This window comes from Microtus oregoni, unplaced genomic scaffold (assembly GCF_018167655.1).
Source record: "Microtus oregoni isolate MIOR12 unplaced genomic scaffold, Mior012 000050F_000, whole genome shotgun sequence".
NCBI classification, from domain to species: domain Eukaryota; kingdom Metazoa; phylum Chordata; class Mammalia; order Rodentia; family Cricetidae; genus Microtus; species Microtus oregoni.
This window is the reverse complement of record NW_024543224.1, coordinates 1,045,946-1,118,034: the sequence shown is the minus strand read 5'-3', so window position 1 is coordinate 1,118,034 and position 72,089 is coordinate 1,045,946.

The following is a 72,089-nucleotide window of genomic DNA, read 5'->3' as shown; positions in this document are numbered from 1 at the left end:
CCATGGCAACTCTTATAAAACAAAACATACAATTGGAGCTTGGGTACAGTTTCAGAGATTTAGTCCATTATTGTCATGGCAGGGGGCATCATGACATGTAAACAGAAATAGTTGATAGTTCTAGATAAGGATCCACAGGTAGCAGTAAGAGATAGAGCCTCTGGGCCAGGCTGGGTCTTTTCAAAGCCGAAGTCTACCCCCATTGACACACCTCTTTCAACAAAGCAATAGTTATTCTAACAAAAATGTCATTCCCTAATCATTTAAATATATGAGTCTATGGGGTATTCAGATCAGCATACCATTAATGGGTTTCATTCCACAACAACCTGCATAGCACCTTTTGAAACTGTTAATGCTACCCAGTGGGGAAGAAAATTCCAGCTTAGTTCTAGCTTGATTTATCTGTGTCCTATATGCAAAGTGTATGGTCTCTTCAGGGAAGGTTTTATACAATACCATTATTAATGATTGTTTTCTACATCTCTTCTCAAATTCATAAAATGTTAATATCTTGGTAATGGATCTCAAAAAATAAATATTTATCTATTTTATATTTTTAGACATCTTTTGCTCTTCCTTACCTGGTATGCCTCTTTGCTATAAATTTCTTATATATTTAAAAACTGGTATTTTTTTAAAGTCTGAGAAATATAATGTCAAAATTGTTTTCTAGAATGATTTTTCTTATAACACCATTCATATAAATTCCAAACAATAATAATAGACAGAGATGAAGTTGTTTTGCTTCACATGCAAATGTATACACATATACATGAGGAATTATTGAAAGCACTGAATAAGGCCTTGAATCTGAATGCTCACAAATATAATTATGAACAGCCAGAAAATAAAACATGATAAAGCTGCATACAATGAGATAGATGCTTTCTTGTAGTAAAAAAATCATTTGAGCACATTTTTCATCACTGAATTAGAATAAGTTATTTTCACAATATTGAGATGCTTCTAAAAAATAAATATAACATATCCATCTTCTACTTCCACCCTTCCTTCTCCCTCCATCCCCATGCTCCCAATTTTGTCAGGTAATATTGACTATTTCATTTTCCAGGTGGATCTATGTTTTTCTTATAGTTTACCTTGTTATTTAGCTTCTTTAGGCTAAATCATCAAGTTTGGCTTCATGTTTCAGAATTCCTCTTGACCCCCAATGCACAACAGCTTCCAAGTGCTAATGCTGCAGAAATATGCCCAAAAGATTTTATCTTAGTTATAATGGTTCCGTCTTAATCACAACTAATTTCTCAATCCCACCCACCAGCATTAATCAAGCCATTAAAACAAAGGTTTTATTTCTAGGATTCTGGTCTGACTTCATCACAGCTGATTCCCCAGCTATAGCCAATGAGAAGCAAAGATTCTTAATTCAAGATGTCACACAAATGACCCTAATAGATGTTCTGCTTCCCAGTGAAACTTTACAAGCTAGGCCTCTGTAATCTGCATAACTCTTAGCATTTCTTTGTTGCCTGCATTTCTTTGTGTATGGTTAAGAACTCGACCCCCCCAGACCATTCCTCCTTTTAAGTTAGCATGTCTCTTGGTGTTATTCTTAAATACTCATCCTTAAAAACATAGAGGTAGCATTATGGACTAAGTAAATTGAAGGTATATATTTAGGAATTGTGTGTTTGACAACAATTAAAAAGAGGACTTGAATTGAACAAGAGTAAGGAGATTACATGGGATTGTTTGGAAAGAAAACAAAGAAAGTTTAAATATTATAATTATTATAATCTAACAAAATCATAAATAAAATTAAAAAATAAGAAACATTTCCATGATAGAATAATTATATTGAAGTTCCCACTTTGTAATTTGACTCATCTAATTTTCTTCATTGAATTTCTTTAAGAGATTCAAATTATTTTCTATTTATTTGTTTTTAATAATTATTTCCGATGTTTTAAAACTTCTTTTTATAGTAATTCTTTACTACTTTATAATGTATTTAATAGTATAAATGTGGCTAATATGAAAAATAAATAGTCATTACTTTCCTTGTGAAACATGGTGCTTATCTGATGGAAACAACAGGTACCAGGAACTAATTTCCTCAACTCTATGCTCAGCTCCAGTATGATTAGGAGCTCACTGTGTTTTATAAAAATAATGTAAATTAACATTTAATTTGAAGAATGATCATTTACTAGGTAATATTTTTAGAAATATTATTTTGTTTAAAAATTACAATTATTTTTATGATTCTTAGAAATCAACATGGATTTAAACATGGGGTCTTTAGAAAAACATTGTGAAAAGTATTTGAGAATCACAAGGATATTCTCAATTCTATCACACAGCAAGATATAAGTTAAAGTGCACAGAGGTTAGCTTTCGATTAAACCAAAGTCTCAGCCATGTGTGTATATATGAAAAGGCAGAAACTTACTTTGAAGTCCTCATAAAACTCAAACTGCTTTAGAATTTTACAGATATCAATCCAACTCACTATTTACATTTCAGGATAAAGAATGGAAAATACTTGTTCAAACATCATGATTAATGTAGGCAAAACTGCTTTAAATTTCTGTTAAAGTCATTGTTCACCAAAGCTTTGGAAGAACATGAAAGGGATTAAGTAAAACCAAATAAAACACAATAAAAATGAATGAAAGGTAAAAATAAAGGTCTGATAAGACACATGATTTTTTTTAAAGAAATAATTTTTCAATGCTGTATATCTCAATTTCTTTATGTTCAGTTTTTAGGCCCTGGTTCTGTCTTTTGGGCTTTATTTCTTGAGGACAAAGTACATTTTGTATAGATGTAATCATTTTTTTTTTTGAAATCTTGAAAGAAGATGTAGGTAGTCTGGATAGCTTGTGCCTTAAAATTTAAGCCTATGAAACATTTTAGTGTGTTTACCTATAAACCACTATCTCATTTTCAATTATTTTCTTACTTCTGTTAATCCTTCCTTTCTTCTTTCTTTTTATATTTTGAAAATAACTACATATTATTACAATGTTTATAAATGGCATGCACTTACTATACAGGATACATGACAAATCCCATCCATAGAAAAATCTGGGAAATTTTTTCAAGGATAGAACATTTAAGGAAATGTTTTTTCTCTAAGAAAATAAGGGAAACATTTTAGTCTACACGTGTTGTTTACTCCTTTGTGTGTTAATATAGTAAAATTTAATGATTGTAGCTCAGTCATCATGTAGCTGTGAGAAGATAATGAATATCAGTAAAGATAAACTAGACTAGATTCCTGAGATGGTTATGCTTTGCAATTATCAATCCATAATATGACAATTCCATAACCTTTATTACACTGAAAAAATAGAAATATAAGGCATTTTCCAGAGACTATCTTATTGTAGAAGAAAGGATACTAATAGTTAAAACAGCAGTAGTTAATTATTATAAGACCTCATTAAAGAATAGATGGAGTTTGACATTAAAATCTTACAATATAGAAAACTGAATCAGACTAAATAAAAGTTAGAGGAAAATCCAAACAACCTTGGTGTAAAGGAAAATCCATTTTCAGTTTATTAGCTTTGATTTGGGGTAGAAGAATACATATGCTTATTGCTGTACAATGAACCTTTCATAGGTACAAAATGTCATAACTTAAAAACAAATTTAAAATTCTAACTTACATAATGTCAAGACTAGCAATACAGTATACACACAGGATCTCTTCTTTGGATTATTTGTTTGACTGGGTAGTGTCCCTTATATTATTATACTCCATATTGCTAACATGAAGAAAGATTAAAATTCAAACTTCCAAATATGATTCTTACTGTATTCATCTAATAGTCATATTACTGCAAAGTCAAGGTCATACAGTCTGTAAACTTCTGTACCCAATTTCTGTCTCTCTTAAAACTTGGAGACCCAATAAAATAACACCTTCTTTCCAGACATTGTATCACTGTATTAACAAGGTAATTGTGTAATGGCTATGTAATATTATATTAATAATTTGTTGTTTTCAGATTTTACTAAAATTTTGTTAGTAAAATATTAAGATGCAGTAGAAACAATAACAAAACTAGAAGTGATTTATATACTGAATATACAAATATAGAAAATGTTCAATAATGTCTAACTCCTAGCCACAGAAACATAAAACTTTACACTGAAGTAATTCTAATATGTCTCAGTTATTTTTGTCCATTGTTGTAGCAAGCTTTCTTGGTAGACTATCTTTGGACAATCAGCCCTCAAATAATGATATTCAGCCTTATTATTATTTATGAAAGCTTGGGCTTTAGCTAAGGCTTTTTAAAAACTAACTCATAACTTAATTAAACCATATTTTTAAAATCTGCCTTCTACCATGTGTCTTTTTACCTCTCCTCTATTCTGTACATCAAATGGTACAAATCTCACTCACATCTTTTTGCACCTAGATTTAACTTCTCTTCCTTACTCTTTCCAGGAAGCATGTCTAACCTCTCCTGCCTAGCTAATGAACTTTCAGCTCTTTACTAAATCAATTACAAGGCACCTTGGGAGAGACACATCTTCACAATGTAAACAACCTTTCCCTTTTTGTCTAAATGAAAAAGAAGGACTTTACCTATTAACACAGTAAAACAATATACAACAAGAACAATTACCTGGTAAGAATTACAGTTCCAATGTTCAGTCCATTTACAGAAAGCAAATTTGGAGAAACTACTCTATGATCCATCTTGTCTTTACAAATCTGGAGTTTTATATCTAAACTACTTTTGATCATAAATAGGATTACTAATCTAAAAATATCATTTTAGACCTCAAAACATTTTCTTAGATAACCAACTTTAGGGTTTATGTCTCTTAACTTTTATAAACTTTACATCTCATTGGATAGTTTCTTTTCTGAATTTGATAACAAGGACAGCTATAAAACTATAACTATCTGTTCTTCAACCTTATCAGAGATAAAAGAAGGACATAATATTACCTGAATAAACAAGAAGTGCAAAAGGGGCATCGATGGTGCACACCTATAATCCCAACACTTGGGAGGCAGAGGCAGGTGAAACTCAGTGAATTCAAGGACAGCCTTGTATTCAAAGATCATTCAAGGACTGTCATTAATGTTACATAGAGATATCCTGTCACACACACACACACACACACACACACACAGAGAGAGAGAGAGAGAGAGAGAGAGAGAGAGAGAGAGAGAGAGAGAGAGAGAGAAGAGAGAGATCTCTAGAAAACTTTAAAAAAACCCTCTAGATACAGAGATATCTGGCCATCTGAACAGTCATCTCAAGGTTCTTATGCAAAATTGGAGAATCCATTTTCAGTCTACAGACCTAGAATATATGACAGACATTTTCTGTGAAGGAAGAAACTTTGAAAGACTGTCCTACCTTGTTTTGGTGAAGCTCAGTAATCACCTTGTTTTGTGTGCTGCTTTTCCAATTTGGACTGCATGCTGTAGGCAGTTAAGGAAAGACCTTCTTCTTCCCCAGTGACTAGCTTTGCCACATTAAAAACAAACTCCATAAAAAGGTTCTTTATGCCCATCATCCTTTGTTTTCAAAGTAACTTGGTGCTGCCAGAAGCAGATGTATCTCACTGGCATAAAAATTTTTGTATTATTAAAATATTTTAAAAGCCATATTCAGCAAGTCTCTGAAGTTCTTTGAAGACAATTTATTTAAAATATATCTCTGTTTGACCTTGAAACCATACCTAATATGATTATAAGCTTGGTTGTTATAGATGACTAACTCCTAACCTATCTTTAGTTTTTATTCTAAATAGCTTTCAATGACTAGATATTTACAGTACATTTTTATATGAGCTGCATAGGTACAATATCTTAAACAAGAATAGAAACATTCACACAGTATAACAAAAATAACCATGAATTTGTGTCAATATACAAAAATCTATAGCGATGTAAAATATCGAGACTATAATTTGTTCTTTTATTTTAAAGTATATTTAATAATTTAACATTTCATACCATCATTCTTATATCTTCATTTTTTATCAGAATGAAATCCCTGAATCTAATTGCCTTTGTTTAATTTCCTCCATGACTATGACCAATAGCAACTTGTAACCAACTCCCCTAGATGATAACAAACATCCACCTGCTGATCAAAAATCACTCACCCCAACGGTTGGAATTGTGGGCATCATATCCTCTAGAATGCTTCCAGATGTTTGGGGGCAACAATACCTTTAGGAGACCCTGAGAAAATTATAATAATTATCAAGTCCTGGGAGGACTACCTGTATAATTTGTTTTCCAGTTTCTGTGTGATGGGAAAGCGTAGAGCTTATCTGAAGTACTGGATAGTGTAGTCTATAAGGCTGGACCATCTCAGCTAACAGCTTTGAAATTGTTCTGAGTGTAGATTTTTGAAGAACCTGCATTAGAGGCATTCTGGGAAGTTGTATCTCTTGGGCTACTTGTCTTCATTTCAGTCTTCTCCTTTTGTTCTGAAAACATGCAAACTTTTAAAGATAATGTACATATCTGAATTACCCCAAGTATTTAATTTCTATATGTGTATAAGTCAGCAAAATATGTTTTTTTCTTCCCTGCTCTAACGGGTAGAAGACATCTATAAACTTTTTAAGTCATCTTGGACTATATAACCAAACTGTCATGAGGATTCTGTAGCTGAAAAAATTCACCATATCTCATCTAGTCTCAGAGCTATACCCATGGAGAGTTATAAGTTTATATGCCATCCATCTTGTAGTATTTCTTTTTTAAAAAAATAATTTCTGTAGCCAAGATTTTAGAAGTTCTCCTCCAATTAGTTATGATCTTTATTAATTTTAAAGAAATAGAAAGCTTTCTTTTTTTCTGCAGAAATATAGGCATAACCTCTCCAAAACAACATATTTTTCAACATTTACTCTGTAGTTATGACACCATCAAAATATACAGTCTAGTTTATCATAGTTACTCTCTTCATAATCCAAAGTCATTCAGAAGCTGTTGCTTTTTTCATTAGTATTTAAAATATTTACAGTTAGAAAACCACTGTATATGATCCACATGCCCAGTGTTAAGATAGTTCCCATCTTTATGTGATGTATAGTTTTTATATTACTTTATTTTCTCTTTAAAGGCTTCATTATTTTTGAATAATTCATTTATTTTTCATGACTATATCCATTTCTTTCTTTTTTCAATATCTAAGCACATTTTAAGTATACTAAATCTGTGCAGATGTTTTCTCATTCTAGATCTGATTTTTGGCATATCTATAGCATTTTTCTGACCATGTGAGTCAAACCTTAACCTGTTATTGAAGATAATATGAGTCTTAATGTGTCCATCTACAATGTAACTTTTGCACCAAAGGCCCAAGGATCTTTGCAAAAGAGGGGGTGGTTGAAAGAGCAGAGGAATATGGAGTTTGTTGTGATGTTGTGTCTCTGAAGAATGCTATAACTAATCCAATGAAGTCTCACAAATATGACTGTCTGCACACAAACTGAACAAGGACAACAATAGTCATGCTAACATGGACAGAGGAAAACCCATCAGGCCACAGCTATAACCAAAGAACTACATGTAACAAATTCTTAACAATGGAAGAAGTAGTCTTTCCCACAAAGGAGTGCACCAATTGGTTGTTCAACACCAAGTTATCATCCCTGAAAAAAAGTAGGAATTATTAAAGAAACAGGAATTAGTTTCATTATATTCTTAATATGCATACATTCCTAAAATATGTAACAACAGTTAATGAAAATAGAGGCTGTGAATTTGAAATAGATTAAGAAGAAATATATAGAAGGATTTGGATGGGAAAAGAGAGGGGGTAATGATATAATTATATTATAAACTAAAAAAACATAAAAGAGATAATTAAAAATTATTGTTTGAGAGAAGAAAAAAAATTCTCTTATGCACTTGATGTCTTAGGTTTAATAAATGGAAAAATATTGTGATCCTGGGATTCTAAATACAGCTCTTTTCTCCATTTACACAGCCTCTGCACATATTGGATAACTTATAAATAAATAAGCAAGCAAACACCTAAATAAATAGGAGAAATCTGCCATAAAGACTGTATTCACCAATACTAGACTCCGCCCATGTCCCCCTAACTCACTGATAAACTTGGGCAAAATCACACTTTGCAAAAAACTGTTGGATATTAGCAAGAAGAAATTTCTTTGATGGAATTATTTTAGAGAATATTTGCTATAAGAGAAGAAAAATTATTGACCATACTTTTTATTTTGTTCAGCTTCTCTCAGCCACAGGCACTACTCTATTCCTTATTTTTTTTTCCAGTTCCACAAAATTGCTTTTGAAAACGTATTTTCCAAGGAGACTTGCTTTTTTTTTTTTTAAGTTGTTCTGGAGATACTACAATACATGTTCTGCCATATCACCTCCCTTTCCAAGACTCAGTGGGTCTCTCAGGCTCCTCTGATTTGCCCCACAGCCCCCCTAGTACTGTTGTCCATCACCATCTTTCCTCAGTCCTATATTTTACATTTTTATGCCTATTTTAATCAGCAACAAATCAGTGGAATAGTTTACTTATATAATAAGATAAATTAAAAGAAAGAATAAATACTAGCATGTAGAGAGCTGCGTGGAGCCACACCTGATAATCACCTCCTAATATTGGCTAAGGCCTGATCACACAATGATTGTCAGCTGCTTGCACATGCGTGGACCTATGGGCAGTGCCCACCTGGCAATCCGGGGTTGGCAGCCTGTGCCTTTTTAAAGGCTGGGAGAGGTTTGCCTGGAGAGAAGAGAGAGGGGAGAGGAGAGAGAGAAAGAGAGAGAGAGAGAGATCTTCGATTGTCAAAAGGTCCTGAATAAATTGCTATGAGGAAGAGCTCCGGTGTCGCGTCATCCTTGCTGGTCGAGGTGGGCATGACACTAGCAAGACTATATGCATATATACATATATGTATATAGTTTTGCTTGTTTGTTTGTTTGGGTTTTCTGAGGACAGGTTTTCTCTGTATTGCTCTAGTTTTTCTGGAACTTGCTCTGTATGTCAGGCTTGCCTCAAACTCAGAGTTCCATCTCTCCAGACTTCAGAAAGAAAATATTTTAACTGTAGTTAAAATATATTTATCTTAGAACTGTACTGTGTCACTTAATTTGTGTTTTCTTAAAACTATAACATTATTAGTTAATAAATATATACTTGCTATATATCTTCTTTGCTATAAACTATTCATTTGCAGGACATTCTTTTACCTATCAGATATAAAAGCATGTGGACAATATTGGCTTATAGGAGTTTATGGTTGATCTGGGTTAAGCACCTTATAATTTTTTAAATGCTAGTGCCAGTATTTCTGCCTGTAAGTCTTTAATGCTAGAGATATTGAGAACTGGTTATGTTTAATATATGAATTAGGGTTTTTAGTTCTACTCAGTGTTCTCATACTTCAAACAAGTAAAAGAGCAGCTTTTACCTACAATATAAATCACATCAAATGTCCTCTCTTTTATCATTAAATGGAATCCTGGATTCAAATTTTTCATATTAAATGTGTACTTAAATGTCCATCTACCTACCAAATACAATTAAATCAAAATTAGTAGAAAACATGAAAATTATATGTGATGACTTACAAATAAAGATGATAACTAAGAAGAAATATAAACTTACCATGATTACTTTCTAAAAATTTACTGTAGTGACATTAAATTTAACTCATTTATTTACAAGTAGAAAAGAGAAGACAAAAAAAAAAAACAAAACAGAAATCAGAAAGTACAAATTAGATGGCTGATTGATTGCTGGCTTAGCTGATGCAAAAAGAAACCTAAAGTGGGTGTTGTGAAGGTTGAGAATGCTTACTCCAGTTTTGGAATTGCTGACACCACAGAATTCTGATAGTGGGGAGATTTAAACTGAAAATAGGAGGGTAGTTTGGAATTATTTGGAAAAAGAGGTAAAATGTACAGATGTTTATACCTACATCCCAAAAGCTAAAACGTTTCCCCGGTGTCCAGAAAAAAAAAATTATTAAAATTTGTTCTTTGGAAAGGATACAATGTAGGGTAGATGAATTGAAATATAGTTAATTCAGATGAGTTGGAATAATTCTGCATATGGAAGAAAGCAATGTATAGACTAAATGTCGAGAGCCCCCATAACTCTTTTGTCTCAGTGATACCAGATAAGACAATATCCCCAAGACAGATGGAAGTATTCTGAATAATATGTTCACTCAAATAAACATAACTGCGGCTATAACTGTGGCTTTTTCTTATTAAAAGGTTTGTGGAAGCAACTCTATAATGAAGAACATAGTAGTAAATACCTTTTCTGCTATGTACAATTTCGAAACAGCACTTTAAAGTTTTACTAATAAATATAAGCATGTATTGGGCATTTACAAACTTTTGAAGCAATTAATGAGATTTGAGTGTAATGTGAAAAGAAATCAAACAAAAATAAACTAATAACTAAATTAGTTCACAGAGAACAAGAGCACAGAATGAAACTAATAGACACAGCCATGCACATGCAAATGAAATAAGGCTGCATTGGATAAAGGTTAACGATTCGAAAATTCAACAGTTAGCCTCAAGAAATTAATTTTAGAAGGAAATATACCAAGCAAACTAACAAAAACAACAAATAACAATAAATCTTCAAGTTAAGTGATTGAGAATTTAAATTTAGTACTTATTTCAGAATATACAGTAAATAATAAAGATATGAATAAGAAGAAACAAAAAATAGAGTTTAATTTAAATTTAAGATGAAAAGGAGGGACGGAAAGTGAAAAGGAGAGAGGGAGAGGGAATAAAAGACTATAAGAGACAGAGATATCAATCTAAGGTATATGACTTTATAATATGGTAGCATCCACCAATTTTAAACATAGTTTTTCAAAGTTGACATATGCAAAATAATAATTCCTATTTTTAAAATTATCATTAATTTAAAATTATCTTGGTAATGACTGTTTTAAACACTTTTCATACAATATTATCCCATTTTCATATTTATCACAACCAACCTCAATATTAAAGTAGAAGTGAATTTACATGTGAGGTTTTATAGTGTTTTAGCAATTATTCAAAAATTTCAAAATTCTGATTTTATTCCAAAGATTCCTAGATGGTATTTAGAATTTTTATTACAATAAAACAAAAATTAAGAACATTCAAATCAAACATTCAGAGCTTTGTAAGACATACACAACACTCAAAAATAATCAGAAATTGAATACATTTCTCAAGAACAACAAAAGCAAAAGCAAGAAAATTCCTGAGAACAATAGTCCACTGATAACGGAACTACTATGGAGATTTTCAGTTATTATGGATGTTTTAAAAACTGTGAACAGAACAATGACATTTTATATATATATATGACACCTGGTCATCATATCACAGAAATACTCTAACATATTATAGCACTAGTAATACTATAAAAGTTATGGAATCAGATGAAGTGACTGTTCACAGATGAATAGATAATGTATGCAAATATGAATAATATAGTTAGACTCACTTGTTTGCAGAAAAATGAAAAAAATATTCCTTTAAAAAATGACCACTCTATAACTATAAATCTAAAATATTAGACAAATAGGATGGAAAGTTAATGGCAGGCACATTGTCTACAAATGTACACTTTCCACACATACTTGACAATTATTCAGAAAATAAAACATAGTACAAATTTGATAAAACCAAAGTCTAGAGTGAGAGTGAAGATAAATGAAAAGATGGAATATTTTAATGGGCTTAAAGAACAGGTACTTCACCGCAGCATAGTACTCTAATGTGTAGATATTCCACACTTTCTTCATCCATTCTTCCATTGAAGGGCATCTAAGTTGTTTCCAGGTTCTGGCTATTACAAATAATACTGCTATGAACATAGTTGAACAAATGCTCTTGTCATGTGATAGGGCATCTCTTGGGTATAGTCCCAGGAGTGGTATTGCTGGGTCCAGGGGTAAGTTGATCCCGAATTTCCTGAGAAACCGAAACACCGATTTCCAAAGTGGTTGCACAAGATTGCATTCCCACCAGCAATGGATGAGTGTTCCCCTTCCTCCACAGCCTCTCCAGCAAAGGTTATCATTGGAGTTTTTTATTTTAGCCATTCTGACAGGTGTAAGATGATATCTCAAAGTTGTTTTGATTTGCATTTCCCTGATTGCTAAGGAGGTTGAGCATGGGGTAAAAAACAATGACTTCTCGAATTTTGCATGCAAATGGATGGAAATAGAAAACACTATCCTGAGTGAGGTATCCCAGAGCCAAAAAGATGAACATGGGATGTACTCACTCATAATTGGTTTCTAGCCATAAACAAGCGTCACGGAGTCTACACTTGGTGATCCCAAAGAAGCTAAGTAAGAAGGTGAACCAAAGGAAAAGCATATAGTTGTCCTCTTGGCGATGGGAAGTAGACAAAATTGCTGGGGAGAAAATTGAGATCTTGGGGGTGGGCTGGGATGGGGGTAAGGGGAGATGGGGAGAGAGGGGGAGAGGGGGAGAATGGGGGGAGCTTTGGAAAGGGGGAGGATTGGGATGAAGGAAGGTTGGATGGGGGAGCACGGAAGCACGGTTCTTAGTTAAGGGAGCCACCTTAGGGTTGGCAAGAGACTTGAACCTAGAGTGGCTCCCAGATACCCAAGCCGAGGTCCCCAGTTAGTTCCTTGGGCAGCTGAGGATGGGGAACCTGAAATGACCCTATCCTAGAGCAATACTGACGAATATCTTGCATATCATCATAGAACCTTCATCTGGTGATGGATGGAGACAGAGACAGAGACCCACACTGGAGCACTGGACTGAGCTCCCAAGGTCCCGATGAGGAGCAGAAGGAGGGAGAACATGAGCAAAGAAGTCGGGACCACGAGGGGAGCACCCACCCACTGAGACAGTGGAGCTGATCTATTGGGAGCTCACCAAGGCCAGCTGGACTGTGACTGAAAAAGCATGGGATAAAACTGGACTCTCTGAGCATGGCCAACAATGAGGGCTGATGAGAACCCAAGGACAATGGCACGGGGTTTTGAACCTACGTAATGTGCTGGCTTTGTGGGAGCCTAGCCAGTTTGGATGTTCACCTTCCTAGAAAAGCACGGAGGGGGGAGGACCTAGGACTTACCACAGGGCAGGGAAATCTGACTGCTCTTTGGGCTGGAGAGGGAGGGGGAGAGGAATGGGGGGAGGGGGAAAAGGGTGGGAGGAAGGGGAGGGAAATGGGAGGCTGGGAGGAGGAGGAAATTTGTTTTTTTTTTCTCTTTTCTCAATAAAAAAAGTTAAAAAAAAAAAGAACAGGTACTTCACATTATTTTGGTTTAGAAGCCTTTAGAGAGATTTAAGAAATCAAGTTGTTAAAGTATCTAAGCATTTCAATACACTAGGAAGATACCCACAAAAAAAAAGAGCTTTGAATAAGTACTGATGGCATGGGAAAATAAACAAATTTAATGATTAAATTCAAGGAAAAAAATTCAGACATTAAATTCAATCAAATCATAGTATACTACATGGGTCAATTATGAATAACATGGTTCATAATAATCCAGATCACACAAAATACAAATAATGACTTTTACCAAGTCTTTATATCAGTATAATGGAATAAGACTGCAATAACAATGAAGCCTTTATACTTTGGATAAGTAGGAGGAAAAATTGTGTTGAAAAATATTTAATATTGGAAACTGAAAAAATAACATTCTAAAATAATAAAAAAAATATATTTGTCTTTATTTAATTGCCCAAGAAATAGCCAAACATTTGAAGCAATATGTTTTTGGAGAAGGATGTAGTAAAAAGATGATTTTTAGTTCAATTTATTACATTTTTTTTCATTTTATAGGGTGCATTATTGCCACAATGACTGTGTAGAGGTCAGAGGATCAATAGTGATCATGAGTTTTCTTCTTCCACCATGTGTTCCTGTGAATCAACTCCACGTCATTAGTTTTGGTCGCAAATGCCTTTGTGAACTAAGCCATTTTGCTAGCCCAGGAATTTGATTTTGAAAATATAAAGATCCACAGCTGGAAATGTGCAGAGAGTGAAAGATTTTGAAACACTCGGTCTTAAATGGAATTTCTTAATCGAACCCATCCCTTCAGTGTTCAGATAGCTATGCAGAAGAGGACTCAGAAAGATTGTAAGAGCCAGGATGAATGAACTACTTGAAGGAAACAGTATTCCAGACAAAAAAGAAATGAAGCACATATGAACTTACAGAAACTGCACAAGTAGAATCCAGACAGGGTCCCAGTTATAAGAGGGGGACATGGATGTCAATTCCCATCTCATGAAAAATCTATCTCCAATTGACATCTACTTATGAACGAAAACTTAGTTTTCTCCAATGGAATCTTTTTACTTGTACAAACTACACTTAAGGGCAGGCCCAATTCCCAGCCATAGACAGACTGTACAAAAGAAACTCAATGGTATTTTTGAAGATTTTTTTTCTCACTCATCTGCTTTGTGAAGTCTTTCACCTTACTGGTCTTTTTGACCTGCATATTATTGTCTTACGATTTCTATCACTGTGAAGAATATCCATTAAAATGACAATTCTTATAAAGAAATACTTAATACAGGCAACTTACAGTTTCAGAAGTTTAGTCCATTATCAACATGGAGGGACATGGAAAAAAGCAGGCACACAATGCTGAAGAAATATCTGAGAGTTCTACATCAACAAGAAGTGAACTATGTCAGTGGGCATAACTTGAATACAGGAAACCTCAAAGCCCATCCACACAGTGACACACATCCTCCAAGAAGACCATACATACTCCAACAAAGCCACATGTACTAATGGGGGCTATTTTTCTTCAAACCACCACAATTGTGGTTTCTGATTTTGTGGGTTTTTTTGTTAATTTCTGTTTGTTGATGTTTCTTCCTTTTTAATTTTTAAATGGTTTATTATTATTATTATTATTATTATTATTATTATTATTATTATTACTATTCTGAGCATAGTTTCCCTTGTCTTCTTTCCTTCCAGTCATTCCCCTCCACTTCCCCTATGTTCCCACTCTCCACCTACTCCATTTCTATTCAGAAAGGGGTCGGTACCCCATGGGTAGCAACAAAGTATGGCATATTAAGGTGCAATAAGACTAGAAAATTTCCCTTGTATAAGGCTGGTCAAGGCAACCCAGTTTGAAGAGTAGGGTCTGTTAGTGCACACTACTTATGTCTTATTTTTTTTTCTGTTTTGGAATTCTGTTTTTTGTGGATTTTCTTATTTATTTGTTTCCCTGATTGTTTGCTTTTTAAAAACAAAGGGTGAGAAAAGGAGGAGCATGGAGTCAGATGGGTAAGGAAGCAGAAAGGACTTAGAAGAAGTCAGGGGAAAGGAAATCCTGAACAGAATACATTGTATAAAAATAATTTCAATAAAAATGTAAAAAATACACAACTATTACTACTTTAAATAATGTGCTTAGTTTATTTTATTAAGACTTTAAAAAGAAAACATACATTGATGTTTGCATAATGACAATGTATCATGAATCAACTTGAGTAATGTACATATTCACCATCAGTTAATTTTGAAAATTATGTCAATGATAGATAATATATGCAGAAATATACTGTCATAATGAAAAGCAAATCTTACAAGTCCTTGTGTAATAGAATTATAGAGATTTTGGCTAACATGCCTTTCCAAACACGTTTTATTGTTTCTAAGATGTTTCTATGGGCATTACTGTGTACTGCAACTGTTCTTCATCTTTATTTTAGTTAGAGTAAGAAGCTTACTTAAGGAGATTTAGAAACAGGGTTCCTGACAATGGGGTTTGTTTCTATATGTTTGTTGTATTTTCATTTTTTTATATAAAGAAGATTCCTATATAAATATTTACAATATTTTAGAGAATAAGCATAATGTGCTCTATCTACACAAAGCCTTTATCATATTTAGGGCTTTCCCTTTTATGTTTTTATTTGAAAATTTAAAATATTCTATAAACACCTGGTAAGCGTATAGCTTTTATTTTCTGTGCTCATTTCTATTCCTTTCTCTGCTAGCAAAACTCCCTCTTACCACCTTCTGTTAAAGGACTTAGTTGAAAATAAGTTTAAAAAATAATTTTATGCAAAAGTCTATCTTTTCAAATTGTTCAATATTTTTATTAAGATTCCAGAGATCATAGCGTGTTTTGAGAAGTTTCAGATTACAGAGCCAACACTTTAAAAAAAAGATAAAGGTTTTCCCATAAAGCAGAAAATGGCATGCTATAAAAATGACTATTATTTGTGCCAGGAATATTATTCTTCACTGTGCTATGGTGCGGGAGAATTGTCTGTATTCTGTCAATCATGTTTTAAATAAACGGTGATTTGCCAGGCAGGAAGTATAGGTGGGAAAACCAGACAGAAAGCAGAAATGATGCAAAGAGAACAGGAGAATTCTGGGAAGGAGGAAGTTGATTAACTCCACTCCTGCCCAGATCACCAAAGCAGCAGGATGTGATCTGACCCACTGAAAAAGGTACTGAACCACATGGCTAACATAGATCAGAAAAATGGGTTAATCAAGATGTGAGAGTTAGCCAGTGAGAGGCTAGAGTTAATGGACCAATCAGATTATAATTTATGGAGACCTATGTATGATTTTCTTTAGGGCTAAATAGTAGTGGGGTACCAGGCAGGACAAAATCCCCAACAAACAAGCCATCCCTCATGTTACAGTGCTATGTGTATATGAAGGATATTGTGGATTTTCACCTATACTTCTACCACAAATAGAACATTAAACTTTCAAACACCTTGTTATATACAAAGAATCCTATAGTTACTGTACACCTGTGAAGAATCTGATTGATCAATTTGATTTATTTTGTTTTTAATGCGCAGAAACAATAGGGATGTTGGTCTTTTTAAAAGCCAAGTAGTAGGATATACGGATCCTTGAGAAAGGAAATTGGATATGATTGGGGACCTCTGCATCCTTTTTTTTTCTAATTAAAGGAGCAAGAAAACCACTTGATGTAGTAAGTTAGTAATCAGAAGGCAGAAAAAATAAAATGATGCTGAGTCAATTTCAAGATATTTAGAGCTCAGAGAATATATTAGAGAAGTATTCCTGATGTATTTATCACTGATGCTTTGATTACCAATAAAATGTCAGTTAAAGGTAAATAAATGAAGTGTGGTAAGATGATGTTTAAGCGTGTAGTTGAAGAGATAAAATGGTTCTATGATAGAGCAGAAAGTGGCAGGAGATGTAATTCCGAGTTTATGTTATATAGCCCCAATCAAACTTTAAAATAAAATAAAATTTTACATTTATGATCTATATACTTTAATTTTCTAAGACACATAGATAGATAGATAGATAGATAGATAGATAGATAGATAGATGATAGATAGATAGATAGATAGATAGATAGATAGATAGATAGATAGATAGATAGATAGATAGATGAGAGAGAAGATAGATAAAAAGTGAGACTGTGGTCATTTACTCTGAGTTAAGTAATCACAGGTCAGTGTTACAAGTTGAATGAAATGTAACCAGACAAATTCCCTGAACACATTTTGAATGATTTGTTGCTCCCAATTAATTAAAAAAAATAAGAATATATTATAATTGAGTTCCTACTAAATGTTAAGATTAGTAATTATATTTACTCTCTTCATACATTAGAGCTTACAGATTTTTTCCTATGAGAAATGTTTCTAAAATGCACTGAACACTGAAGCACTGGGTATATGATCCATAGCAGAGAGCACAACAAGACAGAATTTGTGGCACTACTGTTATACAAAGTCACAAAAATGAAGGGCATGCATTTTCTAAGCCCTCTCATTACCTCAACTTTTTACCTGAATCCTTATGGTCTTTTTATCACATTGATTTTTTTTATAGATTGCTGCAGTCTTCTGGTTGGGATCCTGTCTTTTTATATCATTAGAAACCTTGATTTTTACTCTCCATTTCAAAAGATGACACTTACACAACAGAATTTTTCATTGCCTCCTAAGGAAGATCATTGCTTTAGTTTGATTGCATTTACATACTTCTGGAAGTGGGGGCTTTAATTCAGAGCACTTGTTTTACAGAGTTTCATGACCCCCTACAATTCTAAAACATGAATTTTATAGCTGTAGCAGGTCACAGCCCCATAAATTTATGGCAATATTGGCTATGCGTGGCCTTAGTCTTGCTATTTGCCCTTCGGGCCCTATGCATTCAACCCATCTTGTGCTTTGTTTTACACGAGATAGGGTTCCAATTCCCAGGAACTGAACATCTACCTCTTGAAGAGGCCAATTCGGATGCCAAGATTCTGGGGTAATGATACTTACATATGCACCTGTGTCTCATAAGCCTTCAATAAAAGTGCCATTTATACAGACTCTTAGCTTTGGTCTTTGATCATTAATAGAAGTCTGCCAAAATATACGTTTACTCTGTCCTACTGGGTTTTTTGACTCATCCTCCACACGTAATTCATCATTTAGACCAGTATTACTTTTTACAGCCGAAATTGGAGCTTTTAATTTTCTTTGTGAGGCACATTCTCCACTGTGACTGGGTATGGCTGGGCCACTGTTGGCTTGGGGGCCTGAGAGAGGCCCCCCCAAGAGGTTTCCCGATGATATCGGATTGCCCCTTCTGTCTGTTGTTGACCTGCATTCATTGGACCAATGCCGTCCTTTACCGCATCTCCTACATATACCTGAAGGCTGAGGTCTCCTATTTTTGTCATTCCCAAAAGAGATATTATTCCTAGAAATTCTTTGCCTGCAATCCCTTTGCAAATGTCCTAATTTAGCACAATTAAAACACCTGGCAGTTTGATGTCTCCTCATTGCTTTGGAAATCACTTCTCCTACCCAAGATTCATCATTATAGCTAAATGTCTCAACATTCATCGTATGCTAAATCCATTCATCCATAGGTGCTGATCTAGACTTTAAAGGCCCAATTATCTTTTTGCATTCTATGTTTGCATTCTCAAAAGCTAGAGATTCAAGAAGTATTTGTCTAGCTTCTGGGTCTGTTACCCCCTATGTCCAAAGCCTTAATTAATCTTTGCAAAAAGTCAATAAAGGGTTCTCTCTGTCCCTGCCTAATTCTGGTATATGCTTCAACCCTTTTTGCTGGATCTTGTATCCTATTCCAAGCATTTAAAGCTGCTTGGTGACATAGACACAGTACTTCATTGTCATAAAGAGCTTGGACCTGTGGATCAGCATATTCTCCTGCACCAAGAATTTGATCTTGGGAAACCTCAATACCTTTTGCTCTTCCTTCCTGTTCCATATGTTTGGATTCTTCTCTGAAATAAATTCCAAACATCAAGGAAGGTCCATTATCTAAAACTGCAGACACTAACTGATGGAAATCAATGGGGGGTAGCTCTAGCATTAGAAGCCCAAGTCCTTATCATTTCCTTTACATATGCATTGTGCAAGCCAAAATTAACAACAGCTTGCTTAATTTCTTTCAGATCATTCATTGCTATTAGCATCCATCTAGCTTCTCTGACTCCCTTTGAGCCTTTAGAAGTTGACGCTTTGTCAGAATTAAGTATAGAGTATGTTGCTAGAGCCCTGATTAAGCCAGTTCTAATAGCTGGTGGAGGCATTGTATCCGGTCCTTGTGCCTCCTTACTCTGTTCACCAGCTATAATAATTTCTCCAATCTTTTCAAATCTTTTTATCATTGTCTCTCTTAAATCCTGAATCTCCTGACCTGTATATATTTCCAGTGATTGCACTGAGGCATCAAATTTTGGTCCCCATTCTGCACCTGTGATTCCAATGCTTTAATTTTTTTCCTTCAAAGATAACATGTCCTCCTTAAACTTTTCTTGTATATCATGTAGATTCCCATCTTGGAGGTACATTCTTTCTGTTACCTTATCAAAACTTTGTGATAAAGTCTGAAGGTCAAATTCAACAGCCTGAACCCTTTCAGGTAACTTTCTAATACCCTCGGATATGGAATCAATTTTTTCTGTCATAGTATCCACTTGTTCAGATAACCTCAGATTCTCAATAATTTTAATCCTGTCAATTAGTTGTTCATTATTAGTTCATAAAGATTCTATCGGTCTTAGGAGTGCCATATTCTTCCTTAATGATAGAATATGGAAAAGAAAACTGAAACCTAGTAACAAGCAAATCAAGGTATCCCCATAATCATATAAACCTTGTATGACATAATCCATTGTATTAGTAAATATAAATTTACTAATCCATTGTATTAGTGAAAACAAAGCAGTAAAATTTGCGTTAGAAACGAAAACTGCCATATTACCTATTATCCAGCAGATGGCGATGTTGCCGAGTTGCGATGAAAATGGGGTCCTGTTTGAGTGCCTTAGTAGATGTTAAAAACTGGAAAATGCAAGTTTCTCAACAAAGTAAATGTAATTAAATCAATTCCAGAGACGGAACCAGAAACCTAGAATCCAAGGGTAGAGAAGAGCAACCTGGAAGCCGCTTATGTCTCCACGTGACAGAGTCACCCTGAGGGGTTGCAGCTTTCAGCAACCGCATGCTCTGGTTCGCGCCACTTAAGAGCTGTGCTTGAAAGGGAGATTTAAAAACGACTCAGAAAAGAGCAAACCACACGGGCAGAGACTATGCGGGCCTGTGGAGTTTAAATCCACGTGGGGAGGCCAAGGCCGCCACTGCAAGGCACAGGCAGTGGCTGAGGAAGGGAGGGCTCCCGCCAAGCCGAACGGGGAAAGGAGAGGTTCTAAAACCAAACGTTGGGCGCCAAAATGAAGGCGTAAGTCACAAAAAAATGTCACACTAGTTTGGAATTATGATTAATAGGGTGGTATTTATTTAAAGGGGAAAAAACTTACAGATCACTGTCCCAGGCAACAGCCCTCTACGCAACCAGGAAGGGAGTCTAGTCGCCGGCGGAGCAGGAAGTAAAGAAAGAGGAGAGGAAAGTAGCTGCTTTTTTAAAGGGAGAGAGACCACGCCCCATTGGGCTGGTATCTCAGCAGCTATAGGCTGGAGGAGTGGGAGGACCTCCCGCAACACTATCCCATCCCAGCTTACAACCAGGAAACCCCTCCCTTCTTCCTCCCTTCTTTGGGGTCATAAGATTCCCCAGGTCTGCGCATTTTGGCACTGGAACTGGGTGGTAAGCACAGCCATGTGGGGGTTCTTTGTTTCAACAGTCTGCCTGCAGCAAGGTAGGCCTTTGTCTCTGAGGTCCCTGGCCAGGAAGGGGACTTGATCCTGTACCAGAATTTCCATCAGGCAGCATTCGGAGGAAGAGATGGGCTGGCACCAATGCAAGAATTGCCTCAACAATCTTAAAAACAACATGAAAACTCCAGAACCTAGCGAACTTACAACAGGAGTACCTGAACACCCTAATCCAGAAGAAGCATAAAAAATTGACTTTATGAAAGTGATAGAGTCCCTTGAACAGGAGATGAAAGAAAAGAATGAGAAGTATAACAAAAAGGTCAAAGGAATGAGTAAATCTGCAAATGATATCCTAGGAAACCAAGAAAAAAAATCAAACAGATATTGGAAAAAATTCAAGACTTGAAAACTGAAATGGAGGCAATGAAGAAAACACAAACTGAGGGCCGGCTGGATATGGAAAATCTAGGTAAATGAACAGAGACTACAGAAACAGGCAAAAACAACAGAATACAAGAGGTAGAAGAAAGAATCTCAGATACGAGGACACCATAGAGAAAATAAACACACAGGTCAAAGAAAACAGCAAATCCAACAAATTCTCATCACAAAACACTCAGGAAATATAGGACACAATAAAAAGACCAAACCTAACAATAATAGGTGTAGATGAAGGAGAAGAATTACAGCTCAAAAGCCCAGAAAATATATTCAATAAAATTATAGAAGAAAACTTCCCCAACCTAAAGAAAGACATTCCTATGAAGGTTCAAGAACCATACAGAACACCAAATAGACTGGATCAAAAAAACATCCCATCGCCATATAATAATCAAAACACAAAACATACAGAATAAAGAACAAATATTAAGAGCTGCAAAGGAAAAAGATAGAGTAACTTATAAAGGTAAACCTATCAGACTTACACCTGATTTTTCTACGGAAACCATGAAAGCCAGAAGGCCCTGGATAGATGTACTGCTGAAACTGAGAAACCATGGATGAAAGCCCAGACTACTAAACCCAGCCAAGCTTTCATTCACTATCAATGGAGAAAACAAAATACTCCAGGATAAAAACAAATTTAAACAATATGTAGATACAAACACAGCCTTACAGAAAGTAATAGAAGGAAAACCAAAAACCAAGGAGTCCAATAATGCCCATAATCACTCAGACATCTATCGACCCTTCACCAGCACAACTCAAAGAAGGGATGTAGTAGCATAAATGAAGGCAGAGAGGAATTATAATAAAATATTCAGCTTTAATTAGGAAGAGACTTACAGAACCCGAGGTTCCCACGGAGAACAGGAAAGTAGAAGGGAAGGGGGGAAGCACACCAGCAATATTTATTAGTAAAAAAATATTCTCAGGGGACCCCACCCTACAAGCAAAGTGATTGCCTGAGGCTACCCCTACAAAGGGAAACACACAAACTCTACTACCAAAAAAAAAAAAAACGAAGTTAATAACCACTGGTCATTAATATCACTTAATATCAATGATCTCAATTCACCTATAAAAAGGCACAGTCTAAGAGATTAGATACAAAAAGAAGACCCAACATTCTGCTCTTTACAAGAAACACATCACAACCACAAAGACAGACATCTACTCAGAGTAAAGGGTTGGGAAAAGGTTTGTCAAGCAAATTGACCTAAGAAACAAGTGGGTGTGGCCATACTAATTTCTAACAAAGTTGACTTCAAACTTAAATCAATCAGAAGAGATGGAGAGGGGCATTTTATACTCATAACAGGAACAATTCATCAGGATGAAGACTCAATCCTGAATATCTATGCCCCTAGTTTAAAAGAACCCACTTATGTAAAAGAAACATTGCTAAAACTCAAGGCAGCTATCAAACCGCACACACTAATAGTAGGAGACTTCAACACTCCTCATTCACCAATGGAAAGGTCAATCAGACAGAAACCTAAGAGAAAAATAAGAAAATTAATAGAGGTAATGAATCAAATGAACTTAACAGACATCTATAGAGCATTCCACCCAAATAGGAAAGAATATAACTTCTTCTCTGCAGCTCATGAAACATAATCAAAATTTGACCACATTCCAGTAACAAAGCAAACCTCCACAGATACAAAAAAAAAATTAGCAACCACCTGTGCCTTATCAGATCACCATGGAATAAAGTTAGAATTTAACAATAATTCTAACCTCAGAAAGCCTTCAAACTCATGGAAGGTGAACAGTCAACTACTGAAGCACACCTGAGTCAGGGAAGAAATAAAGAAAGAAAGTAAAGTCTTCCTTGAATTCAACGAAAATAAAGACACAACATACCAAAACCTATGGGACACTATGAAAGCAGTGCTAAGAGGAAAGATCATAGCTCTACATGCCCACATAAAGAAAACAAAGAAAGCTCACATTAGAGACTTAACAGCACAACTCCAAGTTCTAGAAAAAAAAAAAAGCAGACTCACCCATGAGGAGTAGAAGACTGGAAATAATCAAACTGAGGGTTGGAAACAACAAAATAGAAACACAGAAACAATCCAAAGAATTAATGAAACAAAGAGCTGGTGCTTTGAGAAAGTCAACAAGATTGACAAACTTTTATCCAAACTAATCAAAAGGCAGAGAGAGAACATGCAAATTAACAAGATCAGAAATGAAAAGGGGGGCATAGCAACAGACACAGAGGAAATTCAGAGAATCATTAGGTATTACTACAAAAGCTTATATGCCACAAAGATGGAACATTTAAAAGAAATAGACTTTTTTTAGATAAATACCATTTACCAAAATTAAATCAAGATCAGGTGAACAATTTAAGTAGACCTATAAATCATGAGGAAATAGAAGCTGTCATAAAAACCTCCCTACCAAAAAAAGCCCAGCACCTGATGGTTTTAATGCAGAATTTTATCAGAATTTCTGAGAAGAGCTGATACCTATGCTCTTTAATGTGTTTCACATAATAAAAACAGAAGAGTCATTGCCAAATTCTTTTTATGAAGCTACAGTTACCCTGATTCCAAAACCACACAAAGACACAACCAAGATAGAGAATTACAGACCAATCTCACTCATGAACATCGATGCAAAAATTCTCAATAAAATTCTGACAAACAGAATCCAAGAACACATTAAAAATATTATCCATTATGATCACGTAGGCTTCATCCCAGAGATGCAGGGCTGGTTCAACATACCAAAATCTATCAATGTAATCCATCATATAAATAAACTGAGAGAAAATAAAACTATATAATCATTTCACTAGATGCGGAAAAAGCATTTGAGAAAATTCAACACCCCTTTATGATAAAGGTTTTGGAAATGTTAGGGATACAAGGATCATGCATAAATATAATAAAAGCAATATATAGAAAGCCAACAGCTAATATCAAATTAAATGGAGAGAAACTCAAAGCCATTCTACTAAATTCAGGAAGAAGACAAGGCTGTCCACTCACCATATCTCTTCAACATAGTTCTTGAAGTTATAGCATTAGCAATGGGAGAACAACAGATCAATGGGATTCAAATCAGAAAGGAATAAGTCAAACTTTCATTATTTGCAGATGATATGAGAGTGTACATTAGTGACACCCAAACCTCTACTAAAGAACTCCTACAGCTGATAAATACTTCAGTGAAGTGGCAGGCTACAAGATCAACTCAAATAATAATAATAATAATAATAATAATAATAATAATAATAATAATAATAATAGCCCTCCTATACAAAAAGGATAGAGAAGCAGAGGGGGAATTCAGAGAAACTTCACCTTTTATGTTAGCCACAAACAGCATAAAGTATCTTGGGGTGACTCTAACTAAGGAAGTGAAAGGTCTATTTGACAAGAACTTTAAGGCATTGAAGAAAGAAATAGAAGATGACACCAGAAAACGAAAAGGCCTCCCATGCTCTTGGATGGGTAGGATCAACATAGTAAAAATGGCAGTTCTGCCAAAGGCAATCTATAAATTCAATGCAATCCCCATTAATATCCCTACAAAATTCTTCACAGACCTTGAAAGAATAATAATCAACTTTGTTTGGAAAAACAAAAAACCCAGGATAGCCAAAAAAATCTTATACAATAAAGGAACTTCTGGAGACATTACCATTCTTGACTTCAAATTCTATTACAGAACTACAGTAATGAAAGCAGCTGGGTACTGGCATAAAAACAGAGAAGTCGAGAAATGGAATCAAATAAAAGAACTGGATATTAACCCACAAACCTATGAACACCTGATTTTGAGAAAGAAGCTAAAATTATACAATGGAAGAAGGAAAGCATCTTCAACAAATGTTGCTGGCATAACTGGATGTCAACCTGTGGAAGAATGAAAATAGATCCATATCTATCACCATGCACAAAACTCAAGTCCAAATGGATTAAAAATCTCAATATCAATCTGAAGACTGAATCTGATAGAAGAGAAATTGGGAAATAGTCTACAACATATGGGCACAGGAGACCACTTCCTACGTATAACCCCAGCAGCACAGACATTAAGGGAAACGTTGAATAAATGGGACCTCCTAAAACTGAGAAGCTTCTGTAAAGGAATGGACACTGTCATTAAGACATAAAGACAACCTACTAACTGGGAGAAGATCTTCACCAACTCCGCAATGGACAAAGGTCTGATCTCCAAAATATATAAAGAACTCAAGAAACTAGACTTTAAAATGCTAATTAACCCAATTAAAAAATGGGGTACTGAACTGAACAGAGAATTCTCAACAGAAGTTCAAGTGGCCAAAAGACACTTAAAGTCATTCACAACCTCCTTAGCAATCAGGGAAATGAAAATCAAAACAACTTTGTGATACCATCTTACACCGGTCAGAATGACTAATATCCAAAACACCAATGATAGCCTTCGCTGGAGAGGATGTGGAGTAAGGGGTACCCTCATCCTTTGCTGGTGGGACTGCAGACTTGTACAACCACTCTGGAAATCAGTATGGCGGTTTCTTAGGAAATTCGGGATCAACCTACCCCAGGATCCAGCAATACCACTCTTGGGAATATACCCAAGAGCTGCCCTATCATACTACAAAAGCATTTGTTCAGCTATGTTCATAGCAGCAATATTTGCAATAGCAAGAACCTGGAAACAACCTAGATGTCCCTCAATGGAAGAATGGATAAAGAAAGTGTGGAATATATATTCATTAGAGTACTACTCAGTGGTAAAAAACAATGACATCTTGAATTTTGCATGCAAATGGATGGAAATAGGAAACACTATCCTGAGCGAGGTAACCCAAACCCAAAATGATGTGTATGGCATGTACTCACTCATTAGTGCATTCTAGCCATAAATAAAGGACATTGAGCCTATAGGTGGTGATCCTAGAGAAGCTAATTAAGAAGGTGAACCCAAAGGAAAAAAAAATGTAGTTATCTTCCTGGATATTGGAAGTATACAATTTTTGCAGGCAAAAATTGAGAGCTTGGTGGTTCCCTGGGATATGGGTAAGGGGATATGTTGAGAGAGAAGTGAGAAGGGGGGAATGGGGAAAGCTTGTGGGAATGGGACACTTTGGATGTAGGAGGGTTGGGTATGGGAACAGGGAAGTATATATCTTAATTAAAGGAACCATTTGAGGTTCGGCAAGAGACTAGACTCTAGAGGGGTTCCCAGGTTTCCAAGGAGATGTCCCCAGCTTGTTCCTTGAGCAGCTGAGGAGAGGGTTCCTGAACTGGCCCTATTCTATAGCCACTCTGATGAATATCTTGCATATCACCATAGAACCTTCATCTGGCGATGGATGGAGATAGAGACAGAGACCCACAATGGAGCACTTGACTGTGCTCCCATTGTCCAAATGAGGAGCAGAAGGACAATGAGCATGAGCAAGGAAGTCATGACCAAGAGGTGTGTGCCCATGCACTGTGATGGTGGAGCTGATCTAATGGAACTCAGCAAGGCCAGCTTGACTTGGACTGATGGAGCATGAGATCAAAAAGGACTCTCTGAACGTGACTGACAATGAGTGCCGACTGAGAAGACAAGGACAATGGCACTAGGTTTTGATTCTATTCCATGTACTGTCTTTGTGGGAACCTAGTCTGTTTGTATCCTCGCCTTCCTAGACCTGGATGGAGGGGGGAGGTCCTTGGACTTACCACAGGGCAGGGAATCCTGACTGCTCTTTGGACTGCAGAGGGAGGGGTAGAGGGAATGGGGAAGAGGGAAGGAAATGGGAGGAGTGGAGGAGGTGAATATTTGTAATAATAATAATAAAATAGAATAAAAAAAGAAAATACCATTATGAAAACCATCAATATATACAATGAATATAAACCAATAGGTCATCAGGAACTAAATTTACAGACTATTATGAGCAGTCATATAGTGTCTGTGAACCAAGCTGGGCTCCTTGGCTAAAGAAGTAAACACTTTTAATCATTGACCACTCTCTCCAATCCTCCACATCTATTAATATTGTAAGTAGCTATATAAAATCTGGAGCCCATAATACTGTCTTTCTGACTATGAGTTAGTTCTCTTAATATGACAATCTATAGCCCCATTTCTTGTCTTTGTGAATTAAATGTATTGGCTATCTCAAATTATTAGAATCATACAGCATTTACATTATTAGGACTGATATATTTTTCTATATGTCAAGTTTCTTCTGTATTTTTCAGTGTATTAAGTTTGTTCCTTTTAAAAATTGAATAATGTTCCATACACAACACATTTAATTTACTAACCTACTCAGAGATTGCATTTTGATTTGTTTCTATCTCTTGAGTATTATCAATTGTGTTACAATGAAAAATGTAGCACAATGCAAAGTTTTAGTAGAGTAGGACATATGTCAAAGATCAGTTGGATTGGTCGATCATATGATTGTACTCTAGGAAATTTCATACTCTTTCCCGTAATTCCTTGATTACACAGAGGCATGCATTATGAAGTAATTCTACTTGACAAACCCTAACCCAAATTAACCAAACAAGGGAGAAACATGACCCAAACTAATAGATTTAATCATAAAAACTGAGGACATTACAAAAAAACACTATGGAAATTCAGAGAATCATAAAGACAGTTTTTTTAAAGAATTATTGTTAGTGATTTTATTATTTTTATTTTATATATACCATTGTATATGTACTTGTATGCATGTATTTGTGATGGTACTAAATTCCTTGGAACTGGAAATGTAGACAGTTGTGAGCTGCCATGTGGGAAGAGCAATCAGTACTCTTAAACACTGAACAATTTCTTCAGACCTGGTAAACACATAGTTTTAAATTCGCTATTCCTCTAAACTAGAAAACAAAAGAAATGCATGAATTTATTGATCTAGGACATTTCAAAATAAATGAACATGGAATAGTCAATTTCAATGAACCTGGAACAATTAGTAAAATACAGACAGTAATTAAAAATCTGCCAACCAAAAGTATTTATGTTGATAAAACGGAAGAAACATTTGTTCATTTTTATAATATGACTATTACCATGAAGGCAAACCCACACAAGGATACTTCTAAAAATGAAGGAAATGAAGAGGAAGTAGAGAAATAAAGAAAGAAAAAGAAAATCATAATGAACACTGATACAGAAATTCTCAATAAAATATATTAACTCAAACAAAATTATAGAACACATAAAAAAGATTATCTACCAAGCTCAAATGATGACTAAACGTATGTAATTGAAAAATGTAATTCACCATATAACGAAACTTAAACACAAAAACCATATAATCATCTCATTAGATGTAAAAAAAAAATTTTCTGACAAAATCCATTGTCCCTTCATGATAAAAGCTTAGAGAGACTAAGGGTACAAGAAACATATCTCCACATAATTAAGATGATTTATACAAAACCCACAGCCAACATCAACATAAAAACAAAGAAACTCAAAGTATTTCCATTAAAAACAGTAACAAGATAAAGATGTGCACCTTTTCTGCACTTATTTAATATAGTGCCTTGAAGCCTTAGCTAGAGCAATAAGACAACTGAAAAAGATCAAGGGGACAGAAATTTAAAAAAAAAAGAAATCAAATTATGTTTAAAGTCCTTTGAAAGGGACAGACACACAGCCATACAAGAAAACAAACAGACACACATACAAAGACAAAACAGCTAAGAGAGAACATACAGAAGACACAGTCACATACAGAGGAAGACACAGGAACAGAAAAAATGACAAAACAGCCTTTCGGCAGAAACCGTTTCAGACTCATACAACAGAAAGAAAGGGAACGTAAGACGCAGGGAACATAAATAAGGGGATTCAATTTGGTCTTGCTCTTGGTTAAATGTATCTAAGGGGAACTGCTTTTATTTCTTTCTTTAATGTGCCACATATATATTATTGTAAAAGGAGTTGATCACCAAACCATATAATCCATGTATCAGAAAATTTCTGTAGGTGATAAACACTTCCTACAATGTGGAAGGATATGAAATTAACAGAAAATATGTAGCATTCCTGCATGAAAAACGAATATAGAGAAAAAGACTTTAGGGAGACAGGTGATTCCACAATAGCCTCAAAAAATAAATATCATGGGAAATGCTAAACTATCATGTGAAAGACTGATATATAAAATTTTTAAGACATCTTTAGGGTGATTTTAATTGATATTAATAGAAAAAAATCCAGAGTCAGGTATTAGGGGTGAAAGCTGAAAGATCAGAAGAGCACAGAAGCCAGCCACTAGTTCTTAATTCTATAAAATCCTCAGACCAAATGGGATATTCAGATATTGGATTCCCTTTGTATGCTATGAATGCCATTGGTTAATAAAGAAGCTGTTTTGGCATGTGATAGGACAAAATAGAGCTAAGTGGGGAAAACTAAACTAAATGTTGGGATAAAGTAGGTAGAGTCAGAGAGAAGCTATATAACCTCCAATGGGGATAGACATGCCCAGAACATTGCCAGTAAGCTACAGCCATGTGGCAATATACAGATTAATGGATATGGGTTAGTTCAGAATATAGGAGCAAGCTAGAAATATGTTTAAGCTATTGGCCAAAGAGTATTACAAACAATATGGTTTCTGTGTGATTATTCCGTGGTCTCGGCATCCAGGAATGAACAAGCAGCCCATACAACAGTATCCTGTCTCTACAGGTCCTTAGACTGAATGCCCTAAGTTTCTGTGTTCTCCCGCCTTATATTCCACAACAATATCTAGCTATACCACTCATAGGCATAGACCCAATGATCTCTATATCCCATTATGGAGATACTTGTTTATCCATGTCTATTGCTGCCCTATTCATAATAGAAATTGGAAACACCATAGATGGCTATCAACTTATGAATAAATAATATAAGTATGGCATATTTACATACTGGAATAATATTTATCTGTTAAGAAAAATTAAATTATAAAACTTGCAGTTAAGCAGATGGAGCTGAAAAAATTAGACTGAGTAATGTAGTCTAGGCCCCATAAAACAAATATTGTTTGTTTTTCTCTTGTATGTAGGTGTTAGCTTTTCATCCTTTCATATGTGTACTATATCCAAACAGCCAAAGAATTTAACTACATAAAAATAGACCAGGTAGAAGAAAAGGATCTCCCAGGAAGGGAGAAATAGAATACAGTATTATAAAAAGTTAAATGGAAAACTAAACCAGGAGATAGGAAGGGGAGTGATAAAGAGGGTAAAAGAGGAATATGTGGGGGACAACTAACAATAAAGGCTGTTTGAAAATCTCTATGTAAAACTACTACTGAAAAAAAATTAAGCTATTTGCATATAGGAAAGTGTGATGGCTAATCTGCATTGTCAACTTGAAATACATCTGGAATTATTTAAAACACAATCAGTTAGGCATGCCTGGGAAGAATTTTCCCTGATTATATTATTTCAGGTTAGAAGACCCATAATGGACCAGGGTAAATCTAAATTACACCTTCTGGTAACAGCCTACCTAAAAGGACATGAAAGAAGAAATCTTCCTTTTGGCTGCTTGCCCTTCCCCTTGCTGCCAAGTTCACCTACCCTGCTGCTGAGATTACATCATTTACCAGTGATCCTACTTCTTTGGGATTGGAAGGTACACTTGAGAGCACTGAGACATCTGGTCTCATGAAAGGAACTACTTGATTCTTGACCTTTCTTTCAAAGGACAAGCACTATTGAACTAGAAGACCCAAAGCCTATAGTACATTCTAATAAACTCCATTCATTTTTGTGTGTGTGTATGTGCATTTATGTGTGTGTGTATTCATAATATAAGTCTCAGTTCTCTAGAGAATCTTGATGAATACAGAAAGGAATCCAAATTGTGTAGCCAAATAATGACAATTTCCCCAACCAAATAAAGAATATCAAATAAACATCCAGTGCCAGAATGGATCACATATGATCTAGTTGTTGGACAAAAGGGTATCAAGTATCAAGGAAGCTTCCAAACATCACAAACTAATGTCATTGCTAATCTTTACCCTTCATGACTTTTAGATATTACCTTATTGTAGTAATATTTCATTTGTATTTTAATAAATAAAGATTGCCTGAAGATCAGAGAATAAAACATTCACTCTGGTCACCTTACAGAATAGGCAGTGGTGACACACATCTTTAGTCCCAGTAGCCACATTAGTTTGCCATAGAAACTGAGAGGTAGTATTACACGTCTTTAATCCCAGCACTAGAGAGGAATATAAGACAGAAGGAGACAGCTCTCATTCAGTCTCATTCTGAGGATTCTTGAAGGCAGGATAGCCATTTTGGGCTGTGGTAGAGGTCACAGCCAGTGATTGGCTGTTTTGCTTTTCTGACCTTCATGTTGAGCACCATTATCTGTCACTGGGTTTTTATTAATCATGCAATATCTTTTTGTTGAATATACCACTTAACAGTGTTGTGAAACATGAAGAAATAAAATCAGTTCTCCTACAGACTAGTGTTAATGATACTGGAAGGTACTCTGTACACTAATGAAGGAGAAAATTATCACCAATATCATCAAGATACAAACTGCAACCTACAACAGCTTCCTGCCTACAAGATATACTGGTGTTGTAATAGAACAAATGTGGGGTAAATAGCCAACCATTTTCTTATTGAATTGAAATCCCACTCTGTGAGGTGGTCCATTACCTGAAATTATTAAAGTGGCCATGAGCATGAGACTAGATCGGCCTTGTGGTGTATGTACCACTATTATTCTACTAAAAGAACACAGCACTAGAATGAAACCTAATGATATTTTGCTATGTCCATAGTTCAGTGTATCACTCATACCTCAGCAGAGAAGCTTCTCTTGTGGCAGGTATGAATTATCACAGAGGGAGACAGCTATGATTATTTGTAGAAATTGAGAGACATTGGTGCTGAGAGATCCTGGTAGTAATGGCTTTACTAGAGGCCACTGAGAATATACAGCAGATAATATTCACAAGGTCAACCCACTAGATGAATGATTATCTGCTTGAGAGAAACTCATGAATCAAGACTTATGAGAACATTGCTAATGAATAACTGTTTGTGTCTGTCTGTAATTTTCTCATTTCCATATATTCCTTTCCTAATATTAGCTACAAGTATATATTCCAAAGCCTGTGTATTAATATTGTGAAAATAATCCATCAACTGGGCACACAAATAGCTAGGGATGATCAGTAAGATGATTTCTGCTAATATATAATATATATAATATATAATTTTAATGAATATAAATAACACTAGGATATTTTTCATTACACAGACTGATATAGAAAAGTAAAAATATTCTCAGTCGCAAATACAGCTAATTTTAGACATCAGAACAAATTCAAAGCAAACTGTTTGCCCCTGGAAAGAAATACACAAGGAAAATTCCAGCTATTTATTGCTGATTCAAAGCCATGCATGAAACAACTTTGGTAGACATAACCCTCTACAATAATGGACTTTCTGCATGTACTTCTAACCTCAACGTTCATACAGCCAACTCTCACTTTCTGTCTGGAAACCCTGAACAAATAGAGTGCTACATGCATAGCCAAGTGTTACTCACCTTGTCCAATCAGCATGACATACTTAGCCTGAGAGAAACTGTGTGATTAGTATGGCTCTTCTTCCCATTTTGCTCAAGAAGTATTGTGTGATCCTAAAAATGTGATTTCTTTTTTCCACAGGCTTGTTGCAGAAGAGAAATGTGAAAGAAATATGTGTGTGTGTCTATGTACTAGAAGGGAGAGGTAGATGAATGTATAGAGAGAGAAGTGTGAAGAGATATAACTGACTGAGTACAGAGATATAAAAGATGTAGCTGCATAGAAGAAATATGTGTATGTAGGAGAGATGTATGTGGAAGAAGTTTATGGCTGTGTAGAGAATGCAACTATGTGGAAAGAGAGTTGGCTCTGTAAAGAAGTGTTAAGTAGCTATATGAGGAATATATGGAGAATGTGTAGAGACTGTAACTGTGAAAATAAATGGAACAATATATAAAGAACTATGGCTGTGTAGAAGAGAGATGTAAGGAGAGATATATAACTGTAATAATGAGGTGTAACTATGTGGAGTCAGAAAGATTTTCAGAAAGGTATTTTTCAAAATAAAGTAAAAGAGAAACTTACCATCAGGAAAGCATGTGTTTGCTTTTTTTTTTCTTTAGTTACCATCAAAAACCATGTGTGTTTCTTTATTTACCCTCAAATATAAAAAGTTCAGATAGAAAAGTCAAAGAAGAATTTTTTTTTCTATATCCCAATTCCCAGCTACTCTGAAATCATTCATTTTGCGACCCTGGATACAGTCATGGGAGCAGCTTTCCCTGGGCTATGATACATTGGAAAACTTAGTCCTAAATGAGATGTTTTCTCCAACACCTCACTCCAGTCTCAGAATGCAGAAAAGGAGGGAGAAAGATTGTAAGAGCCAGACATATGAATGACTCCAAGGCAATTGTCTTTCAGACACAATAGTATTGAAGTACTGACACACATATATAAAGTCATAGAAATGGTTGTAGCATGTAGAAAATCTGCACAGATTCAAGCTAGAAGAGGTCCTAGCACTGAGAAAAGTAAGGTGACACCCTAATCAAAAAGGTATTTTCAACTGATTGCCTTAAGTAAAGAGCAAATAAATTTTATTTAGTACATTGTCATCTGGTATATTATCTATACTCTGTAGGAGGGCTCATGTTTAGGAATTGTTGATAAATATGAAAGTAACTCATTGATTTTTTCATTTTGTTTGTTGGTTTGCTTGTTTGTTTTTGTTTTGTTTTGTTTGGAAACATTTTGGGGGATGATTTGTCATTTATTTTTCTTTTTGTTGTTTTGGCATTTTTATGTGATTTATTTTTTAAAGAGAGAAAGAACATAAAACTGAGTGGGTAGAGTGGTGGGGAAGATCTAGATAGATTTGGAGAGGGGGAAGATATAATGAAAATATATTCTACAAATTTTTTAAAAAAATATTTCTACTGCAGTAGATTGATACCAGTTTATCATGTATCACAAGCAACTAAAATGTCTATGTTTCTTGAAAATTTTTGTTGCTGGGCCTTCAATGATTATGTTGAATGGCAGGGGTAAGAGTAGACATGCTTGATTTTTACCCAATCTTTTCAGAGAATCTATATTTTCACCATCAGTATGATGTTATGTGTGGACTTGTTGCAGTAACCATCTTTAGGCAAGGTAAAATCCTTCTCTAAATACTTTTTTGGGCTTTCCTAAGGAAAAGAATATTGAAGTGTATCTCTTTTGCTGAATATATTGAAATGATTATGAGAAATGGTGCAAGATTCTTTATTTTAAGGAATCATCCCTATTCCACCCTGCTTAATTTTACCCTTAAAGCCTTCACACCTGTAATAAGCATGGAAACAATTCTCTCTGAATAAGTAAAAAAGAGGAATCTGTAGTGTAGGTAAAGTAGGAAAGCTATAGTGTAGGATAATTATAATAATATAGTATAAGGATAAGTATAATAGAGGAAATATAGAATAACTATAATTTAGAAAATAGGAAATTAAGTATGAAAACTGTGTGAAGTAGACAGGAGGAATGTTCAGAGAATATTTTGCCCTCTTGGAGTCTGCCACACCCATATGGCCCTGCCAGAGGGAAGGCTGCACCCAGTAACCTTGGTAATCTGGCTACAAAAGAAGGACTCCTTCCTTCTGGATCCAGTCATACCTAGGACATCTGGTTATCAGAAGGATAGGATGAGAGGCGGTTTCAAACAGGCTTAGAAAGAGACAGCAGAAGCAAGGCAGTTATCTCACTTTCACGAAGGCCCTGGCATGCTTCTGAGCCTTGTAGCAAGATCCTCCAAAAGCCTGCCTCCCAAGAGCAGAGCAGAGCCTCCTAAATTGAATGCTTTGCCTCCCGAAAGCATACCTAACGCCTTATCTTCCAAGAGCAGCTGATTGCCAGGCAACACAGACTATGTGGTCAAGAATTTGATCTTTGTAGTCAAGCACCGAGTGTCGCCAGGCATCCAGCCTGAAGAAATCCCAAAGTCCTTTATATGGCAGAAGAATATCAGGTTGTATGGGTTGGATGATGCTATTTAATGCTTATGTGAAATATTAAGAGAAGAGCATAGATGCGTTTGGTCTGTGAAATGTTATGCATGCATTTAGTGTGTGAAATGTTAAGATATATTTTATGGATAATTGATAAGATTAAGAATGTTAATTGATAAGTTGTGTTAAGGTTAAGAAGTGCTTTATAGATAACTGATAAGTCAAATAGAAATAGAAATTGGTTTTATGTATTAGAATTAGTAGATTTAATAATTGCGATACTGAATTGTTTATATGTTGTCTATTACATGCGTATTAAGAGTGTGAATCCCCATAATTCATTGGATATAGAAACTACTAATAAAGAATCATTATAAAGACAATTTTCTTGCTTGGTCTGGTTATTCATGGCTCTCTGGAGAGAAGGGCACTGATTCCTCATAGCACTACTTATAAAAGAACCTTGAGCTGAAATCCAACAGCTTTTGACAACACCCTTATCCTATTCTATAATCAGTCTACATGCTTTAAAACAAACTCAATTTTCTTACTGTGCTATATGACTTTTCAGTAGGATTGTCCTTGGATAAGTTGTAGTCTCCTAAGATTTTGGCTAATAGTTTGACTTTTAACTTTAGTTGTTTGTTCAGTCATTAAAACATCTCAAACATTTTCTAATCATTAAGTGTGGGAGTGGTGTTCCTTGATTTTGTTAACTACCATTCCACGGTTCTCCATAACCATTTCACAGATACATATTCCAACCAAAGATATATGAAAGAAAAGGTACCCCATCTTAACACCATATATTTAAAAAATATTAATCTTTGCAAATATTAATATATTTAGCAAAACATGATTTAATGCATAGTTGATTAATTGTTGGTTTTGAACATTTTGTGTAACATTAGTATCAAAATACTAATCTTTAAAAATATTAATGCAATTTATCAAACATGATGCAATGCATAAGTCTATTAATTATTGATTTTGAGTTTTTGTCCTTATTATACATTAGACTTTTCTTTATTTGATTCTCGTTTTCTTATCATTTGCACATTTTCAATATTCTGTTTTGTGATTTGTATGTATGTGTTTTGTTGTTGTTTATTCCAAATATTAGCCACTTAATGATTATAGACAATACAATTATCTTTTATCTGACATTGTCAACTACACATAAATAGTTTACCTTGATAACATTAATTTATCTAATTTTGTCTTGCCATTTGGTTCTTGGATAATTTAAATTATCTGTAGGCTATATAAGAGTTTTTTAGTGTTTATCGCATTCCATAGTTATTATGATTCTTGGAATTGGTCTATATTAAAATGCATAAGTCAATCGTAATTTTGGAGACTTAGCGGGAGTAATATATTAAGACTGCAGTGCAGTGTAACATAAAAAATGGTGGTTGGGTGTTTGAACATCACAGTCCCTGTCCCAATGCTAGCACTAGATATAAAATTGTAAACAATTTTTATCATTGATCTTGCTAGTATTTTATTATTTCTAATCAATCAGACTTATAAGATCTGTCTTAGGTAGGTATAAGAAATAAATGATTATTTTAAGAGTACTTTACGAAATCATTCCAGCACAAAGTCATGGTTTGTTCAGTCAGTATTTTGGGATTCATTTAGGCAGAAAGATTAATTTCTGGAATAGTTTCAAGTGAACTAACAAATGTCCTTACAAAATAAATTCTATGCTCATATAAGGTCAGAAAATTCAAGTCAATTAATTATTATGCTATTATTAGCTCTTGTATATATTTCTAATACATGTTGAATTTCATAAAAGTTACATCATGGTATAAGTTTTTCCTATCAATTCTTGTCAGTACCAGTTCTTCCCTATACAAGTGAATATTTCCCAGAAACTATCTTATGAAATACAAGTTTAAGGAGAATTAGTCTATTAGGGTCAATCTGGGACCTCAGAGGGAGTAAAAGGAGTGGACCCAGACCAGAATTTACAGAAACAGATAAACGAAAGTAACCTAGGCCAAAGTAAGCCTGAGGCAATGAACTTTACCTTAGGTTGGAGCTGGCTTGAGGCAACAAATTGCACAGGAACAGGACTAACCAACTACCTACATCTGAGAGGGCCTGAGAAAGCAAGCTCCACAGGAGCAGGAAAGAAAAATCTATTCCAGGGATATTGGTGAACTAGGATTGAGCCAGCAACCTGGGCCAGAGCAGATCTAAGACAGTGAACTCTATCAGAACAGAGACAAGGGAAAAACTGCTGAGTGAGTGAGCCAGAGCCAGAGACCACTCAGGGTCTGGACATGAATCTGGGACTTTCAAGGAAGTAGACATAAGCCAGGACACCTGTGGGTCTAGGTATGAGTCTAGGACTTCTGAGGAACTAGTCCTGAGCCAGGACCTCTGTGAGTCTGGGCATGAATCTGGTACCTCTGAGGGAGTAGGCAGGAACCAGAGATCTCTGTGGGTCCAGGATTGAGTCTGAGACCTCGGAGGGAGTAGGCCTGAGCCAGGACCTCTGTGAGTCTGGGCATTGGTCTGAAACATCAAAGGGAATAGGCAAGAACCAGAAATGTGTAAAGGTGGAACATAAATCTGGGACCTCAGAGGGAGTAAGCCTGAGCCTGGGCCTATACAGATCTGGGCTCACCCGAGCCTGGGAACTCTGAGGGTATAGACCATAGCCAGAGTTCTTTACAGGACCAATCCCAAGCCAGGAACCTCTGCAGGAACAGACCAAGACAAGAGACATTTACAGAAACAGGACTGAGCCAACAATCTAGGCTAGTGCAGGCCTGAGATATCAAACTCCAAGGGAGTGGAGCAAAACCCAGGAGCACTGAGGAACCTCCAGGAACACAAAGTGACCAAAGGGATAACTAGAACTGTGGCACTGACTGTACCACAAGGAACAACCTTCTGAGCCTTGGATTCAATGGCACCTAGAAGATTAATCAACAAAATCACAGATAGCCTCAGCCACACCTATTAGAGCAAAAAAATGAGTAGAAAATGTAAGAACACATGCAACACCACAAAGAACAACACAAAATCAGTAAAATCTAAAGACCATACAACAGCAAGACTTGAACAACCAAACATATATGAAGCAGAAGAAAATGACCTAAAAAATAACTTCAGAAGAATGTTTGAAACTCTTAAAGAGGAAATGAGAAATTCCCTGAAAGAAATAGAGGAAATGACAAACAAAAAATTGGAAGACATCAGCAAATCCCTTAAAGAAAACCAAGAAAAGACAATCAAACATACTAAAGAAACTATTTAAAACTTGAAAACTGAAATACCGACAAAAAAAACACAAGCCGATGTAATTATAGAAACAGAAATCGTGAGAAAATGATCAGGAACCACAAATGCAAGCATGAATAGTAGAATACAAGAGACAGAAGAGAGAATCTCAAGCACTGAAGATACAATTAAGAAAATAGACTCATCAGACAAAGAAAATATTAAATCGAACAAAAGCTTAACCCAAAATATCCAGGAAATATGCGACACCATTAAAAGGCCAAACCTAAGAATAATATGTATAGAAAAAGGAGTTCAACTCAAAAGCACAGAAAATATATTTAACAAAATCATAGAAGAAAACATTCCCAACCTAGAGAAAGATAGGCCAATGAAAATACAAGAAGCTTCAAAACACCAAATAACTGGATTCAAAAAAAGTCCCCTTGCCTCATAATAATCAAAACACTAAACATACTTAGTAAAGAAAAAAAAATATTAAGAGCTGCAAAGGAAAAAGGCCAAGTAATATATAAAGGCAGACCTATCAGAATTGCATCTGATTTTCATTAGAGACCATGAAAGACAAAAGATCATAGTCAAGCATTATGCAGATATTGAGAGACAACAGACACCAGCCCAGATTATTATATCCAGCAGAACTTTCAATCACCATAGAAAGAAAAAACAAGATATTCCATGGCACAACCAGTTTTTATTATTATTATTGAAAAAAAATTTCTGCCTCCTCCCAGCCTCCCATTACTCTCCCACTTCTCCCAATCCTCTCCCCCTCCCTCTCTAGTCCTAAGAGCAGTCAGGGTTCCCTGCCCTGTGGAAAGCTCAAGGTCCCCCCCCCCCAATCCAGGTATAGGAAGGTGATCATCCAAACTGGTTAGGCTCCCACAAAGCCAGAATATGAAGTAGGACCAAAACCCAGTGCCATTGTCCTTGGCTTCTCATCAGCCCTCATTGTCCATCATGTTCACAGAGTCCAGATTTATCCCAAGCTTTTTCAGTCCCAGTCCAGCTGGCCTTGGTGAGCTCCCAATAGATCAGCCCCACTGTCTCAGTGGGTGGGTGCACCCCTCGCGATCCCGACTTCCTTGCTCATCTTCTCCCACCTTCTGCTCCTCATTGGGACCTTGGGAGCTCAGTCCGGTGCTCCAATGTGGGTCTCTGTCTCTATCTCAATCCATCACCAGATGAAGGTTCTATGGTGATATGCAAGATATTCATCAGTATGGCTATAGGATAGGGCCATTTCAGGTTTCCTATCCTCACCTGCCCAAGGAACTAACTGGGGACATCGCCCTGGGCACCTGGGAGCCCCTCTAGGTTCAAGTCTCTTGCCAACCCTAAGATGGCTCCCTAAATTATGATATATACTTCTCTGCTCCCATATCTATCCTTTCTTTATCCCAACAATCCCATTTCCCCAAGTTCCCCCATCCTCCCCTTCTCACTGTTCTCTCCCCATCTCCCCTTACCCCCATCCCATCCCACCCACAAGATCCCATTTTTTTTGCCCAGCAATCTTGTCTACTTCCAATATCCAGGAGAATAACTATATGTTTTACTTTGGGTTCACCTTCTTATTTAGCTTCTTTCGGATCACAAATTATAGGCTTAATGTCCTTTATTTATGGCTAGAAACCAATTATGAGTGAGTACATCCCATGTTTATCTTTTTGGGTCTGGGTTACCTCACTCAGGATAGTGTTTTCTATTTCCATCTATTTGCATGCAAAATTCAAGATGTCATTGTTTTTTACCGCTGAGTAGTAATCTAATATGTATATCTTCCACACTTTTTTTTTCATCCATTCTTCCATTGAAGGGCATCTAGGTTGTTTCCAGGTTCTGGCTATTACAAATAATGCTGCTATGAACATAGTTGAACGAATGCTTTTGTAATATGATAGGGCATCTCTTGGGTATATTCCCAAGAGTGGTATTGCTGGGTTCTGAGGTAGGTTGATCCCGAATTTCCTGAGAAACCTCCATACTGATTTCCAAAGTGGTTGTACAAGTTTGTATTCCCACCAGCAATGGATGAGTGTACCCCTTACCTCACAACCTCTCCAGCAAAGGTTATCATTGGCATTTTTGATTTTAGCCATTCTGACAGGTGTGAGATGATATCTCAAAGTTGTTTTGACTTGCATTTCCAAACCAGTTTTAAGCAATACCTAGCCACAAACCCAACCATATACAAAATACTAGAAAGAAAACTCCAACCCAAGGAAGTTGGCTACATCAACAAAAACACAAACAATTGATGGTCTCATAGCAGCAAATCCCAAAGAAGGGAAAATGTACAAATTAACTTAAAAAACAGTGAAAACTAAATTAACAGGAGATAGAAATCTCTGGTCATTATTATCCCTTAATATAAATGGATTCAACTCACCTATGCAAAAGCACAGGATAACAGATTGGATAAGAAAACAGATTCCATCCTATTTCTGCCAACAAGAAACACACCTCAACCTCAAAGACAGACATTGTCTCAGAGTAAAGGGATGGGAAAGAATATTCCAATCAAATGGACCTAAGAAACAAGCAGGTATAGCTATTCTAATAGCTAACAAAATAGACTTCAAACTAAAATCAATCAAAAGAGACAAAGAAGGACATTTCATTTTAGTTAAAGGAAAAATTCATCAAAAGAAAATCTCAGTAATAAACATCTATGCCCCAAATACAAGGGCATCCTTATATGTAAAAGAAAAACTTCTAAAGCTTAAAGCATACATTAAGACCCACAAACTAATAGTGGGAGACTTCAACACTCCACTCTTACCACTGGACAAGTCAGTCAGACAAAAAATGAGAGGAGAAATAAGGAACCTAACAGATGTTATGACTCAACTGGAGTTAATGGACATCTATAGAATATTCCATCCAAACATAAAATGATATGCATTCGTTTCAGCACCTCATGGAACCTTTTCAAAAATTGACCACATACTCGGTAACAAAACAAACCTCAAGAAATACAAATATATTAGAATAACCCCATGTATCTTATCAAATCATCAAGGTTTAAAACTAGAAGTCAATCCATTACTAATTCCAGAAAGCTCACAAACACATGGAATTTAAACAATCCTCACCTGAATCATCAATGTGTCAATGAAGAAAAACAGGAAGAATTAAAAACTTCTTAAAATTCAATGAAAATGACCAGATAACATACCCAAGTTTAGGGGACACAACAAAATAATATTAAGAGGAAAGTTCATAGCACTAAATGCCACATAAAGAAGCTGGAAAATTCCCACATTAGTGAATTAACAGAACATTTGAAAAGCTTGGAACAAAAGAAGCAAACTCACCTAAGACAACTAGACAGCAGGAAATAATCAAATTGAGAGATGAAATCAACAAAATAGAAACAAAGAATACAATATAAAGAATCAATGAGACAAAGAGTTGGTTCTTTGAGAAAACAACAAAATAGACAAATCTTTATCCAAACTAGCCAAAAGGCAGTGAGAAAATATCAAAATTAACAAAATCAGAAATGAAAAGGGGGACATGACAACAGACATGGAGGAAATTCTGAGACTCATGAGGTCATATTTAGAAAACTTGGACTCAATAAAGTTAGAAAACTTGAAGGAAATGGATGACTTTCTGGATAAATATCACTTACCAAAATTAAATCAAGACCAGATAAGCAAATTGAACAGACCTATAACTGCTGAAGAAATAGAAACATGCATCAAAAGTCTCCCAACAGCAAAAAACAAAAAAGCCCAGGACCAGACAGTTTCATGTCAGAATTCTACAAGATTTTCAAATAATAAATACCAATATCTCTGAAATTATTACGCACAATAGAAACAGAAGGAAAACTGTCAAACTCTTTTTATGCAGCTACAATTACCCTGATACCAAAACCAAAGAAAGGCATTACTAAGAGAGAATTACAGAACAATCTCACTTATGAACATTGATATAAAAATACTAAATAAAATACTGGTAAATCAAATCCAAGAACACATTAGAACCATCATGCACAATGATCAAATCTGCTTCTTCCCAGAGATGCATGGATGGTTCAACATATGAAAATTTGTCAACGTAATCCACAATTTAAACAAACTGAAAAATAAAAACCACATGATCATCTCATTAGCTACCAAAAAAGCTTTTGACAAAATACAGCATCTCTTTATGATAAAGGTCTTGGAGAGAGCAGGGATATAAGGAACATAACTAAACATAATAAAGGCAATATACAGCAAGCCAACAAACAACCTCAAGCTAAATGGAGAGATACTCCCAGTGATCCTACTGAAATGAGGAACAAGACAAAGTTGTCCACGCTCTCTTTATATTCAATATAGTTCTTAAGGTCTTGCTAGAGCAATAACACACCAAAAAGAGATCAAGGGGATACAAGAAAGAAAAGAACAAATCAAACTCTCACTATTTGCTCATGATATGATAGTTTACATAATTAACCCCAAAAATTCTTACAAGGAACTTTTGCAATTCATAAACACTTTCATTAATGTAGCAGGATACAAGATTAACTCAGAAAAATCAGTAGCCCTCCTGTACACAGATGATAAAAGGGCTGAAAATGAAATCAGAGAAACATTAACCTTCACAATAACCACAAATAGCATTAAATATCTCAGAGTAACTCTAACTAAACAAGTAGAAGGCCTGTATGACAAGAACTTTAAATCTTTGAAGAAAGAATTGAAGAAGACACCAGAAAGTGGAAAGATCTCCCATGCTCTTGTGTAGGTAGAATTAACATAGTAAAAATAGCAATCTTACAAAAAGCAATGCAATGCCCTGCAAAATTCTTCATATATCTTGAAAAAACAATACTCTTCTTCATTTTAAAAAGCAAAAAACCCAGGATAGCCAAAACAATCCTGTACAATAAAAAGAACTTCTGGAAGCACCACAATCCCTGACTTCAAATTCTACTATAGAGCTACAATATTGAAAACAGCCTGGTATTGGCATAAGAATGGACAGAAGGACCAATGGAACTGAAGTGAGGGCCCAGATATTAATCCACATACTTTCAACACCTGATTATTGACAAAAGAGCAAAAAATATCAAATGGAAATAAGAGAGCATATTTAACAAATGGTACTGGAATAACAGGATATCAACATGAAAAAGAATGAAAATAGACCCATATCTATCACCATGCACAAAACTCAAGTCCAAATGGATCAAAGACCTCAATATAAAGCCAGCCACACTGAACCTTATAGAAGAGAAAGTGGGAAGTATACTTGAACACATTGGCACAGGAGACCACTTCCGAAATATAACCCCAGCAACACAGACACTGAGAGAAACAATTAATAAAGGGGACCTCTTAAAATTTTAAATCTTCTGAAATTTTATAAAGTAATAAAAAATCAAAAAAAGAAATTCAAGGAGTTTGAAGAAGACACCAACAAACAACTCAATAATCTTTATGTATATAGCAATTAATGCCTAAATGATCTTGAAGAAAACAAACAGTGCTAACTAAAATTACTAAGACTATCTAGGATTTGAAAGCTGAATGCAGGTGTTTCCACTACAGTTAGTTTGTACGTTGTCCCCCAAATGCCCCCAATTTAATTCATCCATTCCAGTACTCTCTCTAGCTCCATCTCTCACCTCTGTCTGACCATTCCTGTTCTCATCCCCAGTCACCCCAAATTTGCCAGACAAATCTATTTCATTGTGCATTTGCAGGGAAAACCATATGTTCCTCCCCTGAGCCCTCCTTGTTACTTAGCCTCTCTGGGTCTCTTGATTGTAGCATGATTAATCTATACTTAACAGTCAATGTCCACTTATAAGTTAGTACACAGCTACAAAATGTTGGATCTACAATATGTTCTGCCTGCTGAGGTATAATTGCGGGCACAAAACTTGTGGAAATATCCTTCCCAAGACTGGTCCAAATTGAGTCCCCTACTATGCCACAGAGGAAAACCATACCCAGCATTGCCTGGATGGCCAGGAACCAGAGGCAGTACAGCCCAGAGTCCCAGGATAGAACCAAACATGACTGGCAAAAAAGAAAAAAAAGTCAATGAAACATTTCTTAATGATATTATGTTATGCTCATGGATCAGTGCCTACCCAGCCCAATCGTCATCAGAGAGGCATTATCCAGCAACTGATCGGAGCAGATGCAGAGACCCATAGATGAACACTAAATAATAGGCAGAGCCAGGGAAATCCAAAAGAGGAAGGGCAGAAATGTTTGTAGGAGACAGAGGGGTTTAGGACACCATAAGAGCATGGTTCACAGAATAAACTTAGCAGGGCTCATAGGTACTCACAGAAAGTGAAGCAACAAATATGGACCATGCATGGATCTAAGCTAAGTCTTCTCCAAATACTTTATGGCTCTATAGCTGGGTATTCTTATGAGACTACCAACAATGGGAATATGGGGTGTCTCTGACTCTTTTGACCATACTTAGGACTCTTTTCCTCTTACTGGTTTGCCACAGCCATCATGGTATGAAGCTTTCTGCCCAGTATTATTGTATCTTGTTAGGCAATGTTTATTGAATATCTCTCAGAGATATCTTGGCTGATCTTGTTGTTGTTGTTGTTGTTGCTGTTTAAGGTTATCCAATGCAGAGTTAATCTGGGAGAGCGGGGAGGAGGGAGAGGGATTGTCAAGAGTGGAGGGAAGGAAAACTATGGCTGGGATGTAATATATGAGAAGAATAAATGTCAAAGAAAACAAAAAAAAAATCTCAGATCAATGAAAAGAAATATTCATGAGAACTCAAAATAAAATGAATATTAGGTTGAAAACACAAGAACTCGCTTAAAAAATCAGGGTTTGAAAGGCTTCTAAGTAGAAATGGATGAAGTAGAAGTCATAACATCAGGTCTTAAAGATATATTAGATGAACTAAAATATGCAAGCAAAGAATATAAAGATAATTTCAAAAACACACAGAAGAAAGATTCAAGAATTATGGAACGCCATGTAAAGACAATTTATCATCAAGTTATATTTGTAAATGGAGCCAAATTCCAGGTCAGTCTTAGAAGAAAAATTTCCCAAGCCATGTAAAGGCGCACTCATATAGATATTATAAATGTGCAGAACTTCAATTATACAGGATCAGAAAAGAAACTCTGCAGGACACACTGTAACTAAAACATTAAATAATCAGAACAAAGAAAGAGTAATGAAAGCTACAAGAAAATGATATTACAAATAAAGTAAAAATCCGTCAGAATAAGAACTAATTTCTTGACAAAAATTTTAAAATTGAAAAGATCCTAGAACAATGTACTTTAAGTTCTAAAAGAATATTGATATGAGCATACACTACTATTGCACAGCAAAGCTATCTGCCATTATTAAAAAAAAAAGAAAATCTTTCCATGTGAAAATCAGGCAAAAAACATTATCTTAACTCAGGCAACCCTGAAGAAAACACTGGGATCACTTAGATTAGCATGGATAAGCATAGCTAAGAGACTATAGCAAGAAGACAAATAAAGCTATTATTGTTCAAACACAAGATTGGACTAAGAACAAAAAGAGTAGACAAACAGACAGTAATCAACTCACACCTTAGAATAACTTTAAACTTTAATAACTATAACTTGCCAATCAAATGCCACAAGTTAATTTAATAGATTAAGAAACAAAAGTTCATCTTTCTGTTGTCACAGAGAACCTCACTATGTCTGCAAATATGAGAACCACCTTAAAGTGAAAGGATGAACAAAAGTATTCTGAGCAAATGGTTACCAGGTGACCAGCTGGTATTGCTATACTAACATATGACAAAATCAACTTAAAACTAAATTAAATCAGAAGGGATAAAGATGTGAACTTCATCCTAATCAATGGAACAATTAATCAGGAAGATACTGAAAGATTAAACATATATGCACCAAATCCTGACATTTCAAATTTCATAAAACATATACTAGTGAACTTCAAAATATTGATTACTTCCAGCTCAGTATCTGTAGGTGATCTAAGCAGTCCACTTTATCCATCAAATGGGTTATCTGAACAAAAGGAAATAGAGAAACAACATAATTAAATCACGTCATACGTCAAAAGTACCTAACAGATATCTATGGAATTTTCCAACCAAATACCAGAGAATATGTATTCTATTCAATAGTTCATGGAAACTTCTTTAAAACAGACAACATACAGGTAAATACATAAAGCAAATCTAGAAAAAAAAAATGAAATAACTCTGTAACCTCTTTGACCACAATATACTAAACCATAAAACCAGAAGCAAATAAATTTCCAGTAGGGACACAAACTCATGGAGATTAAACATTATTAATGGTGAATGTGTCAAAGAAGAAATCAAGAAAAAATATAGATAAATTCCTGGAAATAAGTGAAAATGAAAACACAACACAGTGTATTTATGAAGACACATTAAAGAAGTCCTAAATGAAAAACTTATAATTCTAAGTACCTATAGTACAAAACCACTAGAAATTGAATATGTAAAAGCATTGTTTCGTCTTCCAGAAGTGCCAGGTTCAACAACCAACACCTACATGGGAGGCAATAATCATTTGTAACTTTGGTTTTAGTGAATTTAACATCTTCTTATGGCTACCTTGGGCATACATCTGGTGGACATACATTCAGGCAACCAACGCATCCACTCACATAAAACAATAAAATTAAATTATAAAAAATCATAAAGAGCATAAATATATAACCTTATTTTTCAAGAATCTTGAAAAATAAGAACAAACCAATCCCAAATCCAGTAGATGACCAGGAAAAATAAAATCAGGAAATGAGAAATATCTCTGTAGTTAATAGAGCTTACTACTTTTACAGAAGCCCTATCTTAGTTACTAGCACCCATACACAGCCCACAATCAATTTGAATTCCAAATTCAAATTCAGGAGTACTGATAGCTTCTTTTGACCTATGAGGGCTCTTGCATGTATTTGGTACACACACAACACTAAGTCACATAAACATAAAATTAGTCGTTAAAAAGAAATGAAATGGAGTAGAAGTCAATGAAATAGGATCAAACTAAAATGATATCAAAATATCATTGAATCTAAATTTAACCCAAAGAATATAGAGAGGACTCAAATTTAGTCTTATATAAACAGAGAGACATTAAAACAGTTACTAAAGAAATTCTGAATATTATAATATTATAAGGGAATCATTTAAAAAACTATACTCCATTTAAGTTAGAAAGCATAGAAGAAATGGATGAATTCTAAATTCATCTTAGCCATCAGTTAAACCAAGAAGGGACTGATAATTTAAACAGACCCCATAACAAGTAAGGTTATCAAACCACCAGTAAAAGGCCTTCTGACTAAAAACTCTAAACACAGGTGGCCTCACAGAATAATTTTACCAGATTTCAAACATCTACAACCAATAATTAATAAATTATTTTAAAAATAGTAACAGAGGGGGCACTTCAAAACTTTTTCTGTGAAGCCAACATTTCCCTAATAATACCAAAACTATGTAAAGAGACTCCTTATGGACTTTGTTAGCCACTTGGGCAAGGAACTGCTCTTGCCTGGACTGCTTGATGAACTGGACATGCAGGATCCACAGAGAAATGACTACTGAACTTGCCTAAAGTTGAGACAATCTTACGGGGTTCCTGCTTCATGAAAGACTTTGCAAGACATTCTGCAGGATACAGAAGAAAGTGACCGGCAAACTGCCAATACAGACAGAATTGTCTTTGAAATTTTCCTGCTTCATGGAAAAGTCTACTACAAACTATGGGACTGTAGACTCAAGATGGATGCCCCAATAGTACAGAGGAACTTTGGGTGACTGTTCAGGCAGCAAGATGTCTCATTCAATTCTAGTGTTTGGGAAGTTGCTTACAATGAACTTACTGTTTACTCAGGTAATATAACCTTCTGGTGTCTTTGATGATTTGATTATGATAAAAAATAAAGTAGATAGAAATATTATAACTGTAATTCTTGCTTGATAAAACCTTCTTTTTTATTTAAACAGAAAATGGGAGATGATGTGGGATTTCCCTCTGTATGCTGTGAATACCATTGATGAATAAAGAAATTGCCTTGGCCTGTTAAGAGGGCAGAACTTAGGTAGGTGGGGAAAACTAAACAGAATGCTGTGAGAAAAGAGTTAAAGTCAGAGAAAAGACATTTAGCCTGCTGGAGACAGATGCCAGAATTTTACCCTGTAAGCTACTACCATGTGGTGATACACAGATTAATAAAAATGCATTAAATTAATATGTAAAAGTTAGCCAATAACAAGCTAGAACTAATGGAAGAAGCAGTGATTTAAATAATATGATTTCTGTGTGATTATTTCTGTTCCCAGGCAGCCAGGAAACAAACAAGCTGCCTCCTCCTGCATTTTGTAGTAAGTATAGGCCAAAAATAACAATTGCCCTCTTAAGTTGCTTTCAGTGAGAATTCTTCACCACAAGAACAGAAATGAATCTATGAAGGGCAACATCCTTGGAGAGGTAAATATCATTAGTGATGAGACAGGGTTGACTTCAGAGAAACTAAATTTATTTGGGAAGGTAATGGTGAATCTTCTATAAATAGTGGTTGTAGTGATTGTTGTATAAGTCTACATTTGTCAGAAGTCACAATACTCATGAGGAAGAGGTGAATAATACTATTTGGTAAGTAGAGTTAAAGGTAAAATTCATAAAATAAAATAAAAAATACAGAAAAAAGAATTACTGTGGTCATGGTATTTCTTCACTGCAATAAAATTCAAAGACAGGAGTTCATTTTAGGGACTGGGGTATTGCTGTGATAAGCCTGACCTTCTTTCTTTTTGATGGAACATGGACTTTAGGGCTTTGGATCAGAAATGCTTTAAACAGGGATTAATGTGGCCATACATAGTAGCATAAAAGGCAGTGATGCTGAAGATGATCTGAACTAGAGGGCCCTGGCTCAAGATGCTTCAGAGGAGAAGAATTTTAGTATGTGGCCTAGAGATTGTACTTGTAGTATTTCGGCGAGGAATGTGACTGCTTTCTGGCCTTGTCAAAAAAATCTGAAAGAAGTTAAATTGAAGAGCTATGAATTAAGAGCTTTGGCACAGAAGAATTCCAAACAACCTAGCATTGTTAAAAGTATTGAATGTGCTGCATGGTTATTAGTGACCATGGTTACACATATCTATAATGAAAGAAAACAAGCTGAGTAAAAAGAAATTTAAAGTGTACTGTTGAAGGAGAAAGTGGGTACCAAGAAAAAGTTTAAAGAAAAGCATGATTCTCCATGGAATAAAAGGAGCGGTGACTTCACAGAAAGACCTCATACCCATCTAATATTCCAATAAAACCCTAGCTAACATATAGTGCCTCCTGTACCTGGTTCTTACATAAACATGTTCTAATTTAATCCTCAGTTCAATAAAGTCAAAGTGAGTCTTGTTACAGATGTATATTCAATCAAATCTATGTACATACAGACAGGATGAAGCCTTCATTAAAATGTATACCAATTTAAATTCAAATCATTCCCAAATTCTTTCCTTTAACATTCCTTCCACTTAACATTATAGAAAAAAAGATAAACCTGCATATTTCTTCAAACTTCAAGTAAACAAATATTGAATAGAATATAAACTGAAAAAGAAAGAAGCAGGCAATAGATTCCATAATATTTTACTAGCAATTATCATATTGGCTATTGTGAAGTATCTTATAGGTATGATGCATTGTCCATGGATACTAGTTTTACTCTGGTACAATACAGTATATAGTTCTTAACAAAATATACCATAAAGATCATCTCAGAATTGATCAGATAATCATTTTTGGGTTGAAAAACAGGATTCCTAAATTAACACATTTGGTAAGTATTAAATGTGCATGTTCATACACCACATACACACAGAAATGCAGACACAGACACACACACACACACACACACACACACACACACACACACACACACACACACACCCCTTATTGAAATGAAGATGAAACTAACTCATCTAATAGCATGAGTTTTTTTCTAGGTTTCTTCCAACTCCTAGGTAATTGTCCAGGTTATATAAACATGAGAATTTTAAAAGGAAAAGGCCCCATGTGCATTACTCAGGAAAATTCTTGGACCCAGACCTGATGTTGAGAGAGCTACTCTTCTCTCTGAGCACACAAAGGCAAAACTAGTTCCTTGAGAACTCTATTCTTTTGGAATGACTGGGTTTTTTTTTGGGGGGGGGGTGTCTGGCAGTGAATACCAACTGCACTCCATTAGTGGAGACATCCCTTCCTTTTCCACTTGGTCAAAAAAAGATATGAGGGCTACATGTCAACATTTTGGGGAGAGTGGGGAGAGTATAGATTCTTAGAGGGAAAAAGTAACTTGTTTCTGATTCTATTCCTGGAACTAGAAAATTAATCTTAATCAGCCCAGTACCACTTGAGAGACATGACTTCTTTAGTTAGAAAGAGATCAAAAGCTTTAAGATTTTTCCACACATTTTTAACTGATTTGTGTGCATGCATGTGCACACGTGTGTGTGGGGGGGGTGTTTGTGTGTAAGTTTAACAGATTTAAATTTTTCAACCATGTGTGCCCTGGGAATTAGAATTCAGCTCCTCAGACTTGGTAGCCAGAACTTTTACCTAATGAGCTATTTCCTTGGCCCAATTTTCAAAATATTTTAAATGAAGATGTTCATAAAATTTCCAAAATTTTGTCTGTTATATGAACAGAAGTTCTAGAAGCAGAGACTACCTGTGGGTGTTTATTTAGAGCTGACTAGCTTCTCTGCACTTTGAGCATCTCTGAGCTATCCATTTTATCATAGTATTCACAAAGCCTTCTCACTCACTTGTCAAACACCTTTTGACATTTGAGTTTGCAACTTTTGATCCACATTAAAGCTGTTTAAAGAACTAATCATCCTGCTGTGTGTAATTAAATCAATGTATATCTTGGCTATCTAACACTTGAAAATGGAACAAAAAATGAATTAAAATAAAAGGGGATCAGATATCAATATATAATTCTTGTGATAGTAACCAGTGTTATTCTTTATGTTCTTGTGTTAAATTGTAATGTAAAATATCTATATTTCTGTGATTTAAAAGTTAAAATAATATTGAGTGCCCAAAACAAAGAGTGGTTGTAATAAATACTTTAATATTTTTTTTGTTTGGTTGTCATTTGTGTGAGTACATACATATCCCACTTTTGCTATAAAATATTGTTGCTACATCTATATATAATTTAATACTTGAAAATTTAATTAAAGCAATGTTTCTCAAATGTCAATAGACATATGCATAATCTGGTGGTCTAGGGTTACGGATGCAGACTAGTGAAAAAATAATTGCCTAGCATGATTGAGGTTAAGTTCATTCCTCAGGACTAAGAGGAAATACTTCCTGAATCATCCAGAGATTCTTCCCAGGTCACTACACTTAATTTAATAAATCAGAGATAGGTGTGAGTGTTTGCATTTTTGGATTTCAGGCTTTGATTCTCAAACCTAAGGAAAACTGCATTTGGAAGTCCACCCCTGAGAAAAGTTTGAGTCTGGGCTTCTTACAGTGAGTCCCAACGAAGACTGAGTTATAGTGTCAAATCCTGTCTCAAACAATTAAAAAAATGACACCAACAGCAGGAAAAAATAACTAAAGAGAGAGGTAAAATAAATATTTATGTTACAGCTACTTTAGAGAGAATTCTGGAGTTAAAAAAACAGATGATTTGTGAAAAATTTAAGAAATGTACACAACAGCATAAATAAATCACAATTAGCTTCTTTTTTAATTTATTTTTATTTATTTATTTTTTTGAAAAAAATTCTGCCTCCTCCCTGCCTCCCATTTCCCTCCCCCTCCTCCCACTCCTCTCCCCCCACTCCTCTCCCCCTCTCCCCACTCCTCTTCCCCTTCTCCCACTCCATTCCCTCTCCCTTTGGAGTCTGAAGATCTGAAGAGCAGTCCGGATTCCCTGCCCTGTGGGAAGTCCAAGGTCCTCCCCCCTCCATCCAGGAATTAACTTCTTTTTTTTTTTTTTTTTTTTTTTTTGGTTTTTCTAGACAGGGTTTCTCTGTGGCTTTGGAGCCTGTCCTGGAACAGGAATTAACTTCTTAACAAAAATGTTTGCCCAGATCCCTTTGTTGAGAAAGGATTTTATGTATTCCAGGTCAGCTGAGAACTCAGTATGTAGCCAAGGATGTTAAGAGCTTGTGATCTTATCTCCACCTCACAAGTACTAGAGTAACAGGCTTTTTACAAGGATTCTGGTTTATGTATAAACAGAGATCAAATGCAGGGCTTCTGCATGCTAATCAAGCAATCTGCCAAAATCAAAAACCAACCAAACAACCAAAAACAGTTTTTTCTCCCTACTCTATCTAGGAGACCAGGTAGAGCTTGCACAAAACGGAAACCTTTATTACAACTGGTTCCTCAGCTGATGTGAAATGACAGTGTATTATTTCCTGACCTTCAGTCTAGTCTGGAATTTCCATACCTACCCACGGTGTCCTTCTCCAGCCCTCCAACCTCACCAGCATCTAGAGACCACAACCCCCCATCCCCTGCCACACATTCTCTTCTTCATGGGGAATCCCCCGTTACATTATGACTGTTAGGTCTCATCTTTGGATAGACTGCAGACACTCCCACCTTGATGTTCATGGATGGCCCTTTTTGAAAAAATGCAGGAGGTCTGACCCGTCATGAAACTCCTGTAAACATTCAGGATGGCCCAAGTTCAGTACAACCAGTTCTCCATCAGAGAAGTAGCTGCTATGGAGTTCTGCATTTTCTATTGCAAAAGGGCAAACAACTATAGAACAGCCAGTGCCCCCTACTTTAGAAAGTGATACTCTGATTGTAAGATCCCCAGGAAGTGGTGGAAATTTGGTCTTAGGCTGTTTAGAAGCTTTACCCACCTACTGCTCTGCCCAAGATGGTAGCTCTGACTTCCACCATCACTCCCAAATCCACAGCTTAATTCCAGGACCTGTAGACTCCTGCTGTGCTCCAAAGACAAACCCGGACTCAGTAAGGTCACCAAAATCCCACCTTGCACACTACAAAGGATTTGACCTTTGTAAGGGTGTGGTGCAAGAATGTTATCCAATCAGAGTCAAGTTTGGACCATGATAGACTATTCCTAACAGCCATTCCCAGCTAATCTTGGACTACTTGCTAGCTTGCTGTTCAGAGCAGCCAATCAAAGCAGAATGCAGGGAGGAGCTTCTCCCTGGAAGAAGCAGAAGGAAAAATCACTGGATTTCCCAAAAATCATACCAACCTGAAGTCCGAGATTAGCACCTAACAGCTTGCTGCTAGCGCTGCTCGCATTTTATCAAACTCACTTCACTTGTTAAGATTTTCAAGGGTAAGTCCTGGTGGGCAAGGAAAGAGAGGAACCAGTTTCAAAATGTAGGTGCGCAGGAGGCAGTAAAAGAATGATCCAAACTGAATGTCAGTCTTTCAACCAGTAAAGGTCTTCAACAATTGTCAATTGCAGTACAATTTTGGATTGGGCTTTTGTTTGTGTGTGTGTGTGTGTGTGTGTGTGTGTGTGTGTGTGTGTGTGTGTGTGTGTGGTTTTAGAGATAGGCTTTCTAGTTATCCTGGAACTAGCTCTTGTATACCAGGCTGGCCTCTAACTCACATAGATCCTCCTGCCTCTGCATCCTAAATTCTGGGATTAAAGGAGTGCACCACCACTGCCTGGCTCTGGGATTGTGTTTCTAGCTCCTACTGACTTCAAATATATGTGCTTGACTTGACATGTTGGTTTCTGTCCTTTCTAGTATATTTCTTGAGTAAACAAGGTAAGTTCCTATTGGATCTATATACTTTGATTATTTTCTTTCTGTTTAAAAAATTGAAGACAGGTTTTTGTTTCAATAGCCTGCCAGCAGCAAGGAAGGCCTTTTGTCAGCGAGATCCCTGGCCAGCCAGGGTCCCCGATCCTGTTCCAGAAGATCCATCAGAGGGGTGAGTGTGTTCTTGACCCACGGCAGGAGCCCGGAAAGGGAGCAAAGACATTCCCTGACCCCCTTAACTACCTGGTCCTTCTGCAGGGACTGCTTCCCTCTGCTACAACCTCTCTCTTCCTATCCCATCCCAGTTTGCTCCTAGGAACCTCCTCCCTTCTTCCTCACTTCTTTCCCCCTTTCTCAGGGCCAAAAGATCCCCCCAGCTCAGCCTGCTTGGGCGCTGGGATGGGATAGTGGGTACAACCGGGCAGGCAGTAGTTCCTTTGTTTCAATAACTTGCCAGCAGCAAGGAAGCCCTTTTGTCAACGAGGTCCCTGGCCAGCCAGGGGTGCAGATCCTGTTCTGGAAGATCCACCAGAGGGGTGAGTGTGTTCTTGACCCTCAGCAGGAGCCCGGAAAGGGAGCACAGACATTCCCCAACCCCCTTAACTCTCTAGTCCTTCTACAGGGGCTGCTTCCCTCTGCTCCAGGCTCTCTCTTCCTAACCCATCCCAGCTTGCTCCCAGGAACCCTCTCCCTTCTTCCTCCGTTCTTCCTCCCTTCCTTGGCGCCATAAGATCCCCAAGCTCAGCCTGATTGGGCACTGGGACTGGGTGGTCAGTGCAACGGGGTGGGCAGGAGTTCCTTTGTTTCAATAGCCTGCCAGCAGTAAGGCAAGCCTTTTAACAGCAAGGTCCCGGACCAGCAAGGGAACCTGATCCTACACCAAAAGATCCATTGGATAGCATTTGAAGGAAGAGATGGGCAGGCGCCAAGGCAAGAATTCCTCCATCAATCTGAAAAAACAACATGAAAACACCAGAACCCAGCAATTTTACAACAGAAGGACTTGAACACCCTAATACAGAAGAAGTAAAAAAAATGACATTATGAAAGCGATAGAGTCCCATAAACAGCATGTGAAAAATGCCCTTATAGAAATGGATGAGAAGTATAAAAAAAGATTGAAGAAATGAGTAAATCCGTAAATGATACACCGGGAAACCAAGAAAACACAGTCAAACAGGTAATGGACACAGTTAAAAAAATTGAAAACTGAAATGAAGGCAAGGAAGAAAACACAAACTGAGGGCCAGCTTGATATGGAAAATCTAGATCAACGAACAGAGACTACAGAAACAAGCATAACCAATAATATACAAGAGATAGAAGAAAGAATCTCAGATACTGAAGACAGCATAGAGAAAATAAACATATTGATCAAAGAAAACAGCAAATCCAACAAATTCTCATCATAAAACATTCAGGAAATATGGGTCACAATAAAAAGAACAAACCTAAGAATAATAGGGATGGAAGAAGGAGAAGAAATACAACTCAAAGGCCCAGAAAATATATCTAACAAAATTATGGAAGAAAACTTTCCCAACATAAAGAAATATTATCCTATGAATATTCAAGAAGCATACAGAACACCAAATAGACTGGATCAAAAAAAAAATTTCCTTGCCATATAATAATCAAAACACAAAACATACAGGTTAAAGAAAGAATATTAAGAGCTGCAAAGGAAAAAGTCAAGTAACTTATAAAGGTAAAACTATCAGACTCACACCGGACTTCTCTATGGAAACCATGAAAGCCAGAAGGGCCTGGATAGAGGTACTGCAGAAAATAAGAGACCATGGATGCAAGCCCAGACTACTATACCAAGCCAAGCTATCATGCACTATCAATGGAGAAAACAAAATATTCGAGGACAAAAACAAATTTAAACAATACATAACCAGAAATCCAGCCTTACAGAAAGTAATAGAAGGAAAATCACAACCCAACGAATCCAACATTGCGAACACTGCCTACAATAACTCAGACAACTAGCGATCCTTCATCAGCACAACTCAAAGAAGGGAAACACACAAACTCTACTACCAAAAAATATAATAATAACCGGAGTCAACAACCACTGGTCATTAATATCACTAAATATCAATGGAATCAATTCACCTATAGAAAGGCACAGGCTAAGAGACTAGATACGAAAACAGGATCCAACATTCTGCTGTTTACAAGAAACACACCTCAACCACAAAAACAGACATCTACTCAGAGTAAGGGGTTGGGAAAAGGTTTTTCAAGCAAATGGACCTAAGAAACAAGTGGGCGTGGTCATACTAATTTCTAATAAAGTTGACTTCAAACTAAAATCAATCAGAAGAGATGGAGATGGACATTTTATACTAATAACAGGAACAATTCATCAGGATGAAGTCTCAATCTTGAATATCTATGCCCCTAATATAAAAGCACCCACTTATGTAAAAGAAACACTACTAGAACTTGAGGCAGACATCAAACCACACACACTAATAGAAGGAGACTTTAACACACCTCTCTCACCAATGGACAGGTTAATCAGACAGAAACCTAACAGAGAAATAAGAGAATTAATGGAGGTAATGGATCAAATTGACTTAACAGACATCTAGAGAGCATTCTACCCAATATAATTTTGTCTCTGCAGCTCCTGGAACCTTCTTGAAAATTGACCACATACTTGGTAACAAAGCAAACTTCCACAGTTACAAAAAAATATTAGTAACCATCTGTGTCTTATCAGGTCACCATGGATTAAAGTTAGAATTCAACAACAATGTTACCCCCAGAAAGCATACAAACTCATGGAAACTGAACAGTCAACTACTGAACCACACCTGAGTCAAGGAAGAAATGAAGAAAGAAATTAAAGCCTTCCTTGAATTCAATAATGAAAACAAAGACACAACATACTCAAACCTATGGGACATTGTGAAAGCAGTTCTAAAAGTAAAGTTCATAGCACTAAGTGCCCACTTAAAGAAAACGGAGAAAACACACATTGGAGACTTAACAACACACCTGAAAATGCTAGAAAAAAAAAAAAGGAGACTCACCCAGGAGAAGTAGAAGACTGGAAATAATCAAACTAAGGGCTGAATTCAACAAAATAGAAACACAAAAAATAAGCCAAAGAATCAATGAAACAAAAAGCTGGTTCTTGGAGAAAATCAACAAGATTAACAAACCCCTATCAAAACTAATCAAGCGGCAGAGAGAGAACACGCAAATTAATAAGATCAGAAATGAAAAGGATGACATAACCACAGACACAGAGGAAATTCAGAGAATCATTAGATCTTACTACAAAAGCATGTATGCCAAAAATTGGAAAATGTAAAAGGAATGGACATTTTTTAGATAAGTACAATATACCAAAGTTAAACCAAGAGCAGGTGAACAATTTAAATAGTCCTGTTAGTCACCAAGAATTAGAAGCTTTTATCAAAACCTCCCTACGAAAAAAAGCCCAAAACGAGATGGTTTCAATGCAGAATTCTACCAGAACTTCCAAGAAGACCTAATACCTATACTCCTTAATGTATTTTACATAATAGAATCAGAAGAGCCATTGACAAATTCCTTTTATGAAGCTACAGTTACCCTGATAAAAAAAACACACACAAAGACTCAACCAAGAAAGAGAATTATAGGCCAATCTCAATCATGAACATCAACACAAAAATTCTCAATAAAATACTGGCAAACTGAATCCAAGAACGCATTAGAAAAATTATCCATCATGATCAATTAAGCTTCATCCCAGAGATGCAGAGCTGGTTCAACACACACAAATCTATCAATGTAATCCATCATATAAATAAACTGAATGAAAAAAACACCATATGATCATTTCATTAGATGCTGAAAAAGCATTTGACAAATTCAACACCCGATTATGATAAATGTCTTGGAGAGATTAAGGATACAAGGATCATACCTGATTTAATAAAAGCTATTTACAGCAAGGTGACTGCTAACATCAAATTAAACAGAGAGAAACTCAAAGCCATCCCACTAAAATCAGGAACACAACAAGGCTGTCTACTCTCTCCATACCTCTTCAATATAGTGCTTGAAGTTCTAGCAATAGCAATAAGACAATACAAAGGCGTCAAAGGGAATTGAATTGGAAAGAAGAATTTAAACTTCCTTTATTTGCAGATAATATGACAGTGCACCTAAGCGACCCCAAAAACTCTACGCTAAAACTCCTAGAGCTGATAAACACCTTTAGTAATGTGGCCGGATACAAGATCAAAATATCAGTTGCCCTCCTATACACAAAGGATAAAGAAGCAGAGAGGGAAATCAGAGAACCATCACCGTTCACGATAGCCACAAATAGCATAAAGTATCTTGGGGTAACTCTAACCAAGGAAGTGAAGACGTATTTGACAAGAACTTTAAGTCTCTGAAGAAAGAAATTGAAGAGGATACCAGAAAATGGAAGGATCTCCCTTGTTCATGGATTGGGAGGATCAACATAGTAAAAAGGGCAATTCTACCAAAAGCAATCTATAGATTCAATGCAATCCCCATCAAAACCCCATATAAATTCTTCACAGACTTTGAGAGGACAATAATCAACTTTATATGGAAAAATAAAAAACCCAGGATAGCCAAAAGAATCTTATACAATAAAGAAACTTTTGGAGGCATTACCATCCCTGACTTCAAACTCTATTACAGAGCTACAGTATTGAAAACAGCTTGGTATTGGCATAAAAACAGAGAAGTCAACCAATGGAATAGAGTAGAAGACCCGGATTTTAACCCACAAACCTATGAACACCTGTTTTTTGACAAAGGAGCTAAAAGTATACAATGGAAGAAAGAAAGCATATTTAACAAATGGTGCTTGCATAACTGGATGCCAACCTGTAGACGAATGAAAATAGATCCATATCTTATGACTATGTACAAAACTCAAGTCCAAATGGATTAAAGACCTCAATATTAATCTGAACACACTGAACCTGATCAAAGAGAAAGTGGGAAGTAGTCTACAGCACATGGGCACAGGAGACCACTTCCTACGTATAACCCCAATAGCACAGACAATAAGGGCAACATTGAATAAATGGGACCTCTTGAAACTGAGAAACTTCTGTAAAGCAAAGGACACTGTCGTTAAGACAAAAAGGTAACCTACTGACTGGGAGAAGATCTTCACCAACCCCACAACAGACAAAGGTCTGATCTCCAAACCATATAAAGAACTCAAGAAACTAGACATTAAAATTCTAATTAACCCAATTATAAAATTGGGTACTGAAATGAACAGCGAATTCTCAACAGAAAATGTTCAAATGGCCAAAAGACACTCAAGGACATGTTCAACTTCCTTAGTGATTGGGGAAATGCAAATCAAAACAACTTTGAGATACCATCTTACACCTCTTATAATGACTAAAATCAAAAACACCAATGATAGCCTTTGCTGGAGAAGAAGTGGAGTAAGGGGTACATTCACCCATTGCTGGTGGGAATGCAAACTTGTGCAACCACTTTGAAAATCAGTTTGGCTGTTTCTCAGGAAATTTGGGATCAACCTAGCCCAGAACCCAGCAATACCACTCTTGGGAATATACCCAAGAGACGCCCTATCATAGTACAAAAGCATTTCTTCGACTATGTTCATAGCAGCACTATTTGTAATAGCCAGAACATGTAAACAACGTAAATGCCCCTCAATGTAAAAATGGATAAAGAAAGTCTGGAATATATACATATTAGAGTACTACTCAGCAGTAAAAAACAATGACATCTTGAATTTTGCATGCAAATAGATGGAAATAGAAAACACTATCTTGAGTGAGGTAAGCCAGACCCAAAAAAAGGAACATGGGATGTACTCACTCATAATTGGTTTCTAGCCATAAATAAAGGACATTGAGCCTATAATTCGTGATTTTAGAGAAGCTAAATAAGAAGGTGATCCCAAAGAAAAACATATATTTATCCTCCTGGATATGGGAAATAGACAAAATTGCTGGGCAAAAATTGGGAACATGGAGGTGGAGTGGAACGGGGGAAAGGGGAGATGGGGAGAGAATGGTGAGAAGGGGAGGATGGGGAGAGCTTGGGGGAATGGAATATTTGGGATAAAGGAAGGGTGGATATGGGAGAAGGGAAGTATATATCTTAATTAAGGTAGCCACTTTAGGGTTGGTAAGAGACTTGACTCTAGAGGGGTTCCCAGCGGTCCAGGGTGATGTCCCCTGCTAGTTCCTTGGGCAGCAGAGGAGAGGGAACCTCAAATGGCCCTATCCTATCTATAGCCATACTGATGAATATCTTGCATATCGCCATAGAACCTTCATCTGGCGATGGATGGAGATAGAGACAGAGACCCACATTGGAGCATTAGGCTAAGCTCCTGAGGTCCAAATGAGGAGCAGAAGGAGAGAGAACATGAGCAAGGAATTCAGGATTGCAAGGGGTGCCCTTACCCACTGAGACAGTGTGGCTGATCTAATGGGAGCAAACCAAGGCCAGTTGGACTCGGCCTGAAATAACACGGAATAAAAGCGGACTCTCTGAACATGGCAGACCGTGAAGGCTGCTGAGAAGCCTAGGGTGATGGCATGTGGCTTTGATTCTACTGCATATACTGGCTTTGTGGGAGCCTAGCCTGTTTGGATGCTCACCTTCCTAGACCTGGATGGATAGGGGAGAACCTTGGCCTTCTCTCAGGGCAGGGAACCCTGACTGCTCTTCGGACTGGAGAGAGAGGGGGAGGGGAATGGGAGGAGGAGGAGGGAAATGGGAAGTGGGGGGGAGGCAGAAAATTTTAATAAAATAATAATATCAAAAAAATGAAGACAAACAAAGAAAAACTAAGTGCTCAATCTTTAAAATGTAAAAGAAAACACAAGACAGAAGTTTCATAATATTGGACTTGGCAATATTATCTGTACTATGAACTAAAATTCATGTGGCAGAGGAAATATTTCTCAAAATGGTCAACAGTGGATACAAGGTCAATATATCTGATGCCACAGACACATAGACTTTTACATGGTTGAAATATTAAATTTTATGTTGTTTTATTGTCAAAATATTGCATATCCATTCATCAAAAAATTACTGTAGAAATGAAAATACACATCCATATAATCCTCACTGGATTATCAGCTTTATCCTCACACTGGGTCTCCACGTCTTCACCATATTAATTTGATTATTGAACATTTAATATAAACCCCATATTATTCTGATTATTGAGTTTAGATTAATAGATTCAATGCACTAAATAACCCTATGTATTTAATATCTATTAACTTCAACTGAATAACACTCTCTTCCACTTATTAGTTCTCTTCTTACTTTACTATTCATATACATTTTCTCCTCTGCTTACACCCCTAAGTAATTATTTGTAATTATTAAATTTTTCTATTTTCTACAATTCAATTTGCAGTTATTTGAAAAGTGAAATTTCTTCTTCAAATATATAACTTTTAGAAATATTCCCATTGTTCCTATATCTGCTTGTGGTTATAGTTCATTCACTTTAGTTGCCATTGTAATGTATTAATTATATCATATTTTCATTTTGTATTGTGTTATCCATAGATGAATCAGTTATTTATTACCAAAAATATTCCATTGCCTATTCTGGTCTATGTCTTTCAGAATACACATCTATGAGTTTCTCTAGGGATATTTAGTAGTAGTATCACTTACTTCTGTGTGAGGTATGGACATTGTCTGTTTTATATGATGATGGTAAGTGTTACATATTGTCTTATGGAATGTGTATGATCTATTCAATTGATGAATCCATCAGTAGTTCATAAAATTCCCTTTGGCAGAACATACTTTGATAAGACTTTTTACAACTTTTGAATTTTTATTCACTTAATGGATTTAAATTTTTGTCTTTCTGATTTGTCACAATCATCTTTAATACTTTTAGGTAATTCATATTTCTACTTTAGACAAACATCTCTTCACAGCCTGCCAAGAATCCATTTGGGCAAATTTTATTTAAGGGTAATCACCTTTAAAAAATTTCCTAATGTTCACAGAGAAATTTTCACCGAAACAAGAACTATAACCACTGGAAGTTGTTACCCTTATAAGAATAGTTAGGTAAACCCTGTTTCTGGAAATAAGGAAATAGCTATAAATACTTTGTGTTAGCATTTGACAAAAGAAATGCTTGATCTATCAACACTCTGTCTGGAAATAGCAAGACATCAAATGCCCTAAGTTTAAATAGTTAAAAAAAAAAAAGAGCACACATCAGTGAAAAGTACAGATGTCAGATAACTCTTGTGTTTCTTTCTTAGTATGATACAGAGTTCTGAGAAACAATCAAGGGTCTGACTTTGTTTTCTTTTCTTCTTTGTATGTCAACATCCTCAGGCTTTTATTTTATTTTTTAATTGTTATTTAGCTGTATATTTTGCTCCTCTCCCCTCCCCGTATACCTTCTCTTATCATCCACATGTTCCAAATTTCTCAGGAAACCTTGTCTTTTTCTACTTCCCATGTAGGTCCTCTTTGTTTGCTAAGTTCTCTGGGATTGTGGATTGTACGCTGGCTTTTTCTTTGCTTTATGTCTAAAAGTCACTTATGAGTGAGTACATGTGATGATTGTCTTTTGGAGTCTGTGTTACCTCACTCAATATGATCTTTTCTAGCTCCATCCATTTGCCTGTAAATTTCAAGATGTCATTTTTTTTTCTGCTATGTAGAACTCTATTGTGCAAATGTACCACATTTTCCTTATCCATTCTTCAGTCGAGGAGCATTTAGGCTGTTTCCAGGTTCTGGCTATGATAAACAATGCTGCTATGAGCACATTTCCTTTTGGTACCATTGAGTATCCTTTGGGCATATTCACCAATCCCACATTGGACAGAGGGCTGATCTCAAAAATGTACAAATGATGGAGGAAGTTCATTGGTTAAATAAAGAAACTGCCTTGGCCCTGATAGGACAGAAAATTAGGTAGGCGGAGTAAACAGAGCAGAATGCTGGGAGGAGGAAGAAGTGAGCTCAGACTCGATAGCTCTCCTCTCTGGGGCAGACACGATGAAGCAAGCCGCCAGGTCAGACATGCTGAATCTTTCTCGTTAAGACTGGTGCTACACAGATTATTAGAGATGAGTTGATCGGGAAATGAAAATTAGCCAGTAAGGGCTAGAGCTAATCGGCCAAGCAGTGTTTAAAAGAATACAGTTTCTGTGTTGCTATTTTGGGGCATAAGCTAGCCAGGCAGCTGGGAGCCTGGTGGCAAGAAAGCGTCCCGCAGCTCCTTCAACATACAAAGAACTCAAGAAATGGGTCATCAAAATAACAAATAATCCAATAAAAAATTAGGTACAGCCCTAATCAGAGAACTCTCAACAAAGGAATCTAAAATGGCTGAAAGACATTTGTGGAAATGCTCAACATCTTTAACAATCAAATTAATGTAAATCAAAAGAACTCTGAGTTCCATGTTGAAACTGTATGGCCAAGATCAAAAACACTGATGACAACTTATGCTGGAGAGGATGTTGGATAAAGGGAATCAGCATTGTTTGTAATAGCCAGAACCTGGAAACAACCTAGATGCCCTTCAACGGAAGAATGGATGAAGAAAGTATGGAATATATACATATTAGAGTATTACTCAGCAGTAAAAAACAAGGACTTCTTGAATTTTGCATACAAATGGATGGAAATAGAAAACACTATCCTGAGTGCGGTAAGCCAGACCCAAAAAGAGGAACATGGGATGTACTCACTCATATTTGGTTTCTAGCCATAAATAAAGGACATTGAGCTTATAATTCATGTTCCTAGAGAAGCTAAATAAGGTGAATCCAAAGACAAACACATAGGCATCCTCAGGAATATTAACCTTCATCAGGCGATGAAAGGAGACAGAGACAGAGACCCACACGGGAGCACCGGACAGAAATCTCAAGGTCCAAATCAGGAGCAGAAGGAGAGGGAGCACGAGCAAGGAACTCAGGACCATGAGGGGTGCACCCACACACTAAGACAATGGGGATGTTCTATTGGGATCTCACCAAGGCCAGCTGGCCTAGGTCTGAAAAAGCATGGGATAAATCCGGACTAGCTGAACATAGCAGACAATGAGGAATACTGAGAATTCAAGAACAATTGCAGTGGGTTTTTGACCCTACTGCATGTACTGGCTTTGTGGGAGCCTAGGCAGTTTGAATGCACACCTTACGAGACCTGGATAGAGGTGGGCAGTCCTTGGGCTTCCCACAGGTCAGGGAACCCTGATTGCTCTTCGAGCAGATGAGGGAAGGGGACTTGATCGGGGGAGGGGGAGGGAAATGGGAAGCGGTTGTGGGGACGAGGCAGAAATCCTTAATAAATAAATAAATTAAAAAAAAAGAAACACTTAATAAGCCATTCATTTAGAATTCCATAAGCTAGTTTGGATAAATAGATTTAGTTTCAGGGCTAGAATAATTTTCCAAGAAAAAAAAAGGTTCTTTTTTTATGTTATAGGTCTTCTCATGAAAACTTAAAACTGGAAACAGAGGCCCCCTTTCTCTTTCCTAGCCACCCATCTTCCACAGATTTCCTTAGGTCACTAACAGTACTAACTCATGGCTGTAGAGAATGGCTTCTAAAGTTCTCTCCAGATTAACCTGGCCTCTGAGCTTTGGGGTTTGTCTCAAAGTTCACTTACTTGAGTAAGAGAAACTTTAGATGGAAATTGCCCAAAGCTGGACTCTGTTCCCTCCCCACATAAATACCCCCAACTTTTATTCAATGTCCATGCATACCCCCAACTTTTATTCATTGTCCATGCATACCCCCTAGTCTAGTAAGCACAGTGCCAGCTTTATGCCAGTACACTGATACTGAATCCTACTCTCAATTTTTTTTCACATTACCCTCTTCTTACCCACGCCACCAGCCTTGTTCTAGGTGTTTTACTATGGTATATAGTCCTTATCTTCCCTTTAGAATTCTGTTCATTTTCCTCTGAAGCTCTTTCCAGGGAGTCCAGCTATTGTCTTACAGGATAAGAATGTATGGAGTGTCATTCCACCTCAAAACCTTCAGTGTTTCTGTACTAAATTTAGGTGCTCTACTTAAGTTTTTATTGTTGTGATGAAGACACCATAACCAAAAAGTAACTTATGAAAGAAAAGTGTTTAGTTCCCCTTAAAACTTACAGTCCCTCATGAAGGGAAGTCAGGGCTGAAATTCAAGGCAGGAACCTGGATTCAGACACTTAAGCAACATCCATAGAATAATGAATCTTACTAGTTTATTCCTTATGACTTGCTCAGTTTACTTTCTTATATAATGCAGGACCACCTAGCTGGTTAGAGCTTATAATTGGAAGCATACTTGCTTGTTGTAGGAGCTGCGGGCTGCTGCGTTCCTGCCACCCCGCTCCCACAGCCCGGCTCCTGGCCGCCTGGCTAGCTTATGTCCCAAAATAACGACACACAAATTGTATTCATTTAAGCACTGCTTGGCCCATTGGCTCTAGCTTCTTACTGGCTAATTCTTACATCTTGATTACCCATTTCTATTAATGTGTGTAGCACCCCAAGGTGTGCTTACCGGGAAGATTCTAGCCTACATCCATCTTGGGTCAGAGCTTCATCGTGTCTGCTCCAGAGAGGAGAGCTATTGAGTCTGAACTCACATCCTCTTCCTCCCAGTATTCAGATCTGTTTACTCCACCCACCTATGTTTTAACCTATGAGGCCAAGCGGTTTCTTTATTAATTAACCAATGACCTTCCTCCATCACTTGCTGAGTTTTTTTGCAATAGTTTCATGATATTAGGTCTTATGTTAAGACCCTTACTATTCTGGAGTTGAATTTTGTGCAAAGTGAAAGACAGAACAGAGTTTCTATTTTCTACATACTGTGATCAAGTTTTCCCAGTATTCTTTGTTGAAGATACTGTGTTCTTTTAAATATATATATATATATTTAGAATATTTGTCAAAAATAAGTAATTGTAATGATGTGGTCCCATCTCTGTGTCCTTTGATCCACTGGTCTACAAGTCTCTCTTTGTGCATTAGAGTGTTGGTTTTGTTTCTATGGCTCTTTGATAATAATTTGAAATCAGATATAGTGTTACTATCCTTGGTGTTTGTGCTTCTATATAACTTTTTAGTTATTTGTTTTGATGTTTTTGAAGAATAACCCAGGAATTTTGATTGGAATTGCATTGAGTCTGTAGATTGATTTATGAACTATAGGCATTTTCAGAATAACATCTTCATATTTTAAGGAAGATAAGGAAATATAAAAACAAATCCTTTCTTATGATTATTAATATATTAGATGCAGAAAAATGTTTCTGAAGCATGAATGAGGTTTGATAATGAGAAATCATGGCCTTTAACTAAGGGCTTAATTGTGAAGAAGTCAGTGTTCCCTACTTAGAAATCTTGTACTAAGTTTGGTTATAAAGACCATATCACAATTAAAAATTATTTCTTCGTATTAAAGGTGATAAAAATGTCAGTACATACCAAGGAAGCAAGCTTCTATTTTTGTTTGTTATTAATTTGTTTTGTTTCATCTTTTGTTTGCTTGATTCTTTTTTTTTTTTTGACAGGGTTTCTTTGTTTGCCTCTGTCTGTCATGGAACTTGCTCTGTAGACCCAGCTGGCCTTGAACTCAGAGATCTGCCTGTCTCTGCCTTCTGAGCACTGGGATTAAAGGCATGCACCACTACCGCCTGATCTGAACAAATTTCTTAATGAATGTAATAATGTTCAGAAAAAAATCACGACTTTTGGTACAGTTACACAAACATGGAAATAATGAAATAGTTTGTGTTGTGCACAAGATTTGCCCTAACTCTGTTGCTGATTCTGTCATTAGAGATGAGAAAATGTTCACTATTTGGAAACATGGTCTCTGTTAAGAAAGGACAGCCTTTTCACTCCCACTCAAAAACACCTGCATAAATTGTATGAAAAAAACCCTTATATGAAATTCCTAAAAATTCTTATTCATAGACTTTTCATAAATGATGGTATAGTAATAGTAATTTATATTATGTAATGTTTGAAACTATTTTGTTATTTTTCCAGGGAACCTAATATGGTATGTGAGCAATGTACTATTGAACTATACCTCATGGAATGAAGATTTTTATGCCTAACATAGTAAGATAATGTTCACTTTATACTCTTGGAGGATTTGAAAGGATCTGCAATGATTCTATGTATTCTTGAAAGTTTTCTTAGTTTTCTAACATTTGTCTTTTATCTTATACCCATTTTTGAAGTACTACTAGCCTAGTATAGGCCCAATCTGGCAGTAGATACTGATAGCCAATTTATTATGATGTCATAAATCCCTTCATCATTTTGTTGCCACAAGAACCTTATTGCTACGTAAACACTTACAGCCAGTCTCCTTATTCACCCCTACCAGGTAAGATGTTTACTAACCTTCTCTTGACTTTCCTGGGAGACTAACTTTCCTTTGACTTTGGAAAATTGTATTAATTATTTTTTTTTTGATTTTGGTATTTTACTTTACTTTTATTCAGTAATGCATTATTGTCTGTGTAGTTGGTAACTGCTGGAATGATCTCCTTTAAAATGCTGTGGGAATTGTAGAGGTCTCACATTCAGAAGGCTTGTATATACTCAGCAGTATGTTATGGCTCATATAAATTCTTTCATTATCTCATTGTTAGAAGAACTTTGTGCTCAATTTAAGTAATCATTTTACTGTGTATCTTGGCCCTAGTAGGATGTATTCACTATTGATTTGATGGTAATTTGAAGTTAGAATCTCCCTCAAAATAGTGCTGATACCCTTCATGGGAACAGAGTTTTAGTGCTGTAGTAGTAGATTAATATATTTCATCTTGTTCTTTTCAGTATTATGAGGGTTCACGTGTTCCTTGATTTATGAAAACACCAAAAGATCTATTATAAATATCAATGTATTTCAGTTATTCTTTTATTTATATGGCATATTGGTTTGAATTACACATTTAGTTGTTAAAATAATTTTAACTCCTAGGACCTATTGTTAAACATAGTCATGCAATTTTTTTTTCTTTCCCTCATTTTCTTCTTCCCCCTTCTCCCTTGTTCTCTTTCTCTTCTCTTTCTCCTTCTTTTTGGCTATTTATGATAGGTTCACACTCTAGTCCAGGCCAGTCTGGAACTCAGTATATCCCACAAAGGCTGGCCTAGAACTCAGAACAATATTAATAATTCAACCTCCTAGTGCCATATAAACATATTCATCTATGAATTATGTAATATTTTTAACATTCATCACAAACTATCAATCTCCATTATCAACTTACATTATTTATCATGTGTCTTTTGTGCATTTCCTGCTATTTCCAGTTCTTAAATTTAAACTCATGAATCAAATATGCTTCCTTGTTTGAGCCACTATAGTTCAACTCTAATATGACAAATTTTTGACTCATTTCATAGCCACTTATTACATAAAGTCAGGTCTTTGTAATATATGAGTTGTTCTATCAATATTCATATAGTTTTTCAGGCCCCTTTTGAGATAATAGTTGCACATTTTTTCTCCGTCATGAATGCCTAATGAGATGTTTGACCTAATGAGTTTTTTTTATTTTTTTCACATTTTTTATTTTCACTTTGTTAAGCTTCTATAATGTTTTAGCTGATTTATTTGTCAGTTATAGATTTTTTTCACTTCTTTTTTTTTAAATTGACTATTTGTTTTGAGATTTATTTTTGCATTTCCTTATGCTAACTCCTCAATTGTTTTTTTTTGTTGTTGTTGTTGTTTATATATCCTGGGCCTGAATATACTTTAAAACCTCACACCTTGGGTTCTAGTACCCTTTTTCTTTTTGAATTAGGATAACCTATAACAGTGTTTCTCAACTTGTGAGTTACAATCTCTTTGAGGATTGAACAAACATTTAATGGTGTTCATGTATCAAATATTCTGAATATTGTATAATTACATTATTATTCATAACAATAGCAAGATTATAATTATGAAGTAATGGTTAAATAATTTTATGATTGGAAGTCACCACAATTAATAAAAACCCAGAGACAGATATTTGAATTCAACCTGAAGGACAGAAAAGCAAAGCAGCCAAACACTTGCTCTTACCTCTACTTAGTCCAAAATCTCAGCCCTGCCTCCAGGAATCCTCAGAATGAGCCTGAGCCTGAGAGCTGTCTCCTCCTGTATTATATTCCTCTCTAGTGCTGGGTTTCCAGGCATGTACCACTACTGCTTGGTTTCTTTGGTAAACAAGTGTGGCTACTGGGATTAAAGATATGTGTAAGATATGTGTCACCACTTCCTGGTCTGTAAGGCTGACCAGGGTATCTGTTTTACTCTCTGATCTTTAGGCAAGCTTTATTAAAATATAAAGGAAATGTCACTACAAACCACAATATTAAAGAATTGTATTAAAGGGTTATAGTATTAGGAAGGTTGAGAACAACTGATGTATATATAGCATATGTTTTAAGTAAGTATCAAGTTCATTTTTATGGATATCCATTAGGCATTAATATTTATAAAAAGTTACAATTTTCATCTGTGGTTTTAGTACATTATCATAGTAAATGCTAACCTGATTCAAATCATTATTGAAGCATATTACCGACTTCTTCAGAGTTTTGTCTTAGATCATAGAAGCATTAAAATTTGAGCCAATTTCTTCCTTGTCCCCTTAAACAGGATAGTTAATAGAGCATTTTTTTGCAAAGTGTTGTGTAATTGTGACATAAATAAATAAGTACTTCTATGTTATACTAGAATATTCAAGATATATTCCATACAAATGTTATTGAGGAAGTGAAAACCTTAAACAAATTTGATTAGAAAATATCAATGATGAAATGGTAGATTAAAAATATCTAATAAGTTTTGGTATACATAGCATTTTACAGTAGTTTCACAAAATTCATCATTAAGTAATGATAAGCTAATGCCAAAGGCAACCATGTGAAATTGCTTATTGTCAAAGCATGAATATGAAAAAAATAATATAAAAAATTTCAACCTTCTTTAATTTGCTCTGTGACCTCTGTGAATAGTCCTTCTTATAGTCCAATAATAGAGTAAAAATGAGACACTCACACACCTACAGCAAGTTACAGTTTTTATATATTAAATGTATATTGGCAGTATCAATGCAAAGCAAAGCTGTCATAAAATAGGGGAATACAAGAGCTTATTCTTGAGCCAAATTTAAGTGATCATGACCCATGGAAAGGAACAATGATGTAGTTCACCATAAGAAACAATGACCATTTATGTATAAATAATAATGACCATTTATGTAACAATAGTGTTTTTAAAATAGTAACAACAGTATATTTGATAAATAGAGACACTTCTCAAATAGTTTGGATTTCTCAAATACATTGGTGGGAACTTCATGTGCACAGCATAGAGTAAAACAGGAAAGTCACAGTTGTAAGCTTCATATGCAACCTGATGGCTTTCTTAGCCTTTGTGCTGTCAAAAGTTAGTGGGGTTTTTTGTGCATTCCAAAAAGGTTTACATGCTGGTCTCAAAAGTAAGTGGTCAAACACAAAGATAGATAACAAATACCTGTTACAGTTATTAGAGATATCAGTATGATTTGGCTCCGGTCCTGCAGCACTTTTACCTCTCCATAGTAGCAAAAGTTCTATCTGCCAAATAGACTTGTAAAATCATTAACAGAGTACACTTTTGTAATTGGAAGTTTTTGTCCTACCTGGTCCTGCAGTCATTTAGTCCCAAAGAAACACAAAGAGGCTTATATTAATTATAAACTATTTGGCCTGTTAGTTCAGGCTCATTACCAACTACCTCAAACAAGTTAAATTAACCCATAATTCTATCTATGTTTAACCACATGGGTGGGTACCTTTCCTCAGAAATGCATTCTCATCTTGCTTCCTGTGCTTCTGGATGATGACTGCTTCTCCAGCTTTCTTCTTCCCAGAATTCTCCTAATCATGTCCCCTTGCCTAAACTTCCTGCCTGGCTACTGGACAATCAGTATTTTATTAAACCAATATGAGTGACAAAGCTTTACAATATGCAAGAATGTTATCCCACATCATTTCCCCTTTTGTTTCCTTTTCAGAACAAGAATGCTGAATCTAATCTCCTTTGTTTAGCTTTTTGAATGACTAATATCCATAATGACTTGTAACCAACACTCTAAACAAAGACAAAATCCATAATCTGTTTTTTGGGAATGTGGCTGTAGTTTTCTAGGTTACTTCCTGCTGACTGAGGGTGCTGATAGTCTTACGAGGATACAATGAAAATTTAGGATTATGTTCAAGTCCTGACTGCAGTGTTCTTTAAGGCTGGATCATCTCATCCAGCACTCTTGAGGCTGTTATGGATGTAGAGCTCAGACAAAACTTCAACAGAGGTGCTCTGAAAAGTTGGATCATCTGTGCCACCCAATTCCTGTTGAAGATTTTGCAGAGAGTCTTACTTGATCAAATCTTATTTTTCTTAAACAAGAATGAATTCACAGCCTTTCATTTCCTATGGAAACAAAAAC